This window comes from Sparus aurata, unplaced genomic scaffold (genome assembly GCF_900880675.1).
Source record: "Sparus aurata unplaced genomic scaffold, fSpaAur1.1, whole genome shotgun sequence".
Lineage (NCBI taxonomy): Eukaryota > Metazoa > Chordata > Actinopteri > Spariformes > Sparidae > Sparus > Sparus aurata.
This window is the reverse complement of record NW_022045175.1, coordinates 1-50,706: the sequence shown is the minus strand read 5'-3', so window position 1 is coordinate 50,706 and position 50,706 is coordinate 1. Positions and strand designations below refer to the sequence as shown.

Sequence of the window (50,706 nt, the reverse complement as noted above, 5' to 3'; positions counted from 1 at the left end):
CTTGAAAATTGCTGGCAGTAGCTAATTACAGGTCGTCACTACAAATAAACAGGTTCTCAAGCAACGTACCTGACTACATAAAGGTAAATAATAATATACGGTCACGCTTTTCTCTTGTAACTACTATTGCAAAATTGCATCCGCGTTACTTTAACTGGACAGCAGTAAACACCAGCCGAGGTTTGGCTAAGCTTTATGATGTAACGTTAAACACTTGAGGCAGGAGAAGGGGGCTGTTATTTGAAACAACGCGGGGCAGACGGCCAATAAGCTCGTAAAACTTTCGTTAGTCTGCAGTAACATAAAAGTAATGTCGTGGTAACAAACTTAACTACTAACCAATGAGAAGAATCAATGTTCGTTCTTACTTTCTTCTGGAGCCTCTTGTTGTCCGGCGGCCATTACTTCCAGAAACTCCGCCGTTGCCATGGTCACATGATGCCGTCCTCACGTCTTCCGCAGGCAGGAAGAAGTGGGCGGCACCGTAGGCGGCGCGCAGTAGCTCATTAGCACTTAAAGGGAAAGGCACTGAAACAGGCCACCTGGAGCAGGGCTGTGAAACTGGTGTTTCAAGAACCCTGCTGTGCTCAATCCTTCAGCTTATTTCGACCAAAGCATGTTACTAACATTCCATTTAGACTTCAAGGAACCATGTTAAGAAGCAGAAATGAGCATAATATGGGACCTTTAATTCTGCTGACTGTTTTCATGAATGAAGATGACATTTCCCTGCAGACACACATGGGGGCGCTGTTCTGTCTGGTCAGTGGAGCGTGTATTGTCTTACAAAAGAGCGACGAGGAAGACGAAGTGACGTGGTTCTCAACCGTTTAGGTGAGACCGCGACACACGCAACCAGATGAGGCGGGTGAACAGTTGATGCAATGGCGCTAATGGAAGAACTTTTAAAAACTATTAGGCGTTCAGATACAAAGAAGAACAAAAGAAGAATAATTAGATGGATGCAGAAACGTGGTATCATGAAGAGGACGATGAAGTGCGCAAAATGCAATCGAAGGATGCATCTGGTGACATGCCATGTCAAGGATGGGCTGTGGTGGTAAGTAGAAGCTAACTCTAACTTTCTAATCTAGCTATATTATCATTTGTTATTTAAGAACAGTTATTAGCCATCAAGACAGACAACATAGCAGCAAGTAGTAACATTTGGGTGTAACGTTATAATTGGATCATGTCATATTAAAGAGCCAGAAGTCTGAAATTAGCCCTAACTTCAGTAGCATTAATATTATAAAACTTTTGGAAATCACTACAATATGTTCTAGTTATCCCGTATCATATGCTATTTGATATTTTTGTGTGGTAGTCTACTTCTCAGGATTTTACCTTCTTTTTCTTCAGGGTCTGTAAGCATCATAAAAGTTCCCCACGATCTGTACGCAGTGGCTCAATATTCAGCAAATCTCACATCCCTTTGACAAAATGGCTTGAGTTCATGCACAGGTACAGTATTCATATATTAAAGAAATCAAATTTAAGTTTCTTAAATAACATATTTAGCAGTGTGATTTATATATGTGTAGTTGATGTAGGATCCTTTACATAGTGGATGGTGCTTGTGGACTGGAGCACATCATATTGAGCCGTGTTCCTTATACTATTGTCCATCCATTAACATACATTGAGGGAGACAAAATATTAGGAACACTTTTCAATACATTGCACTCCAGTACACCAGAACAACCCATTACAACCTCAATAATAAACATAAAGTATAATTATCACCTTTCTGACAAGTCACAGGTATCTTCTTGCACCTCATACAGTACAAATTGGAATGGCACTAACTCCTGCTCGCCTAGTACAGTTTACTTTTAGTTTCATGTCAGCCCAATTCAATGACAGGATATTATGCAGGCCATGTCAATTAGGTTTCCTAATGACTTTTCTCTTTCCTTCAGATTTGCACAAGGTTTGCAGTTGAAGCAACTTGCCATGATCACTGAGAGGATAGCAGCAAGCTCCAGGACATTGACAAAAATGGCGAAAGTACTCAGAAAGGTTGTCACATTACATACTAGTCTCTAACTATTATTGATTAGGTAAAAAAATAGATGCTTGATAAGTTACTACTGTAGACAATTGGATTCAATATTGCTACACAATTATTTGGTACATTCAGTGACACATGCAATGTTACATAGTCCTAAACTTGTGCATACATATTTATCAAATTCCATACTTCAGCCATTGTTACAACTCAACTTGCTAATTTTTTATTTCTTCATTTTAAGGTGTTTGTTGTTATCGACGAGAGCAAATTTGCCCACAAACGAAAGGTGGGCTGTATATTTGTATGCATCTGTACTATATTTAAACCAAGATTTTATGACAAGGGGCGGTTCTGCTCATTATCATTCTATGATTACTGTCAAGGAGAAATGCAAATGTTCTTGTTCCGCAATGTTTTATTTTCAATCAGCATGAGAACAATCAGGCAGTCAATATTAATAATTCATTATCATCACCCTCTTAAAATTCGGCTTATGTCATATTTTCAAGTTTTTCGAAACCTGAACCAATATCTATATTTGGTTCAGTTTTTTCAATTTTTTTTTTTAACTTGAAAATATGACTATGGCAAATATTTTAAGAGGGTGACGATATACAAGCTGTAAATGAGGATTGTGCAGCACACCCTCTGACCTGTTTTTTAAAATGCAGAATAATACTTTATCCTGCAGTGCATGTGGAAAGGACACATATTGAAACCCAAAGCTTATTAAAGTTTTTGTCTTTTCTTATTTACTTTCAGTACCATCGTGGTCGATGTGGCAACACTTGGCGCCGTGAACGGCAGTGGGTCTTCGGGATGCTGGAGGTTGACGGGAATTCCAGAAGACCCATTCTGAGACTTGTCAGGGATCGCACAAGACAAACCCTTATAGGCCAAAGTAGATGCCATATAAGACCCAGAACATCCATTCTCACTGATGAATGGCGTGCCTACAAGGGGCAACTTGCTCAGTATGGATATGGTCAGTATTCTGTCTGCCATAAAAAAAAACTTTGTTGACCGAGAGACTGGTGCTCATACTCAGCATATTGAGCGTGCATGGCAGAACTACAAGCTGGAAGTATGGCGCCATAGAGGTAATCGTACTCCTGAGTCACTGAAGCTTCATCTGAAGATGATAGAGTGGCACCACTGGTTAGGTGTACGCCATTACAATGGTGTCTTGGGCAGACTTTTTCATGATTTAAAAAAACAAGTCAAGTAAACATCAAATATCGGACTCAAACTTTGCCTCATGGCACTTAATCATGCTCTCTCCTGACTAGATCCTTGCTTGTGTTGTATCAATTCTCACATGTATGCTGCTTTAGATAAACATCATCTGCTCTGGAACCCTCTGTTTGAGAAGTAATACAAATGATGCAACAGTTTATGTTTTCGGTTTTGTGTTGAAATACATGAAGGAAAAATCTCTTGACTTGTCTGTTGCTTTTGTTAAGGTATTTAAATCATTTGACAGTATAATTACACTTAATGGCACCTTAATGAAAGGTTCAAATTGTTCCACTTTACTTGAATTCATAGAAAACAGTTATGACACTGTTATAACCTGATTTAACTATGTAATTACACTTCATGACATCTTAATGAAAGGTTCAAATTGTTCCACTTTACTTGAATTCATAGAAAGCAGTCATGACACTGTTATAACCTGATTTAACTATGTAATTACACTTCATGACATCTTAATGAAAGGTTCAATTTGTTCCACTTTACTTGAATTCATAGAAAACAGTCATGACACTGTTATAACCTGATTTAACTATGTAATTACACTTCATGACATCTTAATGAAAGGTTCAAATTGTTCCACTTTACTTGAATTCATATAAAGCAGTCATGACACTGTTATAACCTGATTTAACTATGTAATTACACTTCATGACATCTTAATGAAAGGTTCAATTTGTTCCACTTTACTTGAATTCATAGAAAACAGTCATGACACTGTTATAACCTGATTTAACTATGTAATTACACTTCATGACATCTTAATGAAAGGTTCAAATTGTTCCACTTTACTTGAATTCATAGAAAGCAGTCATGACACTGTTATAACCTGATTTAACTATATAATTACACTTAATGACAGGTTCTAATTGTATATGACAGTTACAAACTCATTTGGCAGTGTAGTTACACTTAATGACATCATAATGAAAGGCACAATGTTTAGGACACAATCATAATGGTCTTGTGACAGCTAATGTCAAAATGAACCACATATGACAGTTTAATGTCATGTTATCATATAAAGCTAAATAGTTTTTTAAAGTTTGACAGTGAGGTCTACTGTGTCATGTTTATGACAGGGTATGTTGTCTTGGCTTATGTCAAGTTGTCATAACAAAGACATCTCAAACAATGTCAACTTTGCATCAAAGGTGACATAATTTACCGAATGACACTTAACGACAATTGTCATAAGTATTCATTAATGTTCATGACAGGTGTCATGTCACGATTATGACAGTGTTATGACAGTCTTATTCACCCCCATTCAAATAAAGTGTTACCAATGTGTGATCAGTCTCTGATCCATTCTGAACTAAATTTAAAACCTACACGAAGTATGAAAAAGTACAGAAAAATGCTGTCCCAGAATTATTTTAAAAAATAACTACATTTATTGCCATTCACAGAGCAGCTCAAACAATGAAGAATGGAGTGAGTGTTTGTGTGTGTGTGTGTGTGTGTGTGTGTGTGTGTGTGTGTGTGTGTCAGGGTTATTATAGTTTGAACATTTTCGTTTGTTTTTATTTTAATTTAGTTTTCCAGTTCAGTTTTAATTAGTTTACAAGTGAATTAAGTAGTTTTTGTTTAGTTTTTATCTAGGAATTTAATTTTAGTTAACTATAATAACCCTCGCGCGCGCGCCCACACACACGCACACAGTGTTCAAAATCAGGTCGAGCAGAACTGGATGAACTTGGACCGGGAACTGGTGACAAAGGCGTACAGAAGTGTGTGATTACGTGACTTCGCTGGAGACTTTTAGAAGCTAACTGGTGTTTTTCTGATTTTGTGTGACACCTGCGCTTTCACACCGAGTGTGCCCAATCTGAGGGTCGTCTGGCAGATTATGCTGTCTAAATCTTTCCGGAAATGGCGAAGTGTACGCCGATAAATTCCGACTTAAGATAGAAGAACACACGGAGCTGACTGTGAATCTCGGTTTCCTCCAAACATAAAAAGACGATGACGGAAGCGGAGAATGAACGTACATATTTAAGACCAAATTAAATGTAATTTAAGACCTATATGCAAAATATGGACGTATTTAAGACTTTTTAAGGCCTAAAATTGAGATTGTCAAATGTAAGACTTTTTAAGACTCCGTGGAAACTCTGTCTCTCTCACCGGCAACCTGACTCCTTCCCTTCCGCATCACTCTCTCTGTCACCTGACTGCAGCTGGAGCTCTCTCCTCTCTGTCTCATCCTCTCTGACGGAGCTACCAAACTCAACTGTTTCTGTCAAAGATAACGTGTTGTGTCGGGCTTTTATACAAGCTATTGGACGTTAACATTAGAGCTGGCCTGTTAGATTATGTTGCACCACCCCGTTGATCAGTGGCCAAACCATTTTTGTGTTGGGGGGGGGGGGGTTCTTGACCACTATTTCAAGGACAATTAGGAAGAAAACAAATAAGAAGCTTTTATGTAACTCAAATATTACATATTTTTTCCACAAATAGGCCTATTTAATTATTATTATTATTATTTATTTATTTATTTTTTTAATTATTCCATAATTTATTGAGGGCCCAGTTCTGGGCCCCCACATACCCTGGGCCCGGGACAGCAGACCCGTTTGTCCCCCCCCTATCGGCGGGCGTGGGTGCATCACTTGGCTGTCTTACTCAAAAGAGTGGGCAATCCCAAGTCTTGTATACTCATGACCCAGTTTAGCTTCCACTTATCAGTGCTTTGACTGTTAGCTTTCTTCAACAAATGTATTTACAAAGATGCCTGCATAGAGATATATAGAGCTATACACGTCCTACTGTTTCAACATGACCAAATACATTCTAAAATATATAAATGTTCACACATTTTTGCTTAATTTGTTGGGGTTGCACTTACTTCTTACTTAACTTAACTCTTGGTTTAGTTCAAGAATCCCACATTTTTTAAGCATACAATGACAGCCTTTATTTTTGGCAAAAAAGGTTTGAGTTTCCACGTTAATTCAGCTAAATCCAAACTCATATTTACAGTACCACTCAAAGTGTAGGATGAGTTTTATTCAGGCAACCCCAAAACACATGGCGTTTAGAGTGGTTGGTTTAGTACATTTCTCTGCTGAGCTACATGTGATCCCACTGATCTCCACCAAAATGACAGTTGCTTCTATTACAGTAGCATCTTAATGAACAAACAAAAAACACAGACAAAGACCCAGCTTTGTTCCTTTTATGACATACAATATAACATTAAAATGAAAAACAGTCATCAAGCTAACAACCAATGTTCTGTTGGTGTTTGTCAATGATTTCGATCCATAATATGCACACTGTAGGTCACCCATTTTACAACAATAGTTTATAGCAATGTACATGCATTAATCACTTTTTATTGGCTGTATGTGAACAGGTTGTAATGTGAAAGATGAGACCTTCCTTGTCCTTCCGGATGCCTATACAAGCTTGCGGATGTTGTATTAAAGTACTTGAATGCTGCTTTTTTATGTACGTTCTCCAGGGCCTTGTGTTAGTGTCTCTCTTCGCTCTGCTAACGGAGAGAACAATAGCTAATGTTAGTGTTAATGTTAATCTGCTAAACTGAACGACCAGCTTCCTGCTAAACACAAAAGTTCCACATGCCAACTGTGGACTGGAGGTCATCTATGAAAAACTGTTGCTACCTGAGATCTGCTAGTTGAAGGTACCCTGTGGAGTCTGAGACCACTAATAACAATACAGAGCAGTTCCTCTATGAGTGGGCCTTGATTTTGTTTGTCATTTGCACAAATACACACAACTTAAAGGATGACTTGAAACACATTCACACCAATGATTTCAAAGTATTCCACAGACCTGCAGGTGATGTTGATGTACCAATGCAGACAAACACAGTTGTAAATATTGCAGGTTTCGAAACTATGTAAAAATCTGCTTTGTGAGTGTTTCATCAGACGAAATGCGGCCAATGCGTGTCTGAAACCTCAAGGATACACGCAGCATGTTGGTGAGTAATACGAGGAATGTTAAAAGTTTCAGAGACACTGATTGAAATTAAAGTTGTAGCTGTCAACATCCAGCCACTAAATCTATCTGTATGGTTGCCAGATGAAACATAGATACCAATGGTGTTAGTCTATTGGCTGACAAACCTTGTCAGAAGCTTGATTCAGTCATCAAAATTCTTACAAAGAGATAAAGAAAACAATCATTTTGGACCTCACAAACAGTTTTTACATGATGAATTCAAAATCATAATCATGCTTTTAAGGAAAAGATATACTGTTATTCTGCATATTTCTACAAGCTCTGTAGATGTTATTTGTTTTAAATGATTTGTCTACATCCCTTTACTGTACGCCCTGTATACCTACGACTGCTCTCCAACCCACCCAACCAACTGCATTTTAAAATATGCAGACGACACCACAGTGGTTGGACGCGTCTGTGACGGGGATGAGACAGTGTATAGGGCCGAGGTGGAGGAACTGTCTCACTGGTGCTCAGACAACAACTTGACCTTGAATATCCATAAAACAAAAGAACTCATCATGGACTTCAGGAAGCACAGACAGGACTACACCCCCCTCCTCATAAATGGAGAGCAGGTGGAAACTCTCACCACCTTCAGTTTTCTGGGCACCCACGCCTCCGCTGACCACTCCTGGACCTTCAACATCAGGGCCCTGGTGAAGAAGGCTCAGCAGTGGCTACACTTCCTGCGTGTCCTCAGGAAGAATAATCTGGACACGAAGCTGCTGCTGGCCTTCTATCACTCCTCTGTGGAGAGCGTACTAACGCACTGCCTGAGTGTGTGGTAAACAGGCTCCACAGCTGAGGACAAGAAGGCAGTGCAGAGGGTCATTAACACTGCCCAAAAGATCATCTGCTGCCCTCTGCCCAGCCTGGAAAACATCTCCATCCTGCTGCCTCAGGAGAACCAAGGCTTTTTCCCCTGGGCCATCCAAACTTCCAACACCCACAGAAACCCACCCACACACACTCACACATGAACAGTTTCCCATAACACAACATGAACAGGTAACATCTTCTGTAACAGCACTAAATAATGTAGTTCTAGGCTTATGACATGCCCCTTTCTTTTGGAAATATTTCTATTAAAGGGACAGTTCACTCCAAAGTAAAAAAAAAACCCAATCTGCTAACTTAGCTAGCTAATGTGACTGCGCAGCCAAGGAGGACGTCTTTAGTGTTCACATCCTGTGCTGTCATTCATGAGTAGATGTATCTTTCCTTCTGCGTGGTGACGCGGTTTGCAAGTGTAGTCTGGAAGGAGAAAAATAGTTCCTTCCTGAAACATCTCACAACAAGGTCTGTGGATTGTGTTGAGTAACTGTGTCATTATTTTTGGTTTTCTGTGTCCTCGCTAGGGCTGAACGATATGGAAAAAATTTCATATCTCGATATTCATGCCAGATATCTCTATATCGATACGATACGATATGACTACGGGTTCGGAGAAAACCAAGCATTTTTCAGAACAATTAAGAGATTATTTTAAGCCGTATACAAATGGTTGACAGAGAAATCTTTACCAAATAATCACAAACTCACTACAGAGACAAATATATTTGAAATAACAACAGTAAAGGGAGGGAGAAGATCAAACAAACTATGTGCATTTTTACAAAATGAACGATGACATCCTAATCTGGAGAGAAAGAGTGAGAGTGAAGATCGAGACTCAGCAGCTTCAGGTTATCACTGGTAAAGTACCAGTGGAATTTAGAAAGACTAAGAAGTCAGAGAATTAACGGATCAAAACAGAGTAGACGGCAGCTATACGGTCTCAAATCCACAGAGCGAGCGGCCGCAGCGTCCGCTCCTGCTGCCCCAGCCAGCCCCCCCACATACACACACCTGCCGCCTGCAGCCGTGTGAGAGGACAGAGAGCCGGCGCTGCTGCAGGGGAGCGGCAGAATGATGACTCTTAGCAGCATGAGAATTACAATATAATATATTTCTCGCCTTTCCCCTGATGATCTGAATAAGTCGTTAAATTTGTTGCTAGTCGCTTTTCAGAAATAAAGTCGCTAAGAGGGTCTGAAAAGTCGCTAAACTAGCTAGAAAGTCGCCAAGTTGTGTGTGCGTCTCAGTCTCCGTCTCCCTCACTCCCGCCCTCGTATGTTTGTCATTGGTTGGCTTCAGCTGTCGATCCACAGCAAGCATGAAATAAGGTTTGTGGTTGGCTGGCCTTAGTGGTGCATTCAAGGGCAATCGTAAAAAGGATGTTTGTTGTGACTGCCAGAGCTGTATGTGCAGGGCGAGCGGGGTAATCTATATCGTTTATATCGTTGCTTTTTCGATATGAATATCTTGAATGTTCATATCTAGATATAGATACGATAACGATATATCGTTCAGCCCTAGTCACTCTGACCTGTTCTCTGGCCTCTGCTGCTTGTCTTCTACCTCTCTCATCGCATTTCCTGACATCCCCTCAAAGCCATATAAAGGCCCCAAAACAGATGATAAAAAAGAAACAACCCCCCAAACTCAGAGATACTGACTGTTCCTGACTGCAGCTCCATGTATGGATAAATTCAAAGTGTGACAGGCCTGCTGTGCCTAGTTATGGTTGCTATGACTGGACAATTGCCATCTAGCGTAAAGTTGAATCAGTCATGATTGGCTCTGGTAGTTAGTCTGTTAGTAAGGCCTTTCATTTAAACAGCATCTTTTGAAGACTTTTTATCAGTTGTAGTCTCCATGTGCAAAGCAGGGACCTGACGGCAGCTCAGTTTAATTAAATTCCTCGAAGACATGTGAACTATTATAAAATCAAGCAAAATGAGTGACCTATTCCTTTCCAATCTCCAGTGACTCCATCTGTTCAGGTCTGTAAAATGTCAGAGTTGCAGTAGGCCTTTTTACACAACGTCTCCGCATTATCTCTGGAGTGGAAGTTCCCCAATTCTCTGCCGATGGTGATTCACACAGAGCAAAGCATCTCTGCCGAACAGCCGTGCAATTCACACAGAAAGCCGGCGCTGCGGCTCCCAAAGAGGCGTGACAGTATACGTCATGATGATGACGTCAAGTGTTTCCCAGGTGTTTCCCGTCTGTGACAGTTTATAATCATATGGATGCTGTTATAATGTGTAGTGATTGAGATCCTGACTCACCAAACATCCTGGAAAGTGACAAAGTTACATTTTTCGTGCTAAATTACATAATTATACATAATCACCGTCAGTAAACAGGACGCTGTCTGACTCTGTCACTCGCGGGGACGGAGGCTGTTTTCTGGGGGAAAGTTCCCTGAAGTCTCCGTCAGGAGGGCTGACGGTCGCGGTGATTTATTTTCATCACAAACACTTGGTGAGTTAAAGTTTTTTGTCGGTGACAGACACTGTTTTTCGGGCAGAAATGTGACGAAGAGTCGGTAGGAAGGGCGGGAGAACAGACACTTCTCCAAGTACAGCTGTGGTAATTTTTTTCTTCATATAAATTACAGTTACTACTTGACTTTTGTTCGGTCCTGTAACGTTGCTTTGTGGGACATTTCTCTGTATTTAGTTGAGTGAAGGACCTGTGTAGTTATCAGACTGTCAGACCGACACGCCCTCGCTCCGCGCCTCCGGATTATCCGTTCACACTGGGACGGCTCACTAATAATGCGGCCCTGATACTACCTCCAGAGGTGGGTCAGCTCCGGAGCGAAATTTCCCCCCTCTCCACAAACTTTCACACAGGGGAGGGTGTGGAGAATTGGCGCAGGATCCCCGCATGCAAACGGCAGTGTGAAAGAGGCTAGTTTCTCCCTATTTTTCCCCCTTCAGTTATGTCACCTGTAATTCACACATTTTCACATTCTCTTTCAAATGACCTTCTTTAGTTACTGTTTGATATCAGAATCAGCAGATTTTTAAAAATATATTTTTCATCATAGCACAGCTTATTGTTTCTTGCACCGGACCATCAATGGAAATGCAATAATAATTCCTCCAGTCAGTGGATGATCATTTTCACAGCTGCCCTCTGTTGGCAGGCTTTGAATGTGGACAAGTGATCACAGCCAAAGAGAGTGTACTGTAGTCTTTAGCGAACATCAATCCCCCTGAAATCCAGCCAAAGAAAATGATAGTCTTTATATCTTCAGTCTTAGTGAGTTCACACAACAACAAAAAAAGCACAATACAGTGGAGACAATAGCATCCTTATAGTCTGTTTCACTCTTCATACCCACGTCTGGTCTGTACCCTCACCGTGCCAGCCCACACAAATTGTGTTTAGATTGTAGAAATAGAAGGCCAGCACAGAAGATTGTTTGCAGTTCAGTCAGTCGAGCTTTATTGAGATAAGTATAGTTTAACTGTCCATTCTGGTCTGTCCAATTAGCAGGCTCAGCTTCTCTCCAGTCTGCTCAGCTAAGTGTGGTTTGGCAGTGTGAAAGAATCTTGAATGAGTCCTGCATCTCCTCCTGTGGTGCCGTAGCTTGACATCTTTCATCTTCTACTTCAGGAGCCACTGATTCACTGATTCACTGAGAAGAGAAGAGAAGAGAAGAGAAGAGAAGAGAAGAGAAGAGAAGAGAAGAGAAGAGATAATTAGGACAGAAAGGATGGGCATTGTGTTGTAAAACAGAACAAAGAGGTGCCTCAGGTTTCATAAGTTGTGAAGAGAAAGACAAAGTGAGGAAGAGAATGTGTGCAAGATAAAAAGACAAAGGTAAAGAAGAAAAGAACTAGAACTTTGTCCCAGTTCCATATTAATTACTGTGTAATGACCCGTGCTGTTAGCCAGCAGTGTCGGGACAGTTCGAAGTACACATGTGAACACCACCAAGAAAAATTGATGACACATTAAGATTTATTCACTCACCACATTCAGAGGTGGTCTGGGCCACATTTGACCACATTCTTTTACCGGTGTGTACACACATGTGTCCTGGACCTCAATGAAGGACAACTGAACACCAATATCACTTCCTTGAACAATCACAGCAATAACCTTGAGCCAGTCAGACATGTCACAGTCCACTTTGAGCTGTGCACTTCTGACAGTACTGAAAGCGATAACATCATTCATGCCCCAGCACATATTGTTCCTCTACACTGCTAACCAGCAGGTAGACATGAAGAATGCTAATATGCTATAGCGCCAAATATCATTGGGGCTGTAGAATGCACGCATACACAGATTAAAGCACCCTCTCCAGATCCATTCCCATCCCTCAACTGAACGCTGTCTCACTCTATGACCATCCAAATAATATGAAATGCAAAGTGCCATCTTCTGAACATCATTGCACATTGGCCAGGGGGAGCACACGACTCCTTTGTGCTGCAGAATAGTTTTGTGGGGATGCGTTGGGCTCCCGGAGCTTGTGGAGATGGGTGGCTGATTAGTAAATGATCAGTCTTTCTAAAAACCACCATCCAGTTTAACTTGTATAAAACATAGCTGGTCGAGGTTATGTCCTCTCTCTGTGGCTGAATGCACCCGCTCTGTGGTAGAGCGCACAATTGGAGAGCTGAAGGCGTGGTGGATTGACAAAAAAGTATGAGAAACTATAAGAAACATTTAGGAGACTGTTGCTGCATAAGGTCCAAAGTGGGAAACAGAGTCATTTTCCACTGCTCATGTTCCCTGCCGGGCACTCATTCACGTCACCTATGTTACCCCCACGAGGGCTAAACATGCCTAGAAAGAATATAATTATATATATTGAGGCTTTCTGTTTTTTTCCTGGCATTGTTCCACAAGATCATGCCAAATGTGGACATGCTATTCAACCAGCTGCAGAAGAGGAACATTGACCCTGTCTTCATTAAAGCACTTGTCCAGAGGTTCAGTGACGGCATGATAACGATCAGGTAAATAGCTATTTTTACTATTGGCTGATAAAGCTGTTGTTGTTAGAAAGATGAGTTGCTCACTTCCAACAGTGTAAAACCCTAAATGTGCCTTGTCATCAAAGTGAATGATTATCATAGAGCAGGTAAAGTAGTTATTAAACACAGTTTGTAATAACAGGCTTATTCAAATGTTGTTTTGTTGGGGAAACCAATAGTAAGTGAAAGATCAGAAGTAAAGATCAAGTGCAATTAGGAATGATGGTGTTAAAACCTTAGTAATTATATACTTGACTTGGACATAGCCATGTGTTTAGTCAGAATCACTTTCATCAAAATAGCTTTCTTGCAAATTTAAGGTGATGATGTATCTTTTACAGGTATGTGATACCATCCTGGTGCATGCCAAGGAGTGGTTCTCCTTCACCCAGCACCTCATCAGCGCAACACTCACTGCATGAAAAGTGGGATTTTCGTCAGTATGCGGCACTGTAGATTGACGTGGAATTTCAGGTTTGCGACTGCACGCGGCAATTTGCAGGCAACACCGAAAACTGACGTAAATTGTCGTAAATTGACGTGGGCCTTGCTTGGCAGTTGTCCCCCCATGACCTCCCTCCCCCTGATTCTAGGGGAGGCTTTAACATGTAAATGAAAATGCTGTGAGCTATACAAATGCAAATCAGGGTAGCAGGGGGAGTTTTACCCCAGGTGACTTTTTTCTAAAAGATGTTAACTTCATTTTAAGAAAATCTCTGTTAGAAATAGATGAGGCTCAGTATAGCCTAATTATAGACCCTTATATTTTAGCTTGAATTGATTTATTTAATGAAAGTATGCTAGATTAATTACTGTGTATGTCATTAGCAATGGCCAATGTTATGTAAAAAAGATTATTTATTCTTATTTTTCTCTCTCTCTCTCCTGGGAACTGTTAAAGATAAAACGCCAGTTGTTAAGAAGTTAAAATTTGCATGAAATATTTTGAGATAACCAAGATATCAAAATGTAAAAAAAAAAGCATTTCTATAATTTCATGGGTTCTGAATATTTTAAAAGCAGTTGAAAAGTAATTCTTATTGCGTGTGAGAGTTCATGACCTTTAAGAGTTTTTACAATTCCGGGTTGACCGGAGCGTGAGTGACGAGGAAGAAGGAGCGGAGAGTTAATGGCGTCGAGCCGCTGACAGTGAACTGTGTGTGTCGTCACAGTGTCGTGTTTTATCACTAACAGACTGTGAACTGTTGTCGGACGACGTGCTGTGAGTGTGTGAGTTGGACTCTGCATCGCAGTCGAAGTGTTTGTGTTTTAATGGACACGAAGCAAGTTCGGCTAAGCTAGCTAGCAGGAGCTAAGCTAGCTAGCAGGAGCTAGGCTAGCGGCCCGGTCATTGTCGAGAGGACGTCTGCGCGGACGGGAGGAGCTTTGCCGGGTCGCCACGAAGAATGTCGCCGACGGACGGAGCTTCGCTGCCGCAGAGGGACACGGAGGTTTATCGCTGCGAGCATTTTGTTTTCACAGACTAAACTCGCCTCATAACAAGGTCGCGACCTCCTGTTAGCTCGGAGCCACGTCTGGAAGTCCAGATTTACACGATGCCGATAATGACGCCATTGTGTGTAAGTAACTGTTACTGTTTTCTACCTCGTTTAATTTTACAGTGACTTACGTTTATTTATTCATACCACACTCTTTAATAGTTTTCCAGCTGCCTGTAAGACATTACGAGGCAGTACGCAGGACAACAAACAACCAGATCTTGCATCGCAGGCGGACGCTGTGAGGAGTTCAGCTCAGAGTCGATCGAGGACAAAGAGGGTAAGATTTATTAGATTAGGTCCGTTTTTGGTCAATGTGACAATTATTCTATTAAATAATAGATGTGTTGTATCCACACGCAGTACTGATCGTCTTTATTTTTTGTTTTTACAGCTGCTGAAAGCGAGACAGAGTGCTAGCTGAGAATGAGGTGGACCTTTGGAAGTCCGCCGCCATGGACCTGATGTCTGAGGAGGAAGACGGCACAAGATGGCGGGTGTCTGGATGAATTGTGCTACCTCCGTCCTCTCGCAGCCGGGAGCTCACCGAGCTCTGTGCCAAACTGCAGTCACATGAGAGGCGATTCCGAAGTAGCAGCGCACCACAGACGTCTGCAAAAACAGACACTTCGCGGTGCTGTAGGATTTTGGGCCTCTTGTGAGCTTCCCGTTTGTTGTGTGGGCAGATTATGCTTTGTACATGCTGTGTGTTTGTGCTAATAAAACTCTTTCTTTGAAAAAACAACACCTTCCTGGCAAATGTTCCTTTCCTCAATAAATTCATTCATGTCCTTGATTATATCATAAATATAAATGAATGAATAATTAATATAAATATATAAATATCTATATTCTCACTGGGGTTTACATTTATAATGACCCAGGGTGACCAATCACGAGTGATTTTGCTTGTTTATAAGTAGTGGTTTCATCCAATACTGAGTGAGGATATTGAAGCCAGCCCACACATCCTCTGGCCAGGCGTGGTTTCGCTGCTATTCATATGCAAATTGGAGCCGTTCGCACCTCCGGGAGCTCCACTGACGTCATGGTTAGTTTCCGACAATTTTCGGCACAGACAAACGCCACGTTCACAGCCTGTAAATTGTCGTTAACTGCCGAAAATTAGGGAGATTTCCGGGCGTTTACGGGGCAGAAAATCCCACTTTTCATGCAGTGACTGTTGCACGGAGAGTTGTTCCCACAACACAGTGTGAAGTTCCCCGATACAGCGCTTGCAACAACAGTGGAGGCGTACCCCAAGTTGAACAAGGCCAATCTCAAAACAGAACTGTCCCTCATCTATCAGTGCGTTTACATGACACTCAAGAAAAACGAATTACTGTGTTAGTCTGACTATGATCGTATTTTTAAGATGCATGTATTCACCTTAGTCTGACTAAAATCGGACCGGATCGGATTTCTCATAGTTGAATTAAAACACCTAGATTATTCGATTGATAGTCGCATTACTCCTGCATGTATGCGTTCTATCAGATCGGATTGGATTTTGCATTCTACGCAGGCGTGAGATTTCTTTCCTGGGGCCGTGAGCCGGAAGTAGAAGGACGGCGACGGCAGCGTCTTTCCTCTGAAATCACCGCAAGAAAGAGCGCCATTGTGCATCTAGTTTGTGTAATTATCATGTACACCATATATGAAATGTACAAAGATGTAGCTTCGTCTCGCTCTTTGTACGCCATCATTCTCGAATGCCGAGGCAGTTTGTTGTTGCTGGTGACGTAAAGAGGTCAGCCGGAGGTGTTTCTGTTACCACTAGTTGAAATGGGTACAGCGCCACCTATCGTACCGGGGTATGACATGCTTCGGTCAATAATCTGATTTTCTCACTGGCATGTATACTCGGACAATTGCAGTTGTCTGATTGAGTAGCATAGTCGAACTATGGCTGTAATCCGACTAAGATGTGCATGTAAACGCACTGTATGAGAACAGTTAGTTCAAGGCTTGCAGTGGTGCAGTTACTCTGTACCAGTTCTTCATGGAAAACAACCTTCAAAGCACTTTCACAGAGACTGTCAGCCTCCTCAAGATCCTCATCACCACACCCATGACAACAGCTGAATCCGAGATGTGCTTCTCAAGACCTTCCTGAGGAACACCATGGCACAGGATCACCTGAATGCTCTGGCTATGCTCTCCATGGAGAAGAAACTTGTTAGGGACATTCCTGACTTTAATAATAGGGTCAGTGAGAGATTTGTCACTCAGAGAGAGAGAAGGGCAAAATTCCTGTACAAATAAGATGAGAAGCACACCCTCACACACACACACACACACACACACACACACACACACACACACACACACACACACACACACCGTAGCCCTGACCACGTTTCTTTGTATATGGTTGACCTTAGCATAAGACATCAATCAGTAATGTATAGCACTCTATAAATTCCTAATATTTTGTCTTAATAGTGTGTTTGTTATTGATAATTACTGTATATGTTTCTAGAATGTGCATCAAGTAAACACTAACCACACTCAGTCATCAATGATGCTTAACAGTTACTTTTTTACTTTTACTTAACATTTAGCTTGATCATAAAATACTGTACGCTATTCTTCCAGTCAAAGGTTTGAGTTCAGCCACTTGATATCTATTTCTATATTATACATCCTTTTATACAGTGTAAGATTTCCTAGAAACATTAAGTAAATCTATATAATTTCATGTTGTTGTATATAGTCCACTTTCCACTCTGTTCTCATGGAGTGCGTCTTGCGTTGCCCATTTTCTACTAACGGCACCGTTTCATGTGCTCAACAGCGCAGCTATCCACCTCCGCCACAAGGGGGCACTGGTGTAAGTCAACAGCCTTTCCAGAAATATGTGTAGAAATAAATAGGTCAATTGTTTACGAGTTCAATTACAAATGCAAATGGAAAGCCTGTGTTTGTGCAATATGTTGTTTATGTTTTTGTGTTAGAATGCCTCAACTTTTTAATATTGGCATTAAATAATTACTGACTATTTCACAGAGTACTGGTTTCCTGTAGTTTGATGTCACATGTAGGTGTGATATGGTCCAGGCTGAAGGGGTGTGTTTGTGTCTGTGTGTGATGCCAGGTTATAGAAGATAGTTAGCTGCATGCAAAGACCCTGAGTCTGTGTGAAGCATAATTCAAGTATTATCTACTTGTATAGCAAAGCAAACTACCAATAACCTGACTGCACAGCGATCACATTAACACTCAAAAAGTGGACAGACCAAATACATTCAACACATGTGCATTACATCAACCAGCGTTAAACAGTCCTTTGCTTAGACGTCCTATGCTATGCTGTGTGCTATCTAGGCCAAGTTCAGCATTGCCAGTCTTTGAAGAATAGGTGCTGGTGGTTCCTTGGCTGATGAGCCAAACAGGAGAATGTTGTATCCCAATGTAGCTTGCTGCATGTTCCTTGGATTGTGGAGTTGTTGGGAGAAGAGAGTTTAGAAGAGAACTGGGTGCAGGCAGCCCTGTGAGGAAGCTGGTGTTTCGACTATCTGGTCAGTGGGGGGTCTGTCACCCTGACCAATAGTAGCTCAAAGCTGGGTCTCTTGGCAGTCTTTGCACTTGGGTGTCAAGACTGGGCAATTCTTGGTAAATGAGTTTAGTTCAGAGTCCATTGTGAAATCCACAATGAATGCTACATCTGTTGATCCCATCAGTATCTGTTCTGGGCAGTTTAATCATCTATTCTGTCCTGTGCGGTTATGAACCATGCCAGCTTATGATGTTTCCAGTCAGCACGAAGTTTCTGTAGGAAGAAGAACCTTTTCTGTGGTTTTTTTAATCAGGGTGTGGATTTATGATGACCAAGATTCTGAGTGATGGTGATTCCAGGTAAACTATAACTGTATAACTCCACTGATGTAGACAGAGGTGTGTATCTTTGCCTCCTTTTTTCCTAAATCAACAATCAGCTCCTTGGTTTGCTGCCAATAAGCAGTAGTTTGTTCTATATACCACTCTGCAAGACTGTTGATTTCCTCCTGATATGAACTCTCATCGTTGTTTGTAATGCATACGGTGATGGTGGTGTGTTCCTCATACTTCACAATACAATTGTCCTGATGTCTAGGAGTGCAGTATCTGTGAACATGAGGGGGCTGAGCACTCACGTAGAGGAGGGTCAGGATTTGTTTCAGGCCTGCACAGGCTCTTAGCAATGCTGCCATAGGTTTAGACTTCCGGGGGATGTACACATTCATATATGATACTGACTTGGTTTCTTATCCAGAGTCTCTGTGCTCTCTCGTCTCACAGGTTCCCATGGATGGTAGGCCTCCTGCTTTTGGTCCTGCTTGACTTCTACTATCATCATCATCATCATTTCAATAATAAAGCTGTAATTGCTGTACCCCCCTCTTTAATCTCCCACTGTTTCTTATCCTTTCCCTACCTTGAGTCTGGGTTTCCTTCCTTCCTGAGAGGTTTTTGCCTGTTAAAAGGCAGTTTTATGCTCAATATGGAAAGTGTCATGAGATGACCTTTGTTGCGAATTGGTGCTATACAAAATAAAGATTGATTGATTGATTTAGGTGTGACTGCCAATACGATCTCTCTGGGGTCTGCTTGTGAGGAAGTCCAATATCCAGTTGCAGAGTGTTGCCAAGAGTGTTTCGTGGATGATATTTTGTTGATGCTGAGTTAAAGTCAACAAATAGTATTCTGATGTAGCTGTTATTCTCCATTTGTGTGGAGACTGGGTGAAGGATAGAAAGGACATCCTGTTGGTTCTGAAAGCATACTTTTAAGGGTCTGGGCTGGCAGGGATGTTGTCTTTGATATGCTAGACAACCAGTTTCTCAAAGAACTTCATCAGGAAGTGGGTGAGAGGCGGCAGTCATTTAGACTTGACAAAGCAGACTTTTTAGGTACAGGAACAATGATGGCTGTCTCCGGTACACATCTCAGTCTTCTATGAGAGTGAGATGTTAAAAATTTCCATAATAACATCAGCTAGCTGAGAGGCAAATGTTTCTAGTACATGGACAGTTATATTATCATGATGTCTTTACTTTCACTCAAATAGAACACCAAGAAGTGAGGAGTGAAAGTGAAATAACAAAAACTGTTTGATCTTTGGCAGAAAAGGTTGTGCCCTTGACAGTTCACAGCTCAAATGATGGTGCGGATTCAGAAAATATGCTTTCATGGCCTTTAAATGTTAACACATCATTAATAATACATGATGTTTTAAAGTCTAAAGACGTTCACTCAAGGGTAGTCCTGTGGTGTCAGGTATTTGACATATAAATCTTATCTTGTCCTCTCTAAAAATCTTCCTCAGTGGATGATATCAGGTCAGACATTTTTGCCCTTGGTTAAACTAACGTTTCCAACATTGCGCTCCTACTTAACTGTCAGATTACTGGTGGACAGCTGAGAGAAAGGATCAAAATCGATGCAGCAGAACCAGATATACTCTCTTTTTAAAACAGTAACACTAATAGGCAGATGTGATGATTTCAACTTTGATGATCTTGTAATACTGTTACGCAGATTTTTTGCAAGAGATCATTATTATTTTGCTATATTATTATCATTATTATTATTGTTTGAAGAGAGTACAGCTAGGCATAGCGACAGAGGATACAGAGAATCACACAAAGTACATGTGAATTTAAGTATAAAAGGAAGCTTTGCTCTGGACTTCAGGAATAGTGATATCTGCTCTCTAACACTGACTTTAGAGTATGCTGCTGCAGCCAGAAGTCTTGTTCAGCTCACCTTTAATTATTTCCAAGTGTTATTACAGCAAATCTCCTGCAGCAAATTACAGAAGGTGGGTTTGTCTCCACTCTGCATGCTCATCACCCTGCTTATCTTTCTTTTCATACATTCAAACAGTGTTGGCTCAGAGTGCTTTCAGACATCTCTACCACTCAGTGCTCTCTCTGCTCCTGGACCTTGAATACCGTTATGTATGAAACTAATGTTGCACTAAGTGAATAGTCACCATCAGGTGGCACCTGCACTCTGGAACTTGTTGAGTTCAGTTTGCAATAAAACATTTCAGAAGAAGTGATTGAAACGGTCACAAGTTTGTCAGTGTTGCTCTGTGATAGCATATGCAAAATTGTTTGCATATAGACCTATAGGTAGCAACATAACATAAACTGTCGGAATATTGTGAGTTTGGTGCGTATTTGGAAGATGCACTATGGGACAGATTTGTTTGTGGACTGAAGTGTAAAACTGTGCAGAAGCGTCTTTTGACTGAGAAAGATCTCACGTATAAGAAAGCAGTAGATTATGCCGCGTCGGCAGAGACGGCTGCACACAACTTACAGCAGTTAAGCAGCTCTCTCAAAGTGAATGTGGTGTTTTCAAAGAGGTGACAGATACCACCACTGCGAGAAAACGAATCACACTGATGATGACTGCTGCTACAAGAATTGTGATTGCCACCAGTGTGGGAGGAAAGGCCACACCCAACGCATGTGTAGGAGTAAAGGATGTTTCTCAGTGGTTAGTAGTTAACTTTGTTACCTCGACATTGCTTTTATGTTACTGCACAGACTAACGAAAGTTTTACGGGCTTACTGGCCGTCTGCCCTGCGTTGTTACAGATAACAGCCCCCTTCTCCTGCATCAAGTGTTTACATCATGAAGCTTAGCCAAACCTCGGCTCGCATTTACTGCTGTTCAGTTGCAGTAACGCGGATGCAATTTAGCAATTGCCGTTACAAGAGAAAAGCATAACCCCATATTATTATTTACCTTTATGTAGCCAGGTAAGTCAATTGAGAACCTTCTCTTATTTGCCGTGACAACCTGTAATTAGCTACCGCCAGCAATTTTCAACAACTGTAGTTTTCAATAAGCCACAGTTGCCTCCCGTCACCCCTCTACCAGCAGAATTGTTTTTTAACCAGTTACAACGGTTTTTAATTTTAAATATATTACCAAAGAAACAACGCGAAGTGATTAGCGATCATCATTTCAATAAATAATAAAAATTCTACTTAAAAACAGGTGTTCCCTGCTGGATAAAACCAGCATAGCTGGTGACCAGCATAGACCAGCATATGTTGTGTTTTGGTGCTGGTATGCTGGTGACCAGCATCCCATGCTGATGCTGGTATGTTGATGCTGGTATGCTGGTGACAAGCAACTTATTTCATATTGCAGAGTATGAGGAGGAGTGAATTTGGCTGTGAAAATCCAATACAGGGCACAGAGTCGGTGAGGTTGTCACAGAACACCAAGTGTTTTGAATACAAGCTTCAAACCTGCAAGATTTTGGGCTCATTTGAGGGCACCCGAAACAAACTGCACTATAAATGCACTATAAACACTTTGGCTGTTGCTTCCATTTCTCTCACAAGTTTAAGTTAACAATTTTATAAAGTTTTTGTATGTACACAATAAAGTTTTTGTATGTACACAAAATAATTTCTTCTTTCAGATGTTGAGCACACATTTGCTAAAATCCAATAAAATAAGCCGTCCAGCTCACAGGTGTGGCAATCAAGATGCTGATTGAACAGGACTCAGGCACAGGTGTTCCCTGTCAGCATGGGCAGGGAACTTCCCATGCTGGTGCATGGGATGCTGGTGACCAGCATACCAGCACCAGCATGGGATGCTGGTAAATGGATGCTGGTGACCAGCATCCAATCAGCAACATCACCAGCAAGACTATGCTGGTAGGCCATCATAATTAATGGGACCTTGCTGGTGGACCAGCATCTCAGACTCAGACTCAGACTCAGACAACTTTATTAATCCCACCAGGGGCAATTGGTTTGAGCAGCTTGCATACTGGCACAGTACAACAACACAGTACACACAATAAATAAATAGGGAATAAGGTAGAGTAAATAAATAAATAAATAAAATGCCAAGGAGTAAAGTGTCATCAAGAATCAACAGTTGAATAAGTGAATAAAGAAGTAGAAAAATAGATAGGTTGCACATCTTCATGCTGGTCCACCAGCTAAACCAGCACCAAACCAGCACTAACCAGCATATGCCAGCATAGACCAGCATGGAAATCATGCTGGTCTATGCTGGTTTTTTCAACAGGGTTCCTGTGGCAATTGTGAACAAATGCCTTAGGAAGCTGAGAATATCTGCTGTGTGGAAATACCACAATAAAGTGTGAACACTGGGCAAACAAGGTTGTCATTCTGCAGTCTCCTTTCTCTACTCTATTGTCACTTACCTTTCATAATTTCTAGGTTACACGTAGACTACAGCAGCTTCCTGAGCCACCATCATGCATGGTGGACCACCCTGGCCTGCAACCTGTCTGCCTGAATGTAACTGCACTGCGGAATGCACTGAACATTTATTGGGCAGACTATGGACCTTTACGTTTGAGGGGAATAGTGCAATAAGCTTTTAGTCACATTAATACTATCAATTCATAACAAAAGTGTTACGATGAAAATTACATAACTGCTTCCTCTATCTTACATTGCTTATAGTTTATTATCCCTTACTTGTTAACATGAAAATTACATATCAAACAATGAAAATACAGAACAGTTAGGAAAGATGTTTTATTGTAAGAAACATTTGTAAACATGTGTTGACATGAATGAAATAATAACAAGAAGAGGAAAATAAATATCTGCAGTGAAATAGTTCGACTTAATACATTAACTTCAATATCAAAATGAAAATAATAACAAAGAAAGTATCTAGTTGCCATGGATGTGAACATTCAGTGCTGACTTTATATTGAATTGTGTTCAGCCAATATAGCCTACAGAAGCTTTGTAAGCTGGTGCTGGGGCTCTCTGGGGCAGAGAGAGAGTTGTGCTGCTCGAAGATCAGGTCCAACAGTGCCTCACCGCATTCTGCAGTGCAATAAACGAAAATGTATGTTTACAGGAAAATTGCAGTAGAACCAAAATGCCTTGTGTTGTAAAGTTTCTCTTATTTCTCATAATTACTTCTCATTTATACATTCTCCTTATATTTTATTTTGAAAACCATCTTAAAAGAATTCAGATTTTATGTGTTTGTTTTCAAACTTTCGTTCCGTTTTCTTTCCGCTTATCCATGAGGGTCGCGGGATGTTGCCGCTTTTTTCCCTCTAAGGGGTTGTGAGGCTTACTGGGGCCAAATCCAGTTTACTCAATGGGCGAAGGCCAGGACACCCTGGATGACCCCTACTGATGGCAGTGGCTGCCACACAAGGTGCCAACTGCACTACACTAGCAACTTTTGGGGTTCAGTATCTTGCTCAAGGATACTTCGACATGTAGCTCAGTTCCGCTCCAGAGGAGCCGGAATTCGAACCAGCGATCTTCCGATCAATAGTCCACCAGCTCTACCCACTGAGCTACAGCCGTCCCCTGATGCCTGTGTTTTCATGTTTATTTTAATTTGTGGGGTTCAAATAAAAGATTGTAAAACTTACGGAATGTTGCCTCTGTCTTCACTGGTTTGGCTCTGCACTCTCCCTTCCTGGACTTTGGAAAGCTCAGTTTGAAAAGAGGATCTCCTGATGATGTGAGGCCTTGTCAGGCATTCTCATTGTAATGCAGTGCAGCCAGGTAGAGTCTTGAACAGTAAAAAGACAATCAAACATGAAAACAATTGCAATAAATGGGCAAATATTCTCAACAAGTAATCACAGTTTAATTTACCCGCACAGCATTCCCAGATATGGATAGGAGTAACACATGAAAGCACTGTTACAGTATAATTCAAGCACTAAAGGCTGCAACGTGTTATGCTACTCTAATCTGACCACTTTTTTAAAGTAACGAGTAATCTAACGCGTTAATATTTCCAAACCAGTAATCTGATTAAAGTTATTTATTCAAGTCACCGTGCATTACAATTATTTCTGTAATTTTCCTTAGTAAAAATATATATTTTTGCTTTCCTTTTGCGTCTCATGGAGTGATGTCACATACGTTCCCGGGCTCGGGCAGACAATCTAAACTCTATGTAGCAGTCAACAGTACACTTGTTTTGCCCTGGCCTATGCTAACATATTCCAGTTCAGAAAACATTTTCAAATGCATTTTTTCACAAAATCCTGAACACTTAGACCTGGCAGAGGGTGTGTGTATGAACTGCTTGACCAACCGGGTCTCTGGGTTTGAATGTGGAGACCGTGCTGATCGCAAACTAGAAGCTTGTGGCTAGTTTTAGCTTGGAAGCTCGCGGTTAGCGTTACAAATATTTAAACACAGCTAAATATTTGTACATGCAGACATTTCCCTAGGACATGCATTACATAATGTGCAAGATCAGAAATGTACTACACACAATGATTCTGCTGTAGCACTAACTTGTGTGGTCAGAGAAGCTAACGTTAGCGGTTAGCTGCTAACCTTACCTTGTTCTCAATGGAAAAACACACACTACATCACGCACTAGCTCACCCTTATCTACAGAAGCACACAGCAAATTATTTGTATACTTACATGTCCCTCATCTGCAGGTATTCCACGCAAAGTTGGAAGTTCCCCACCGTTTAGAAAAAGTCTCCCGACTACTCCTGCCTTGTACTGACCGAGGTTGGAGAAACAGTCAGTCTAGAAGTGGTTAGCACACACGAACAGTTTGTGCTAACTGTAGCTGGACGTTGCCTTCAAAAATGAATAAATCCATGCTGCTCTTCTGTCCTCTGCGGCTGGAACACGATGGAGTGTTGCGTGCTTGTCTTTACAGCCAACAACAGAGTACTTCGCATTGCACTCTGACATGGCGCTTTCATAACATAATGGCGGATCTCCGAGAAGGTAGCTATAGCTGGTGGGTGGAGACACCGTAGGTATGCGGTGAAGGGAGGGGGTAGTGGGTGGGAATATGCAAATGATCGGTCAATGACCGAAGCCAAATTTGACTCGCTTATCTGGAAACTGCAGGGAGACACTGTCAGAAACCTGTATCTCACTCAAAAAAACACGAATGGTCTTTATTCAAAGTTTCTAGGCGTGTGGCAGCACCATTGACACCCCAAATACCAGAAAAAGTCAGTTTTTCATAATATGGGACCTTAAAAAGAGGAGAATTCATCATGTAGATGCAAAATAAAATGAAAGGGAGGAAACTAAATCTGACACAGACTGTGAGTTGGGACTGTATTCCTTGCCTCAAAAAGGTAAATGTCCACAAATCTCTGTGCTGTCTATAGTAAATGGAAAGAAAATGGAGATGGATACAGGGGCTGCAGTGCCGTTGATTCCCTGGGAACAGTACAGAAACACGCTGAGCAAACTGACCCTACAACACACTGATCTACAACACACTGGTGTCATGCTAAAGATGTACACTGGAAAACCTCTGGCCCCAGAAGGGGTCATCAAAGTGCAAATAAAACTAAATAAACATTATGCTAAGTTGCCTTTGTACATAGTGAAAATAAATGCACCTCCATTGTTTGGCAGAGAGTGGCTGAGAGTGATTAAACTGAACTGGAAAGACGTAAAGACTATGCATGCCATTGAGCAAAGAGAAAAAGACAACTTAGAGACAGTGTTAAAGAGACACTCAACTATCTTCTCTAAAAAGCTAGGCACAATGAAAAGGATTCAAGCCAGACTGACTCTGAGACCCAACAGTGTACCCAAATTCTGCACTCCACATAATGTGCATTATACTCTTCGACCTCGAGTGGAAGCTAAACTAAAACACCTAACTGAGCTGGGCGTGTTTTCACCAATGGAGCATAATGATTGGGCCACATCCGTGGTGCCGGTCAGCAAAAAGGATGGCACAGTGAGACTGTGTGGGGATTTGAAGGTCACCCTCAACCCAGCCCTCTGAGTTGATAAATACCCCATTCCACGCATTGAGGATCTTTTTGCCTCACTAGCAGGAGGTCAACAGTTATTTATCAAATGCCTATCCACAGATGGAGGTAAAAGAGAAGTCTAGGAAGCTGCTGACTATCTCTACACAGAAAGGACTATTCCGTTTTTAATCATTTACCATTCGTCGTAGCATCATCCATCCATCCATTTTCATCCGCTTATCCGGGGCCGGGTCGCGGGGGCAGCTGCCTGAGCAGGGACACCCAGACTTCCCTCTCCCCGGATACTGCCTCCAGCTCTTCCGGGAGGACCCCAAGGCGTTCCCAGGCCAGCTGAGCGACATAGTCACACCAGCGTGTCCTGGGTCTTCCTCGGGGCCTCCTCCCGGAGGGACATGCCAGGAACACCTCCCGAGGGAGGCGTCCCGGGGGCATCCGAAACAGATGCCCGAGCCACCTCAGCTGGCTCCTCTCGATGTGGAGGAGCAGCGGCTCTACTCTGAGCTCCTCCCGGGTGACAGAGCTCTTCACCCTATCTCTAAGGGAGCGCCCTGCCACCCTGCGGAGGAAACTCATTTCGGCCGCTTGTATCCGGGATCTTATTCTTTCGGTCATGACCCAAAGTTCATGGCCATAGGTGAGGGTCGGAACGTAGATTGACTGGTAAATCGAGAGCTTCGCCTTTCAGCTCAGCTCTCTCTTCACCACGACAGACCGATAAAAAAACCGCATTACTGTGGCCGCTGCACCGATCCGGCTGTCAATCTCACGCTCCATCCTTCCCTCACTCGTGAACAAGACCCCAAGATACTTCAACTCCTCCACTTGAGGCAGGAACTCTCCTCCCACCTGGAGGGAGCAGGCCACCTTTTTCCGGTCGAGAACCATGGCCTTGGATTTGGAGGTGCTGATTCTCATCCCAGCCGCTTCACACTCGGCTGCAAACCGCCCCAGGACATGCTGGAGGTCCCGGCTCGAAGGAGCCAACAAGACCACATCATCCGCGAAAGCAGAGATGAGATCCATTGGCTCCCGAACCAGATCCCCTCCGGCCCGTGGCTGCGCCTAGAAATTCTGTCCATAAAAGTAATGAACAGAACCGGTGACAAAGGGCAGCCCTGCCGGAGTCCAACATGTACTGGGAACAGGTCTGACTTACTGCCGGCAATGCGAACCAAGCTCCTGCTCCGGCAGTACAGGGACCGTACGGCCCTTAACAGAGGGCCCCCGACCCCGTACTCCCGGAGCACCCCCCACAGTATGCCACGAGGGACACGGTCGAATGCCTTCTCCAAGTCCAGAAAACACATGTGGACTGGTTGGGCAAACTCCCATGAACCCTCGAGCACCCTGCGGAGGGTATAGAGCTGGTCCAGTGTTCCACGGCCAGGACGAAAGCCGCATTGTTCCTTCTGGATCCGAGGTTCGACTATCGGCCGAATTCTCCTCTCCAGTACCCTGGAATAGACTTTCCCGGGGAGGCTGAGGAGTGTGATCCCCCGATAGTTGGGACACACCCTCCGGTCCCCCTTTTTAAATAGGGGGACCACCACCCCGGTCTGCCAGTCCAGAGGCACTGTCCCCGACTGCCACGCGATGCTGCAGAGACATGTCAGCCAAGACAGCCCCACAACATCCAGAGACTTGAGGTACTCAGGGCGGATCTCATCCACCCCCGGTGCTTTGCCACTGAGGAGCTTACGGACTACCTCAGTGACTTCGGCTTGGGTGATGGATGGGTCAACCTCTGAGTCCCCAGCCTCTGCTTCCTCTATGGAAGGCGTGTCAGTGGGATTGAGGAGATCCTCGAAGTATTCCTTCCACCGCCCGACGATGTCCCCAGTCGAGGTCAACAGCTCCCCACCTCCACTGTAAACAGTGTTGGTGGAGGACTGCTTCCCCCTCCTGAGGCGCCGGATGGTTTGCCAGAATTTCTTCGAGGCCGACCGGTAGTCCTCCTCCATGGCCTCCCCGAACTCTTCCCAGACCCGAGTTTTTGCTTCCGAGACTGCCCGTGCTGCTGCACACTTGGCCTGCCGGTACCCGTCAGCTGCCTCAGGAGTCCCCCGGGCCAGCCAGGCACCGGAGACCTTACGGCCACAGCTCCGGACAGCCGCGTCAACAATGGAGGTGGAGAACATGGTCCATTCGGACTCAATGTCCCCAGCCTCCCTCGGGATCTGGTCAAAGCTCTCCCGGAGGTGGGAGTTAAAGATCTCCCTGGCAGAGGGTTCTGCCAGACGTTCCCAGCAGACCCTCACGATACGTTTGGGCCTGCCAGGTCTGTCCAGCTTCCTCCCCTGCCAGCGGATCCAACTCACCACCAGGTGGTGATCAGTTGACAGCTCAGCCCCTCTCTTCACCCGAGTGTCCAAGACATACGGCCGGAGGTCAGATGACACGACCACAAAGTCGATCATTGATCTCCGGCCTAGGGTGTCCTGGTGCCACGTGCACATATGGACACCCTTATGCTTGAACATGGTGTTCGTTATGGACAAACTGTGACTAGCACAGAAGTCCAGTAACAAAAAACCACTCGGTTTCAGTTCGGGGAGGCCGTTCCTCCCAATCACACCCCTCCAGGTAACACTGTCATCGCCCACGTGGGCGTTGAAGTCCCCCAGGAGAACGACGGAGTCCCCGGTTGGAGCACTCTCCAGTACCCCTCCCAGGGACTCCAAGAAGGCCGGGTACTCTGCACCGCTGTTCGGCCCATAAGCCGAGACAACGGTGAGAGTCCTATCCCTGACCCGAAGGCGCAGGGAAATGACCCTCTCGTTCACCGGGGAGAACTCCAACTCATGGCGGCTGAGCTGGGGGGCTATAAGCAAGCCCACACCAGCTCGCCGCCTCTCACCGCGGGCAACTCCAGAGTAGAAGAGAGTCCAGCCTCTCTCAAGGAGTTGGGTTCCAGAGCCCAGGCTGTGCGTGGAGGTGAGCCCGACTATTTCTAGTCGGTACCGCTCAACCTCCCGCACCAGCTCAGGCTCTTTCCCCCCCAGTGAGGTGACATTCCATGTCCCCATGGCTAGAGTCACCATCCGGGGATTGGGCCGCCGGGGCCCCCGCCCACGACCGCCACGCATATCCCTCTGCACCGGCCCCTTCTGAACCCTCCCGCGAGTGGTGAGCCCACGGGAGGGCGGGCCCACGTTGCTCGTTCGGGCTGCGCCCGGCCGGGTCCCGTGGGCAGAGACCCGGCCACCAGGCGCTCGCCTGCGAGCCCCAACCCCAGGCCTGGCTCCAGGGTGGGGCCCCGGTGACGCCGGGCGACGTGCACGTCCTTGGTATTCTTGCTTTCATCAGGGGCGAGTGAACCGATCTTAGTCTGACCCGTCACCTAGGACCTGTTTGTCTTGGGAGACCCTACCAGGGGCATTAAGCCCCGGACAACATAGCTCCTAGGATAATTCGGGTGCTCAAACCCCTCCACCATGATAAGGTGCCGGTTCAAAGGACTATTCTGTTTTTAATCATTTACCATTCGTCGTAGCATCATCACCAGCCTTATTTCAGAAAGCTATGGATCAGGTGCTACTTGGACTGCTGTATACTTACTGTTACCTTGGTGACATCCTCATCAGTGGTCCTGATGAAAAATCACATCTCAAAATGCTGGATGCAGTCCTGGGCAGGCTAGAGGAGCATGGCCTGCACCTCAAGCAGGAGAAGTGCCTGTTTATCCAGGAGTCCTTAGAATACTTGGGCCATATCATTGATGCATCTGGTCTCCACGAATCTCCAGACAAGGTACGTGCCATTGTGGAAGCACCAGCGCCATGTGATGTCAGTCAGCTATGTTTCTTTCTAGAGATGTTAAAATATTATGGATGTTTTATTCATGACCCTAACTCTAGCCACTGTCCTGCAACCATTAAATGAACTGCTCAATAAAGGGACGAAATGGCAGTAGACATCAGCCTGTGAGTCAGCATTCCAGAAAGCTAAAGCACTACTAGTATCACAAGAGGTACTGACCCACTACGACCCTGAGCTGCCCCTTTCGCCTTGCGTGTGATGCTTCACCATATGGGGTCAGAGCTGTGCTCTCACACATCATGCCTGATTGCACAGGAAGACCTATAGCCTTTGCATCACAAACTCTCAGCAAGGCAGAACAACATTATGCTCAGATAGAAAGAAAGGCATTGGCAATAGTCTTTGCAGTACGCAAGTTTCATTAGTACCTCTATGGTAACAAATTCACCCTACTCACTGACCATCGTCCACTGACCTCCATCCTGAGTCCATTAAAATGTACACCAATGGCTGCAGCCCGAATGCAGCGGTATGTGCTTCTCCTGTCATCGCATGAGTACACCATTCAATACAGGAAAGCTTCCTTACATGCTAATGCCGACAGACTTTCGAGGTTACCACTCCCTCAACGTTCATCACGAGTAGCCAGGCGCAGTAGAGGTGTTATACTCTGCCCAGCTGGACACATTACCAGTCAGTAATCTGGAGATCAGACATAACACCATGTCTGACCCCACCTTGTCTCGTGTCCTAGAAATGGTTTCAACTGGTTGTTTTCCAGCTGCAAAAGACACAGGTGAAGTGCTGTCTCCCTATCAGCTGCGCTGGCATGATCACACAATAGTAAGTAAGTAAGTAAGTAAGTAAGTTTTTTATTTATACAGCACTTTTTCAAAACAAAGTTTGAAAAGTGCTGTACAGGGTACAGTAAACATAAAACATAAGTAAAAATATAATTAAAACAAACATAAAAGTAAACAAAATAATATATATAAGATAAAATAAAACAAACATACATGTACAGATATGCAAAGAATAATTACAGTTCAATTGTAGGGAATGCAAGACGATAGAGATGGGTTTTGAGAAGTTTTTTGAAGACATTCAGTGATTCAGCTGATCTGACGGAAGAGGGTAGACTGTTCCGGAGGGATGGCGCCCTGGTGGCAAAAGTGCAGTCACCCTTAGATTTGAGGAGTGAACGGGGTATAGAAAGGAGGCCTAGGTCGGAAGAGCTGAGTGGTCTAGAAGTGGAGTAAGGGTGTAAGAGTTCAGAAATGTAGGGATGGGCAAGACCATGAGGGGCCTTGTATGGGAGTAGTGTCTTGAAGCCTATTCTGTATTTTACTGGGAGCCAATAAAGGGATGCAAGAATTGATGAGATGTGGGATCTGCGATTGGTTTTGGTTAGTAGTCTGGCTGCAGTGTTCTGTACAAGCTGCAGGCAAGACAGGGCTGCATGGTTGAGACAGGTGAAAAGAGCATTACAGTAGTCAAGGCGAGAGTTAATCAGGGTGTTGATAAGAAGTTCAAGATTCATTCATTGGGTGGACCAGGCAAAACACTGTTGTAGCAGTATGAAGTAGTGTTTGATTATTTTCAGCTGCACCTTATAAAGGGAGGCAGAAGGCACCTGATTGTCCTTTTGCCTGACGGGGCCTGCTTCACGTAATTTACTGCCGCCGTTCACTTCCGCTTTCGCTTGGTGGCAGGTAGGCTGCCGGCGGCAACTGCAGTCTGGTCTCACGCTGTCCATCCAATTGTTTCATTCTGGTTATTTTATTTCAGCGGCTCGCTTGGGTGTTGCTGCTGGCTGCACGATGCTCACTGCTTGTTGTGTGCCGCTCGCTGTCCGCTGCTGGTTGCTGTGTAGCTGATCGCTTTGCTCCATGCCGTGCCGACCGTGATTGCCTGATCGGTATGTAGCAGTGACTTTAGCCTTCTCCTCCAGCCACTCGTAAGTTGCTCTTATGTTTTTCTTTTATTGTAGGGTAAAGACACCTGTGTAGCGGCATAGAAACCGCTAACCTGCAAGAAATCACTGCTGCTCTGCTTCGCTGCTTTGCCTCACGACTTCGCTGCCTTGCCTCAACGCTATCAGCTGATTTGCCTCACGGCTTCGCTGCTTTGCCTCACCGCTAGCTGCTTTGCTGCCAACCGCTAACAGCTGTGTTGCTTCGCTGCTGACTCATTACTTGGATTCAAACTTTTATTTGCACCTGTGGTAGCGGTGCTTTAACGCTGTCTGCCTGGTTCCAGGCTGCTCACTACAGCTGGCCAAGCCCTAGTCCTTCGTCCAGGTCCTGTGTTAGCGTTGCCATGGCCAAATTTTTGCTAGGCAACGCCATATTGAATGTGTACTGTCAAACCTGTCACATCTTAGTGTGTATCTGTGTGTGAGAGAGAACAGTGGGAGAGTTCATTTCATTTTCGTTGTGATCAGTTGTTCTTTATGGCATTTTCTTTATTCTCTTTTGTAACAATTGGTTTCACTTCAACCTGTAATTTTGATGTTAGCTCTACGGTTAATTTTTCTATTTGATTTACTATTGTGTTAATTTTTAGTTTTAAGTTTTGTTTGTGTTCTCACCTGCTGTCCTCTGACTTCCCCCATTCAGGTGCTGAGCCTAGGGTGGTGGATTGGTGTCCCAGTGGCGGTGTCCCTCTTGTGTTTTGCACTTTTAGGTTGAGTTTGTTTCACTTTTATTTACTTCACGTGTGGTGTTCCTGGGATCTCCTATGTTTTGGACCCATCTCCCCCACTAAGTCTCAGTCCTGATTGGTTCCCCTTTTTGCCCCAGTGAGTGACTTCTTAACGTTGAAGTTTGCTGTGAAGTTGGATAGCAATCTAGTAAGGCTTGGATGTGTAAGGAGACGTCGCAAACTTTACATCCAGAGAAACAGTACATTATGCCACAAGGGAGCTTGATAAACCTGGTGATTGAGTTGCCGATGACAAGAATTTCGGGTTGGCCATTGAGGTCAGGTTTCGACGACAAAGGTCATCTGTATCGGCTGCCACTTCCACCACAGGAGGGACCTCCGTGAAGGTCGAGGTGAGGGAGGGTCTCTCACAGTGTGCAGAAGAGGGTAGTGGGGCAACAGAGGGCCGACGAGGCGAAGATGTTGAGTTGGTGAGATCAACTTGTAGACGCTTGATCCTGTTTGTGATAGGAGAGGAGGCTGAGCTGTGAGATGCAGGACGTTTCCTGGTCGGTAGAAAGGCTCCGGTGCCAACATCAGCCACCAGAGAGGCGGTTTGGACTGTGCAGTCAGCAAGCTCTGTCAGCAGAGAATACGTGTTTTCCAGGGGGAGGTGAAAGCCTGGATCATCCCTTTCACCACTGAGGAGCAGCTGCAGGAGGAACTCGGACCGTCACAGCTAGACCTCCGGGATTGTCTGGGTCGGCCTGGAAAAAGCAGCTGGCCGAGAGCATAGTTGAGCTTGGCGGTCTAAGAGATCCTCGATCAAAGTCTCTATAGAGTGGAGTTCAGTTTTAATGCAGGTGAGTTCAGTGGCTGACATCATTTCTGCTCGGTGTTTGTAGCTGTCGTCTCTGAGGTTTCCTATATGAAAGGAAGTAATCCAACAGGTGTAGCTGTCTGCTAGCAGGTTGCGGCATACACCGCTAGCATATAGCTAGCGGGGTAGCAGTAGAGCACAGGTTGAGCGTATCTGACGGTTTAAAGTATCTGAGGGTGGAATTTTTCCACTACGTCTACTTTTATCTCTGACTTGTCCTTAAACAGTCTGGATTGTGGTGGTGAGGCAGCACAGGGCAGGACAGACAGTTTGATGTTGGAGAGTCGTTTTGGTGCGTGACTATAGGAGGGGTGAGGAGAAGTGGCCACGAGGGGTTGTTATGGAAAAGACTGGACCAGTGTCGTACAAGGCAAATGTAGGAGCACAAGGGGTATGGAAACGACATGTGGATCAAATGTTGGCACGCCCTGATCCAGAGCCTCAGCACACTGCAGTAAACTTACCTGTAAACCCCCCAGTGTTACTACCTCAGAGTGGTAGTTGCCCTCAACTTCACACTGATACCGCGCACTCTGAAAAGAATGATGATTTAGGTTCTGAGACCACTGAATCACCAAGGATTAATCAGTCTAATGAACCACCACTGACTAGACAGACTGAGGTAACAGAGACTGTTAGACACTATCCTGTGAAGATCACTAAACCACCAGTTCGTTACCATGATGAGTGAACACACTGAATCGTTCAAATAACATAACTTAGAGGGGAGGAAATGTTACGTATGAAACTAATGTTACGCTATGTGAATAGTGACCAGCAAGTGGCACCTGTGCTCTGTAACTTGCTGAGTTCTGTGTGCAATAAAAGAAGTCCAGAAGAAGTGATTGAAACAGCCACAAGTGTGTCAGTGTTGCTCTGTGTTAGCATATGTAAAACTGATTGCATATAAACCTATAGGTAGCAACATAACAAATACAAAAGCTCCTGTTGGGGCTCTGTATTGTAACAAACCATTACCAAAGAGAAGCAGAGGCCGCAGAATCCATTTGGTGCTGTGGAAAGCACACTGGGCTCAACCCGATCGATAACAAAGATATTTGGAGAGCGTAGAGCGCTGAGGATACAAGGACTCCTACACTCACTGCGTAACATTCCACATTTAGTGTGTATGTGTGTGATGTTCTTTAACTCACCTACACATTCCCAGTTTGAAATCAGACAATAAACCCACACACATTTCTTTTCTTTTTTTTTTATACGTATCTCACCCTTCTGATACTCACAGATATCTCCCTGGTGCTGATAAGAGGCTAAACGCTCTCAAGTACTTTACACTGATAGAAGCGGTGTGCTGTAATTCTAGTAAGGTGTAGATTTAAAGACTGCAGAGACAAGCTGCTGTCTTAATGTCTTAATTTAGCATAACATTAATTTATCTTTTACTTAATTATCACATTTAATGGTTCTAGAGTCTAAAAGCAGGGTAAGAGTTCTGCTCATCTGCTTTAACAAGACTGCCGATATGGACATTACATTTTTTCTAACATCTCTCATACTATACATGTCACTCTGTCCTGTTGATCCTTAAAGAGGACAACTGGAGCTTTAAAATGACACCACATTTGGGGGGTCTGGCCTTGCCAACTTGCCTGTGCATGTCTTTTCAAAATGGCTGCCGTCCCAAAAAGCACATTTTATGGAAAAAAGAACGGTATGCATGATATTCATAATTGAAAAAAATAAGTGTTATATTTCAATTGTTTTAAGTAAGTAAACATCTCAGGAATATTTGAGTGAGTTTTCAGCCCTGGTCCATTGAGGCATGGACTCCACGAGACCCCTGAAGGTGTGCTGTGGTATGATGAGTCGTCTATCCATGACAATTTGGCCTTCATCAAACTTGCTCAAATCCTTATGCTTGCCCATTTTTCCTGCTTCAAACACATCAACTTTGACGACAACATGTCCATTTGCTGCCTAATATATCCTATCCACTAACAGGTGCCATGATGAAGAGATAATCAGTGTTGTTCACTTCACCTGTCAGTGGTCATAATGTTATGCTTGATTGGTGTAGATCTATCAGAGGATGATACCAGGAAGTGTCAAACGTCTAATAAAGAAATTACAAAAGGTTCAGGTCTAATGGTTACAAAAAGATAAATCTTCCTTTGCTATTTGTTTTGTATTTGGTGTAATGGATGATTCCAGTGGAACTTTCCATGTACATACTCAGCCTTTAAATGTTTCACATTCCCGTTGTCCACTACAGAGGACGTGCTGTAAAATTTAATTAATAATAATATGTTTTTGACCACCCCAACACTAAATTTATGGAAAAAAAAATACTAATTAAATGTTTAATTTTTTTTCCTGGGTCTCGGGAGATTATACAAGTTATTATGTCTATCAAACTGGCTTCACTGGTGATGAACGCAACATTAAACAACCATCATTGCTGATGAAAATCTATCTGATGGGACTTAAGTTTAAAGGTTTTCTTCACCTTCAGCATCATGTTTAGTTCGCCATCTCCTTATCTCAATCACTGACTCTCTCTTGGAAGTAATAGCAACCTTGATTAAACTTGTGGATTCCTCTGGTTTGAACATTGTTGGAAACATTTGGGACAATGTAAGTACAAAGGATATAAACTGCAGTTGATAATCATGCAAACTAATATTTTATATTTCATATTTGAAGTTAGTTTGGATCACTTTGCACAGATCTGTTCTAAGTTCGACATGAAAGGGTCTTTTTCAGTGAACGACACATTATGTCTACTTTGTTTCAATCTGGTAAAACATAAAACATGAAGACTTCCAACAGAGTTGAATACTTATCGGCAGTATCAGAGTATGTATTTGTTTATGAGTTTTGTTTTGAAGGGACTCTTTGAACTTCTGTGTTGTGCTGGAAGCCAGGTTTCAGTGTACTAATTTCTAAACTATGGGCGATAAGAAAGTTATTATTACATGAAAATGCTACAGTGTCACAGAGGGCCCCTTTAACAACTGAAGGACAATTTGACATTTTACAATCACTCTTGAATTATACAGATGGTGAGTTCCAAAACCAAGTCAGATACTATAATATTTTAGTGAATAAATAAATAATTATCTAATTTGACTATTTAAGGTCAAAAACTTTCAGTAAAATAAAGGGCATTTATACCCTGGCCTTTGATCTGTAGGCCTAGTTAGCACCCAAGGCCATGTCTTGAAACATGAGATTGACTGCTTTTGAACTGCTGTTGGAACACTGACCATGTAGGAGTCCATTCTTGTTTAAAAGCACTGTTTTCGTTGTGCACTTGTTTCTATGCCGGTCATCTCATTTATCTGTTATAGGTCCTGGTAGTATGGAGTCCACGCTCACAATGTACTTTTATTGAGGGCGTGTTGATTGGACAGTCTGATAACTACACAGGTCATCACTCAACTAAATACAGAGAAATGTCCCACAAAGCAATGTTACAGGACCAAAAATCCTGCATGGTTTAGCTCCCCCTCCACTGAACTCACTCATAAACCAACGCAGCACTGTTCAGATCACTAGAAGCACCACACGTGGTGACTTATCAATTCCACAAAAGAAAAGTACATTTGGCCAGTTATCATTCTCTGTTAAAGCAATACATAATTGGAACTCACTTCCCACCCATATCAGAGATACACATACATACTCCACTTTTACAGCCAAGTTAAAAACATGGCTAGTCAACAGTTACACCTGCACACACTAACATATGGCTGTGTGTTATCTGCGTCATGGATGCTGCCTGTCTACAGTGTGTGATGTCTGTCTGCACTCCTGAATGTGATTGTATGTGCTGATGTGTGCTTATATTTTGTGCTGTTTCTGTATGCTTTGATTATGTGTTGTCTTTGCATGATTGTACTGATGTTTCACTGTTTTCTCTTATCTTATCTTATCCTTTCTTATCTTATCTTATCTTATCTTATCATCATTATTGATTTATCTTGTATCCTAGCTGTCCTAATGCTCTCTTTTTAATCAGTGTGCTGTAATATATTGTTTTTGTTTTGTTTTGTTTTGTTTTTTAGGGTGCCTATTGTCATCTGGCCGGGGACTACAGCGGGATATTAGCCATGTTGGCTAAAGCTGCCCCTTTTTACTGTTGTTGATGCAGTTAATTAATTGGGATTGTCTTCGATATAATAAACTAATAAACTAAACTAAACTAAACTAAACTAAACCAAACAAAAGTAACGTAGTAACTGTAACTGTATTTATTATTATTTATATGAGGAAAAAATACAGATATGCTTCTGTCCCCCCTTGGTTTGAGCAAAGGAAAGAAAACAATGTATATTTGTTGTAAACCTTCCCATTAAAGAGGTCTGCCTTTGAACTGGAAAGGCGGACTCTCGTGCTATATATGTGAGTGGAATGGGAGAGGGTGAGGAGTTTTTTTTTTTTGGGAAGAGTGTGACCAGAGCGGTCTGAAGCTGTGTAAGGAATGATTGTTTCTTTGTTTGGGTTTTTAAGACAACCCTTGCCAGTGTGATGTTTTATCTTCCACCATGCTTTGCTGCACCTCACCTTATGACAGTCTTCATCATGACGTGTATGTGTCTGAAGTCTGAAAACATGTTTTATTTGCCTATGGGCTGCGTGTACATGTTTATGTTGCTTTCATTCGCATTTTTAGCTACCTGCTCTGGTCTTTATAGCGGTTTGGTCAGTAAGAGTTGTTTTTAAATTGTTTTAATGTGCTTAATAATGACATTTGTATTGACCTAAGAACCAACTTTAAAATATCTCCAGGCTTGGCATACGGACGTTCAAACTGCCCTAATTAACTTTAACAGGATGGAAAGGGCAAAACCCCCCCAAAAAAACCAATCATGCTTGGCATAAATTTCTGGCAAAATAGAATATTTCATGCTATATTTATCGATCAATGCAGAAACTTCACTACTCCTTCTCCCACTGCTCTCCTCCATATTACCTCTGTACTGTGGGCGAAGGGCGCGGTTATTGGGGCAGTCACGGCCCTGCTTGCTGAAGTTGATGTTGGTGCGGATGCAGCGCTGCAGCAGCGGCTGGGTGGGCCGGGTGTTGTCGCTCATGCTCAGGAAGATCTTGTAGGGCTCATTCTGGCTGAGGAGGCGCAGGGAGTGCATCTGAGGAGGAGAAGTGGAGTCGTGAAGGACAACAGGTGGAGGCTAAGCAGTTTCACTCACTGGTTCAGCTGACTTTGGACAGTTTGAGAGACCACCATTCAAGGTAGGCTTGAGCCGTACTTCTATAGAAATATTCTTACATTTAATGCTACAGCCATTTTCTGTCTTAAAACTTTAAGGGAGACCTTTCATACTTTTTCCTTTTTTCCATCAATTCAGTGTGTTATATGTGCTTGTGCATGTTAAAGATTAAAGATCGTGACAGTTAAAAAGGTCCTCAACAACAGAAGCTCCTCTTTCCCACAGAAATCACTGCTATTGAAATGCCTCGTCAGTAGCCCCGCCTTTAATTCTGTGACTCCATGGCATCCTAGTAGCCCCATCCATACTGCCGTTTGGATGCGGGGATCAATTCTCCGCCTCCGCCTCTGTATGAATTTCTTGGAGGCAGTGAGGGGTGAAATTTTGCTTCGGCGCTGATCCGCCTCTGGAGGTAGTATCAGACTACTACTACTCTCGTGCATATATGTGAGTGGAATGGGAGAGGGTGAGGAGTTTTTTGGGGGGAAAAAGTATGACCAGAGCGGTCTGAAGCTGTGTAAGGAATGATTGTTTCTTTGTTTGAGTTTTTGAGACTATGCCTATTTCTTTTTCTGCACAACCCTCAAACCACCACTGCTGCGTTAATGCAGGTTCTCTGTGTGAAAGGGGCTATTTTGTCACTGTGTCTGTGTCTCAATTCAGGGTCTGCATGCTTCGGAGGCCGCATTTGAAGGCCAATCACATCACAACGCTGCACGAAGGATGTTCAGATGTTATTGACGAGTTTTACTTCATATACATAAATGGACCAAGATGAACAAATTTAGATCAGGCTGTGATCCCTGCTCTAAATCCATACCGTAAAACTGTAAAGTCCAGTTGAACATTTGAATTGAATAAAGGGCTAAGTTTAGGATCATCCTTATGATAATTACATCATATAATATCATTATTCGTCAGAACGAACTTTTGTTCACAGGGGCGACAAATTCCACTGCTAAGGCAATAATAAATGATAAATGATAAATGAATAAATGGGCCTGCAGAGGAAGGTCAAGCCCCAGCAGGCCAGAAACAAGTGGGACCATTTAAAGGACAAGTACAAAGTAGCTGCAGGTTTGAATGACGATGTGGAAACTAAATTATATTTGTTTTACCCATGCAAGTTAATGAATCATTTGCTGAAAATTGCTGATGTGATTGATTTCCACTGCCTTAGGATTGCTAATATCCAGGGACAGGAGAGGGTTAGCAGGAGGCCCAGCGCTGCTACTGGGTCCTGGTTTGTCTATGGAAGCAAATCTGTTCTATAATTCAAATTAAAATGGATAAACAGAAATGTTTTTTCAAATTTAAGAATATTGCTGCATTTTTTTTTTTTTTTACTTTTTGACCTGTTACTGAACATCATTTGTAACTGTTTTAATTTTGTTTTTGATAATAATTGTTTTTGTTAATAGTTAATAATAATCTGCAAATAGGTAGTTATGCTGTAATTTTGGAAATAGTTGTAAATGTAAAGACATTAATAGTAAAAGAAAACATTAAATACCTTGTTGTCACTGAAAAGTAGCACTTGATGCCGTTTGCTGTTATAAATTGTACTTAAGCTGTAAATACTAAATGGAATAGATAATGTGTAGCAATAGAACAATATTTTATTTCATGAATTATATAAAATGAACAATCATGAACAAATGATTTTAAAAGACCTCATAAATTAACTAAATAACAACAGAAATAATGTAATGATTGTCCTCTGGAGCAGAGAAGAGCCTCTCCATCCTCTCTGCAGCCTCATGTCATCCTTCATCCTCCTCCTCACCGTCTTCATCCTCCTCCTACTGGTCACTTGGCCCTGGTGTATCCTCAGGGATGGAGGCAGTTAGGACGGGGGGTGGGGGGGCACTGGAAGGCCTCTGTCCTAATACCTCAAATATGGAAGCGAATCTGTTCCATAATTCAATTTAAAATGGATTAACAGAAATGCTTTTTCATTTTCAGAATAAAGCTGCATTTTTTGACTCATAAATAAAATGAGTAATAAATCATCCAAATTGCATTTTCATCTTCAAGACTGCTCATTTTGTAACTTAATTAAAATGATAAAGAAAATTACATTTAAGATTTAATTTTCAAAAGATGCCCCAGCAAATAGTTACCAAAATTCAATTTGAAATGTCAAATTTGAAAATTAAAATGCAATAGCAGTAATGCTTTTAATTTCAAGGTCATCGCTGCATTATGTGACTCATAAATAAAATGAGTAATAAATCAGGCAAATTGGTTTTTCGCATGGTTCGCGTTTACTTGGTCAAATCAGCCACACCTTTTTTTCAAGTGTGCAAATGCTCTGACATTTACTGTGATCGTAATGAAGCCGCTCTGAAGAGCTGCTGTCAGTCGCCGTTTTTAGACAAGTCACGAAGCCGCCAATTTGCCCGTCCTTTTGGCGGCTCGGTCCGCAGTTTTAGACAGAAGCCGGCAAATTGGGGGTCTGTTTTCGTCTGCCGATTTTCCACCTCGGAGGGTACACTTATTTCTACGGATCCCTGGAGGTGACATGGATGTTGTTTTTTTTTAATCTATCTTGCACGCGCCAGTTACTATCTCGCACGTGCGACTTTTCAAGCGCATTTTAACGTAATTAAACAGTGCAGTCGGTTAAATGCAGGCTTATTATCATGGATCGAGACCATCTCAGAATTTTAATTGATTAATTAATTAATTAAAGTTAATAAAGTGTCTTATTGTTATTGTGTAACGGTAAGAGGTCCATGTAACAGGTATTTTGATGATCCACGATGAGTGTCCAGGTGTTTTAATAGCTATTTTAATAGCTCTTTTAATGGCTATTATGCTAGCCATGATGGAGGAGTTGTCAAGGTAATAGTAGTTTGGTTATAATTAATTTATGAAATAACGTTGCAGCAGTCACAACTGGCAATCAGGACAAACGATTAACAATGGATGCAGGTGCATATAGTATCATATTCATGTGAAAGTTGTGCTCTTGCTGTGTCTGACTGTGAGACTGCAGTCTGACCCACAGTCACTACCAGCAGCTCTTCAGAGGTTTCATTACGATCACCGTAAATGTTAGAACACTTGCTCACTGGAAAAAAGGTGCGGCTGATTTAACCAAGCAAACGCGAACCATGGCTGGCTTGACCGCAGTACAGAACTGGACATGGTGGCGATTTCCCCGCTAACACAGTCTATGCCAACAACACAGCCTTAACACTCTCCTCTTGTCTCTTCTCTTGCTCCAGCGTCGAATATGCACACCGCCTCTTCGGTCAGACTGGGGGCTGAAGAAGAACAGAGGCCGCTGATGTCACTCTCCTGCGCCATTTGGGATTGTGAATTCAAATTTAATTTTGGAACATTTTTTTGCGGGGGGCGGGCATGAAAACGAAAAAGCAATTTCCTCCTAGTTTTCTTTTTAGTTGTGTGACAAAATGAGCAGTCTTGAAGAAGAAAATGAAAATGCAATTTGAATGATTTATTACTCATTTTATTTATAAGTCACATAATGCAGCGATGACCTTGAAATGAAAAAGCATTTCTGCTAAAGCATTTGAATTTTAAAATTTGACATTTCAAATTGAATTTTGATAACTATTTGCTGGGCCATCTTTGGAAAATTAATTATTAATTTTAATTTTAATTAGTAATTTTCTTTATCATTTTAATTAAGTTACAAAATGAGGGGTGCCATTTAGCTCAGTTGGTAGAGCGCGTGTCCCATGTGCTGAGCCTCTGCAGCGGACCCGGGTTCGACTCCCGGCCTGGGTCCCTTTGCTGCGTGTCACTCCCCCTCTCTCTCACCCTATTTCTTGTCATATCTTCAGCTGTACTATCAATAAAGCCATAGAAGGCCCAAAACAAATACAAAAAAAAGTTACAAAATGAGCAGTCTTGAAGATGAAAATGCAATTTGGATGATTTATTACTCATTTTATTTATGAGTCAAAAAATGCAGCTATATTCTGAAAATGAAAAAGCATTTCAGTTAATTCATTTTAATTTGATATATGGAACAGATTCGCTTCCATATTTGTCCTCATGAATGAGGTATTAGGACAGAGACCTTCCACTGCCCCACCTGTCCTAACTGCTTCCATCCCTGAGGACACACCAGGGCCAAGTAACCAGGAGGAGGAGGATGAAGACGATGAGGAGGAGGATGAAGGAGGACATGAGGCTGCAGAGAGGATGGAGAGGCTCTTCTCTGCTCCAGAGGACAATCATTGCATTATTTCTGTTGTTATTTAGTTAATTTATGAGGTCTTTGTAAATCATTTGTTCATGATTGTTCATTTTATATAATTCATGAAATAAAATATTGTTCTATTGCTACACATTATCTATTCCATTTAGTATTTACAGCTTAAGTACAATTTATAACAGCAAACGGCATCAAGTGCTACTTTTCAGTGACAACAAGGGATTGAATGTTTTCTTTTATTATTAAGGTCTTAACATTTACACCTATTTATAAAATTACAGCATAGATACCTATTTGCAGATTATTATGAACTGTTACCAAAAACAATTATTATCAAAAACAAAATTAAAACAGTTACAAATGATGTTCAGTAACAGGCTGAGCAGGAGTCCCTGGCAGTACCTGTCAGGGTCTGCAGTTCTGACTCAATCGACAGCTGCCATGTCATCAAGATTTTTTTAAGAAAAGGCAAGAATTATAATTTCATTATATAATTATAATAATGATAAATAATTACACCACACAAATCTATGTACCAAGGGTTAAATATATTATATTATTATATTTATTATGTATTTATTTATTTATTATATTATATTAATTATATAGGAATAATGATTAAATCAAACCATATGTGGCGATCAACAGTTTATATGTCTAGCATTAACTTAAAGCAAAACTCTCGCCAAAATGAAACCTAGGCTTTCTTGTGAATGTATATGAGTCAAACCTTTGTGTAAAAGCATAATAACGAAGACAGAGGCACTTTTAAGATTAACCATAGTTTCGTTTTCGGGCAAGCTCATTTTCAATGGAGTGCCGGGGCACTCTTACGTTAGCATCAAAATTATTTTTAAAACACTAAGAAGGGTAAGAAGGCTTGTAGTATCACCAGGGTCTCTACACATGAACACGAGCATTCAGGAACAGTGTTTGTGTACACAGAGTTTACGAAAAAGAAAGTTTTTGGACAACTCACGTTAGCAGATGTTTTCTCCGCATGCTGCCGTCCTGCCAGTGAGAAGTGTCGATCTCCAAATGTGACGTAACATGGAGGACAGTAAAGATGGACTCAAATAATAATATATAAAATAATAATGTCTCCTTTCAAAAGACTGATTTGATGTCTGTCACAATTTCGACCTCCACTAGTAGTGCTGCAATATTAATTGACCGAGACTGTGTGACAGCAAGTAAACACCCTTTTTTTAGGGTGTTAGGGTTAGGGGAAATGAGTATACAGATATTTTAATATTAAAAAACGTTTGGAGATTCTCAAAGAGCTGTATGGTTACCCAAGTTTCCAAGTAACTCAGAGGCTGGAAAGGGAATTCAGTGTACATGCTCCAGGGGAAAAAAAACTAATATGAGGAAGCTCACACAGGCTTTTTGACATATAAACCCAGTGAGCGATTTCACTGGACTAAATGGAGTGCCATTTTTATCATATGGAACCCAGTTAAGTACACTTTGTTCCTTCTCTAGATTTCCAAACTATCTTGTGTATGTTGTACATGTTGATCTGGGTTATTTTTAACAATTCAAAATAAACCTTGATACTTGTTTCTATCACAGGATATTGATTTGTGTAGTATCATTATTGAAAAAGACTGACATATGTACAACAACCTCGGTACATGGCTTGGCTTCATACAATTAGCTTCATGGTTATTGTTACTTAGCAGTAAAATTCCTCTTCTTCTTCTTCTTCTTCTTCGTATTATTATTATTATTATATATAGTGTTATCAATATTGATATCTCAATGAGTAGAACTGTTATTTCACCCCCTCCCTCTCTCTCCCTCTCCACCTGCCCACATCGGAAGGTGTCATGAGATGACTTCTGTTGTGAATTGGCACTATACATATAGCATATAAAGATTGGTTGGTTGGTTGATTGATGATTGGATGATGATTGGGGAGACACAGTTGTTTATTCTTCAGTGAGAACAGGAGGTCATTTAACATTCAGTTTTCATGTCTTTTAGCAGTAGTATGCTATCTTATGTTACCCTCAAGGGCTGGGGCTGTTTACTGCTTGGCAACTGTCAGCCAAAAGTACTGATGTAATGACAATCATGGTCGTGTAGATTTGGAATCTTAGATATCAAACATGTTTGATATTATCAGGGCGGCCCAGATGAGCCTGAGCACTTCCAGGTGGAGGTTTAAAACTAGGTCTGTGCACCCCTCACATTGACAGATAATCTGGGGGAAAAGAGAAGGGAATGAAGAGGAACAAGAGAATGATCCAAAAGAGTTGCTAGAAAAGTGAGAACAAAGGAGTGGTGAGTGAGAGTGGGAGTAAATAAAGTGAGAGCAAATAGCAGTTAGTGTGTGGGAGTTCATGACTTTGATGCATGCAGTTGAGTGCTGTACTGTTGATTGTAATTGGATTGTAATATGTTCCACTTTGACATCGTGCTTCCTGATTTGAAAGCCTGGGTGTGAATCTGATCCATCCAGCTGCTCCTGAGGAACATCACTACGGTTTCGGTTACCAACATCATGTGTAGATTTACAGCTGCATCACTGCCACTGCATGCAGGGTTTTTCCTTCAAATCATCCATTACATCTTATCCAGTGTTTAAAAAGGTATAGGTGAAGAAAGACTTTGAGTTTGACTTTGAGAATACTGAGAGAGCAGAAGGGGTGCGATTTAATGTATGGATGGTTCTATGTGCTCTGTGTATATGCAATGCATTTCATTACATTCCTGTTAAAACATGACCTCTTTTATCTAAACAACTAAGGGAAAAGGAGAAGCTTTAGGTTACAGGTTATAAAGTAATAATTTTAATTCAAAGCTGTTTTGCGCTTTGTGCCAACATGGATATTAGAAATTGCATTTCTGCCCCAATCAACAGGAAGTGTGTTGTTCCCCGTGTCACATATCCTACAATTACGTACCTGCATCTGTGTCACGTACACAGGCTTGTTGATGAGTATCCAAGTGGACGTCTCGTAGCACGGAGGGATGGTGATGGAGCCCTCGTAGGTTATGTAACGCGTGGTGTCAGGATAAAGGTCGGCTATGTTCAGGCCCATCAATAAGAACGCATCATCTAGAGAGAGAGAGAGAGACAGAGAGATATCAGGCAGAGAGAGGGAGTGTTAAGCTGATGCAGTGTGTCGTCAGAGAAGTGGAGGGGAGAGATGAATCCTCTGTGTGTGTGTGTGTGTGTGTGTGTGTGTGTGTGTATTTGTGTATGTTGTTTATGTGGAATGAAGCAGCAACCTCCTGAGCTAAATAATGAAGCTGGTGGTGTAGTACCAAAAACTGCAATTCCTCAAATGGCCACCAGAGGCTCCAAAAGTCAAGGCAATCCATATAACGGCAGTCACTGATCTTCACCTCTTAGCTGTGTTTGTGGGGTCGGTGCCGTTTGGATAATTGAAGATAACAGTGCCCTGGTAGGAGTGGATTGAGGAGGTCAACCAAAGGTAGTAGGAGAGATAAGCAGAGTTGGTTGAGGAGTGCTGTAGTTGGGTATGGTGTGCATGGTGCTTGTCTATTAAAGTAGGCAGTAGGGGCTTTGTGGGAAAATCATTGTGCTACCTGGGTGAGGGTGTCTGAAGTTGAAAGACCCAAAGCTCCTGATGATTCCAGATACTATCATTGAGGATGTGTCCAAATATAATTTTATTTGACCAGTTGCAAGAAATGACTGCCAGTGAAACAACATTACAGCAGTATGTGTGTGCGCCAATGTGTTTATCAGGGACAGATGTATTCAAATAGTCACATTACGGTTGCTTACCTTCCATTTATGGATCAATTGCTGGTTACCAGCTTAACTGTTCTAAGCTTCTGCTTTTGTACCTCTTGTTCTTTCCTGAGTTGTACGTTTCTCCTTTGGTTGTTACTTTGTTTCAGCTTTTTTTTTGTTTTGTACTTTGTATTTTGGGGAATTTCCCTTCCTTCTTGGTTGTTTTTTTTTTTGTTTTGTTTTTTTGGCCTTTTATGGCTTTATTGATAGCACAGCTGAAGATATGACAGGAAACACGGGGAGAGAGAGGGGGAATGACACACAGCAAAGGGACTCAGGCCGGGAGTCGAACCCGGGACACATAGGCACATGGGACGTGTGCTCTACCAACTGAGCTAAACGGCGCCCCTCCCCTCTTGGTTGTTGCTTGGATTCCTGATTGAGTGTTCCTTATTTTCTCTAACCTGCCTCCCTTTGGTGTTTTGGTTTTGGGTCCTCAATATACACTGTCTGGCCAAAAAAAAAGTCGCCACCTGGATTTAACTAAGCAAATAGGTAAGAGCCTCCTATTGGATAATGACTGGATGGGCGATTATCTTTCAGCTGCCAACAAGTTATTTAACCCTAACTGATGCAAAGAGTAGCTTCTCATGTCAACCAACAACCATGTCGAAAGACATATCCCGTGCTTGTGGAAAGATGTTCCAAGTCTCTTTGAATCAAATCGTAGAAAAACAACAGTAGAACTCTGGGCTATGTTTATTAGTGAAAGTAAGAGCATTTCCACATGCACAATGCGAAGGGAACTCCGAGGATTGGGTTCTGAACAGCTGTGAAGCCTTAAGAAAACCACTAATCAGTGGGGCTAATCGGAAAAAAGGCTTCAATTTGCTAGGGAGCATAAAGATTGGACCCTAGAGCACTGGAAGGTCATGTGGTCTGATGAGTCCCGATGTACCCTGTTCCAGAGTGACAGGCTTATCAGGGGAGGAAGAGAGGCAGATTAAGCGATGCACCCAGCATGCCTAGTGCTTACTGTACAAGCCTGTGGGGGCAGTGCTATGATCTGGGGTTGCTGCAGTTGGTCAGGCCTAGGTTCAGCAACTTTATGTCCCCAAAGAATGAGGTAAGCTGACTACCTGAATATACTGAATGGCCAGGTTATTCCATCAATGGATTTTTCTTCTCTGATGGCATGGGCTTATTCCAAGATGCCAGGATTCATCAGGCTCAAATTGTGAAAGAGTGGTTCAGGGAGCATGGGGCACAGTGGTTAACCATGCACATCAGAACTGGGCCTTGTGTAACAGCTTGCTAGTTAGGCTAGGTCTCGAGTGACTGAGCTAGCGGGCCTTCTAGAATACCCTGGAGCTGTTGTTACGGTCCCAATTTTTGATCAGCCTGTGTAGAGGTCGTACACATTCAATGGGACACTCAGATTACAAGTTGTTCAGCCATAGTTTTATTATTCACCAACCCGGTTAAACAACAATAGTGCACATCAAGAGCAGGAGGCTGGAGAACCAGACAGAAAAGAAAACAAAAAGGGGAACGCGCCGGGCCAACCTGCAATGGGCCGTCGCACCCGGCTCTTTCCCCTCTAACCTAAACTATAAACAACCAAGACTAATCTAACTACCAAAAACAACAGAATGAAGACCTGAAAATCTAACTGCTGCTGGTCTCCCGCCCCGGCCCTGCTGCACATCAGACGAACAAAGGAAAACCCGACATTCAAAGATGGGGTGGTAAACGTTGTGGCAGAGGCACAGCCTTGCGTCTCTCCCCCAGCAGTTGGTTTGAGGAAGTGCTCCCTAGAGGGCGAGGCCTCCGCTCATTTGCCTTTTTGTACCTCCTCCCGCTGATTGCACACTGCCCGGCTTGTTTCCCCTGCACGAGATAAACAGAAAAAAAGAGAACGGGAGAGAGAGACCACCGGTCGAGCATAACAGGTATTCTTTTCGCAGCCCTCCATAACAGCTGTAGAAAATCTTAAAGGAGTCATCACCTGGTTTTTTACATATCCAGTCCCTCTTGGATCGCTTTGGATCAATTCCTAAAACTTATTAGAAAAAAAATAAATAAAAAAAATCAAACATAGAGCTTGTTCTGACACTTTTTCATACCGCGACTTTCTCACGCGAGATTATGCACGAGGTTTTGACCGGTCCGGATGTGCATTGTATTAATATGTAATGAGGCGCGCGTTGATTGGCTGCAGGAAGGACAGAGCCGGAATGGGGGGCAAGCCTGCATGCACACACAGACTCCAAAACATAAACAGCCCCCTGTCATGGCGCACACACTAAATGACGAAACGTCTAACGAAAGATTAGTGTGTGACCTTTTTTTTTCGGTGGCGACATTTTTGGGAGGCAGGCAGTGTATTTTTGCCATTAATCTAACAGAATGAACTGATCATAAATTGACCCAACACACACCAGCTTGCAGTTTGAGGTTATTTTGGACAATCTCTTTTTAAGGTTGGGAAATAACAGACAGTCTTGACATGATACAAGCCTATCATATATTTGAATGAGAGTTGTTCCTCGAAAAGGTGATTGAAGTTGGTTTAAAGAAATGCAAACAAGTCAGAACATTTTTCCCCTGTAGCAGAATGAAAAATGGTGCATCCAGCCCTTTCTCTAAAACGTACACATCTTTCAGCACTTTTGGCCACGTCAAATGAAACTGCGGCAATATGCTTTTCCATCACCAATTTTAGTGGGGTGATGAATAAAGTAACTTGTAATCTAACTTAGTTTCTTTGAAAATCAAGTAATCAGTATAGTAACTATGTTACTTTTTAAAGGAGTAATCAGTAATCAGATGACTTTTTCAAGGTAACTGTGGCAACACTGGTGATCAGTAATGTCTTAGGCTTCTTTCAAGCCATCTGTCTTCTCTGGACAAGATGTTCACATTGTTGTCATCAAGGCAATGATCTGTCTCCTTCAGATGTAAGTGGACAGCAGAGTATTGCCCTGAGGAGTTGGCCCTCCTGTGTTGTGCCATTCGTTTATGGAGAGGTTGTTTTGTCTCCCCAGTGTACCAATCTGTGCAGTCCTGGCTGCATTGAACAGCATAAACTACATGACTCTGTTTATGCCTGGGTGTTCAAATGATGACGCTTTGGGATTGTAAGACGGGTCAACCACCGTCTCAATGCGTCAGTTTTGGAGGAGTTGATGAGACATAACATGACTTTGTTATGACTTTGCTATGTACAGTCATGATCAAAAGTTTACATCCACTTAAAGAAGAACATGCATATAATGGCAGTCTTCAGTTCCAATGATTTCCAGGGATCTCATTTTCTGTGATAGAATGTGTGGAACACATACTACTTTGAAGCTGGACTGAAGTGTGCTGCTGATAGGGTTGCCAACTCCCTGAAAAACGGCTTGGTAACTTTATCTTTTTGGCCCTTTTTGTGTGTGAAACGATTTCCAAATAATTTGACTCGAATGTGAATTTAGTTTGATGCAGGTTTTTGAGTGATACGAATACATAGAAAAAAATATTATTCAACAATTATTTTTTTTGTGCTAAATAAAAGATATTTTTAACAGAAATCTGTCCTGCTTAACTTTACAGAATAAAATAAATATTTATTTATTTAACAGAACTGTCCTGCTTAACTGAAAACAGTATAAAATAACAGAAAACAATAGAAAGTTGTTACTTTCTTACTGATATATAGTTCATGTGTAGTATATCAACTGCCTGTGCAGTACAAATTATGCACATCACATCTATCTATTGACTGTTTGAACTGACATGTGTAAGGTTGTATATATGTATGTATAGTATAGTGTGTATTCTTTATCAATTATTCATCTATGTATTACTTTTATGTATTATTTATCTATTTTATGTATTCATCTATCAATTGTATGTCTTTATTACACTAAACATTTTTTTGGCCACAAAATACTGACATTTATTGGACTTAAAAAACATTCTAATTTTTTCTATATACCATATCTGCCTCTGGTGTTGCCTG

At 42.4% G+C, this 50,706-nt stretch overlaps 1 protein-coding gene across 3 annotated transcripts; it reads right to left on the bottom strand.

The window, feature by feature from the left end:
* Positions 1-11,509: 11,509 nt before the first annotated feature.
* LOC115578135 (carbonic anhydrase-related protein 10-like) lies at positions 11,510-48,773 on the bottom strand. 3 transcript variants are annotated; one of them, XM_030410982.1, is made up of 4 exons: positions 48,361-48,773; positions 45,901-46,055; positions 38,541-38,715; positions 11,510-11,718 (listed from the first exon to the last, which is right to left on the bottom strand). In XM_030410982.1, exons 2-4 carry the CDS (start codon positions 46,036-46,038, stop codon positions 11,696-11,698), a joined length of 336 nt encoding a protein of 111 aa, XP_030266842.1. In that variant the 5' UTR covers positions 46,039-46,055; positions 48,361-48,773; the 3' UTR covers positions 11,510-11,695. The 3 variants fall into 3 exon arrangements, with proteins under 3 accessions (XP_030266842.1, XP_030266841.1, XP_030266843.1); XM_030410981.1 differs by lacking the exon at positions 48,361-48,773 and having other exon boundaries at positions 45,901-46,938; XM_030410983.1 differs by lacking the exon at positions 48,361-48,773 and having other exon boundaries at positions 11,510-11,726; positions 45,901-46,931.
* Between the last annotated feature and the right edge of the window lie 1,933 nt (positions 48,774-50,706).

Coding starts and splice junctions, on each gene's coding strand:
- LOC115578135 (XM_030410982.1), bottom strand. CDS start 46,038: ATGGGCCTGAACATAGCCGACCTTTATCCTGACACCACGCGTTACATA. Junction 38,716..45,900: donor TGTACGTGACACAGATGCAG/GTACGTAATTGT, acceptor TCTCCTCCTCAG/ATGCACTCCCTGCGCCTCCT. Junction 11,719..38,540: donor CCTTCGCCCACAGTACAGAG/GTAATATGGAGG, acceptor TCAGTGAATCAG/TGAATCAGTGGCTCCTGAAG.